The sequence below is a fragment of the Ovis aries genome, chromosome 9 (genome assembly GCF_016772045.2).
Source record: "Ovis aries strain OAR_USU_Benz2616 breed Rambouillet chromosome 9, ARS-UI_Ramb_v3.0, whole genome shotgun sequence".
In the NCBI taxonomy this organism is placed as follows: Eukaryota; Metazoa; Chordata; class Mammalia; order Artiodactyla; family Bovidae; genus Ovis; species Ovis aries.
Window position 1 is genome coordinate 79727962 of NC_056062.1, and position 71707 is coordinate 79799668.

General features: G+C 45.7%; 1 protein-coding gene and 1 long non-coding RNA gene across 4 annotated transcripts; one reads left to right on the top strand and one right to left on the bottom strand.

Moving 5' to 3' along the window:
• Window positions 1-4235: 4235 nt before the first annotated feature.
• LOC121820360 (uncharacterized) lies at window positions 4236-32051 on the bottom strand. Of its 2 annotated transcripts, XR_009595002.1 has the most exons (3): window positions 31711-32051; window positions 28593-28758; window positions 4236-8750 (listed from the first exon to the last, which is right to left on the bottom strand). It is a non-coding gene; the product is annotated as an uncharacterized LOC121820360 (long non-coding RNA). The 2 variants fall into 2 exon arrangements; XR_009595003.1 differs by having other exon boundaries at window positions 4236-28758.
• Window positions 32052-32214: 163 nt separating this feature from the next.
• Window positions 32215-36556, top strand: TSPYL5 (TSPY like 5). 2 transcript variants are annotated; one of them, XM_027973196.3, is made up of 2 exons: window positions 32215-34378; window positions 35683-36556. In XM_027973196.3, exon 1 carries the CDS (start codon window positions 32229-32231, stop codon window positions 33468-33470), a length of 1242 nt encoding a protein of 413 aa, XP_027828997.1. In that variant the 5' UTR covers window positions 32215-32228; the 3' UTR covers window positions 33471-34378; window positions 35683-36556. The 2 variants fall into 2 exon arrangements, with proteins under 2 accessions (XP_027828997.1, XP_027828998.1); XM_027973197.3 differs by having other exon boundaries at window positions 35847-36556.
• The last annotated feature ends 35151 nt before the right edge of the window (window positions 36557-71707 follow it).

Below are 71707 nucleotides of genomic sequence, written 5' to 3' on the forward strand. Positions count from 1 at the left end.
AATGAGCTAGTTCCAGAACGGCAGAGTCTAAGAATCTCTATATGATACTGTAATAAATATCTAATTTGATATTCTGTTAGCTGAAGTTGAAAATATCCAAGCTGATACAAAAGTCTTCCTAAAGGAAGTTCTGAGCTGAGTCTTGAAGAGCGTGTGAGACTTAACCAGACAAAGAAGTGGGTAAAGGATTTTCCTGGCAGAGTCGCATGTTTGGGGAACCACAAGTACTTAAGCATGACAATAGCAAGAGATGGGGCTAGAGAGAAATGCAAAACCTTGTGTGCTATGAGAAGCAGCTTACAAATGTTTCCTAAGGTAACCTGGGGGTCACTGAAGATTTTGCTTAGATTTGATTGTGCAGAGATGACTTTGTGGCCACATAAAGGCAGATCAGGGGGTTGGGGATGAAATGGAGACCATGTAGGGTGATCCCTATCAGAAATGGAAGGGGTACTGGCGAAGGTGAGGCAGAGGATGGGTAGTTTCGGGAGATGTTAGGGAAGCAAACTCCACAGGACTAGAAATGTGACTGAATATGGGAAGAAGACAGAGGGAGGTGAAAAGGACAACCCTTGGCTTTCTGGTGGGTGTCCATGGGGAAAGTGGTTTTTGCCATTGAGATACGAAATTAACAGGTTGGTTCTAAGACCAGGGGAAATAGCAGGTAAGCATGCTATGATTTGAGGGTGGCATAGGGATAATAAATTCAACTTGAATGTATTACATTTGAGAATTTTGAAGACAAACAAGTGAGATTTCTAGTGGGAAGTTTCATATGTAGGACTGAAGCCATATGTTCCAAGGTGAGGCCTCACCTGAAGAGATCTGAGGGTCCTCAAGATCATGCTGTCTGGTTTCATCACTTCATGCAAACAGATGTGGGTAACAAAGGAAACAGTGACAGATTTTATTTTCCTGGGCTCCAGAATCACTGTGGACAGTGACTGCAGCTGTGATATTAAAAGACGCTTACTCCTTGGAAGAAAAACTATGACGAACATAGACACAGCATATTAAAAAGTAGACACATCACTTTGCTGACAAAGGTCCATCTAGTCAAAGCTATGGTTTTTCCATTAGTCATGTATGGATGTGAGAGTTGGACCATAAGGAAAGCTGAGGGCCAAACAATTGATGCTTTCAAACTGTAGTATTGGAGAAGACTCTTGAGAGTCCCTTGGACTGCAAGGAGATCGAACCAGTCAATCCTAAAGGAAATCAACCCTGAATATTCACTGGAAGGACTGATGTTGAAGCTGAAGCTCCTGATGGCCACCTGAAGCTACTTTGGCTACCTGATGCGGAGAGCCGACTCATTGGTTGGATGGTGTCATCGACTCAGTGGACACAAGATTGAACCTACTCCATGAGATGGTGAAGGACAGGGAAGCCTGGTGTGCTGTGGTCCACGGGGTGGCAAAGAGTTGGACACAACTGAGCAACTGAACAATGACAAGCGTTAGAAACAAAAAAGAGGAAAAAGTAAGAAAAAGTGGGACAAATGAGGCAAAGAGACATAACCAGAGAAACAGAAGGAAAGTAAGAAGATGTGCATGAAAGCAAAGGGAAGACTTTCGCTGCACCAGTTCTCAAGGGTGAGTGAGTTGTCATTTATGTGATGAATGGACTGTCAGTTAGTTTCTTGTTTATTTCTGTCCCTCTGACTATACTGCAATATCCATGGTGGCTGGGACCTTATCTCTTTTGCTTGCCATTGAATCTCCAGTGATAGACTTACTTCCTGGACTCTAGTAGGTTCTCATTAAATATTTGTTGAATGAATCCATGGTTTATTTATCTTGGTGTGCTCAGCGGCAATCACTAGGATGCTCAAAAATATGTCTAAAGAAGTAAGAAGCCAGAAGCCTGCCACAAGCATCACACCACATCCCCTTCTTGATTCCTCAATATTGCAGAGCCTAGAAATAAAAAATGAAGACCAGTGTCAATTATGCAGCCCAGACCCCATTACTACCTGTGAACTGACTTGGGCAGGCTGGTCACCTGGGCAACTCCCTGGAGAAGGGAAGGAGAGTTGGAGTAGGAAGTAGCTGTTTGGGAGTGTGAATGATGCAAGGATAATTCCAAATGTGAGCACAAAGGCATTTGGAAATGGGTCTTCCATTTTTTATGTCACCTGAACAGAGTAGCCAGCTCATAATGTACAAGCAGCAGGAAGAAAGAGATTAACAAAATCTGATGTCTCTGTTTCCCTTATTGGGCTAGCATGTGCCTTCTTGGGGATTGTTTGAATTTGTTGGCTTGTCTCCCCTTAACAAAAAGTAAGCTCCATGTTGTTGGTCAGTCACTCTGTCTTGTCCAGCTCTTTGCGACCCCATGGATTGTATGTAGCAGGCCAGTCTTCCCTGTCCTTCACTATCTTCTGGAGTTTGCACAAACTCATGTCCATTGAGTCAGTGATGCCATCCAACCTTCTCATCCTCTATCCTCCCCTTCTCTTCTTGCTCTCAATCTTTCTCAGCATCAGGGACTTTTCCAGTGAGTCAGCTCTTTACATCAGGTGGCCAAAGTATTGGAGCTTCAGCTTCAGCATCAGTCCTTCCAATGAATATTTGGGGTTGATTTCCTTCAGGACTGACTAGTTTGATCTCCTTGCAGTCCAAGCTCCATGAGGGCAGGAAATTCTGTTTCATTCCCTGGTATATTCTTAGCTCCTAAATCAGCATCTGGCCGACAATAAATATTTATTGTATGAGTGAATGAACATTCGCGTTGGGCTCTGGCTATTATTCATGGCCACTTTGTGGGTTTCCTGCTTTCAATCCTGCAGCAAACTCCCTCCCACTCTAGAGCTTAATCATCACCTGCTCCATCATGATGCTTGTTGGTCTAGCTTCTTGAAGTTCTGGACTCCATAGGGAAGAGATTTTTGTCTAATTGCCCTCAGTACTATTACACTCCAGAGCACAGAAGAAAGTGTGAGTGAAGTTTTGAATTTATTCATTCAAAAAAGACTGGCTGAGCATGGCTGGTTTCAGGCTCTACTGACACCTTGGTACCTATTGATGCCTTGGTAAACAAGACCCACTTCCAATCTCAAGAGTTTACCATCCTGGGAGGACATATGGGCAGATAATAAACCAGTGAGAAGTGCTATGCCAGTGGGGTCCGTGCAAAGGGCATCAGGAGGGAGTATGCTGGGGTACCTGTCTCTGCCTGGGGGTGGTTGGAAGGTACACCAGGGAAGGCTCCTCAGAGAGGATTCTGTTTGAACGGGGAGATGGGAGGACCTGTGGGTTGGAAGGCATGGATGGGTTGGAAAGTGGTGTGAAGAGAAGCATATTAGGCAGAGAGAAGAGTGTATAGACCATAAAAACAAGGAGACACAAGAAAGTGTGCATGAGTTCAGGCTAGGAACATCTGTCATGACGTGGAAATAAATCAACTGATTATAATCAGAATCTGGGACTCCAGCTTAACTATGGCAGCTGCAGGTAGGCAGGATTGTTCACTCTGCTCCCCGAACACAGTCTCAGTGCACGAATCCCAATAAATAAGATCTCTAGCCTGAAGCTTGGGCTCTGCTTTCTCTTTTATTTGTAATTAATCACTGTGGTTGATAAGATCTCATCTTTCTCCACTTTAAATCCTGTGTTTTGTGGCTGATACTGATCTATGTGATTACAACTCTTCTCTTAATATTGACCTGGTTTTATGGCATAAGATACACTTTCAAATGATGAAACTTGTTTTCTTTGAGATAAAAAGGGTTGGAAAAGAAATTGACTACAGTGTCTGTAGAAGGAGAAAGAAAATAAACACTTTGGGATGAACATGGATATTTTAAGCCCCAAACTGTGATCTATTAGGGACATTTATATCCAAAGGCAACCCTGTAGACAGCAGTGAGCAGAAACTGTTTGGGCTGCAAATACTAACTGCTTCAAGCAAAACATTCCTCTTTTAAAATAATCAAGTTCAAAGGAAAGAGAATTGAAACTAAATCCCATTCCTAATTTGGGCTAAAATTCGTGTGGTTATAATGTACGATTTTTAAACGAAATTATCTTTGGCCTCTTGAACTGACATGATTGGCTTTCTCAATAAAAGGAAAACAAAGAAGGAAGAATCGTTTTCTCAGAATGTGTTTGCTCTCTGAGTGGGGCTCTTATTTAATTGGTTCTGTTCTGATTTTTCTGTGAGTAGATATGGAGATGAGGTTGCAAGGTAGACCAGACTCCTGTGTCTTCAAACAGAAGAGACAAAGTAGAAGGTATTTTGCCATTTTGTTTTTATTTTCTGAACTTGGCTGAAGTCACTTATCTTTCTTCAGAATACAGAGAAATTTACACCAGAGAAATGCAGACCCTGTAATTCTTGTCAGGGACAAAAGAGAAAAAAAGATTTCCAACTGATCATGCAGTGGGCTGGAAGCATGCAGACACATGTGGTATGAATTGAAAGGCTCCATGGAACTTCCTTTATGGCCATAATACAGGTAGTTTCCATGATTCTACCATTGTCCCTAAAATTCCTATTTGATTTATTCTTTTAGGGGAAGATAGGTCAATATTTCAGATTACTGTCATCAAATGGTGATAGCCAGCTAGATTGCTAGCTGTTGGATGGCAGGGCTAGCTGATGCTTCCTTAATAGGCCCAGTTGGTTCAAGTACAATCTATACACACAGTAGGTATTCAATAAATACATGTGAGAGCCCTAACATATGACTACACTAAGCATAGTTAACCCTTACTTAGCACCATATGGCTCATTTGTAAAACAGTTCTCCAACTAAGAACACCAAAATCTGTGCTTATCCAGGAGAACAAAAGTTAGGTTGGTTTGGGTGTTTTAGAGAATCAGGAGTAGGATGTGAGCATGAGTTGTTTGGGGCCCAGGTATTAGGCCTGTATTAGAAATGTGTGAACCACATATGTAATACGTAATTTAAAAATTGCTAGTAGCCACACTGGAAAAGGAAGAAGAAACGCGTGAAATTATTTTTAATATATTTAATCAATATACAAGAATATTATGTCAATATGTAATCAAAACAAAAATTATTAGTGACATATTTTACACTTTTTTAATGCTGTCTTCAAAACCCATCGTGCACTTTAATCTTATCACAAACCTCAATTCAGAAAAGCCACATTTCAAGTGTCCAGTAGCCATCCACGGTTACCATACTGGACAGCACAGATCTGTGCCAGTTGAAAGTGACTGGAAATTGGGAGGAGAATAGGGAGAGCCAGGGGTCAGTAGAAAGTGGCCAGAGAATGGGGAAGAGAGTTGGAAATCGGGACTATGACAAAATGTGCTTTGAAAGTTTTCTGGGGCATCTTTGGTTTAATGGCTGGAGCTCCACTGCTCAGGTGTGTTTGGCTCAGACTGGGCCAAAAGGATTCTCAGAGGTTCTTGTAGATGGGGTTCCTTTAAGTGAAAGAAGTATCATTCCTTTGGTGTCTTTGAAGTGAACTGATCCAACCCAAAGTCTCTCAGACACCTGAAGTTATAGTTACTTTCTTCTAGAGAATATCACCATCTTCTAGAGGAACATAATCAAAAGCTCATTTTCCAGCACAGGTATACCTAGCCAAATTCTATCTCCACAGCTCTATATTTAATATCCTGAAGATCATAGTAAAGGCTCTGAGAAAGAGAGTACATAGAAAAACTTTCGGTTTCACCTTTTTCGGAATGCCATCCAGTCTACCCAGGGCACTTTCCCATAATCCATGACCTGTGAACTTAGATTCAGCTGGGAGACAACTTCCTTAGATTACTTATCACACTAGTTTAGCATGCGTGGGGTGGGTGGATGAGTAGGAGTGAAATCCACATGAAAATACCATTTCCTTCTTTAGAGACTAGACATCGAAACATTCCTGTTTTCTTGCCGAGTTCAGAGATTTACATCAGGAGCAGCCCCAGTCACCAAGCCTAATTCAAAGTCTATTTCTCTCCCATGAAGCAAATTAAAACTTAGAAACTTTAGGATTGTTTTTCTGTTATTAACCTCTAGATTTTTTTCTCCTGAGGGTACCTCATCCTGAAAGAAATTAAAAAAGTGAAGTCGCTCAGTTGTGTCCGACTCTTTACGACCCCATGGATTGTAGCCTACCAGGCTTCTCCATCCACGAGATTTTCCAGGCAAGAGTACTGGAGTGGGTTGCCATTTTATTCTCTAACCTCATCCTGAGAGCTAAGAAATCAAAGATTTCTGGATCTTTCTAGTATCTATCATTCAAAAGCAGGTTTTCCATCTTCATATCATGAGTTGGATACTCCAACCTAGGGGGTGTAGTTCTGGTAGACCAATATGTAACCTGAGGCTTGCACCTGATCTACTTTTGAACTGCTTGGCTTCTTTTTAAAGCGTCTCGTTTTCACTGTGCCTTTGTGGTGACTCCATGGATTTCTTGGGCATGTCTTTCAGGTCACAGGTATTGTTTGCATTCACTTGTGATAACAGTTCTATCTTGAAACTAACCCAGTATTTCTTCTGGGTATTTTAGATGGATCCTCCCTTCTCAAATCTAAGATTTCTGTAACCACTGCTGCTGCAGGCCCCTGCCTGTGGTTTCTCTGATTGCTCTCTTTATGGATTTTCTTCCTGTTTAAGAGCCTGCATCTCTAAATGATCTGCTAAACTTGGGATCCCTTTGTGGGTAGGGGTGGGGGAGGGCTCGTTCTAGCTGGCTCTGTTAGATTTCATCACTTTTTCCCCTAATCTTCTTTTTATGAGCAGCTGGAGCTGGGTATGCCTCCTGATCCCCTTTATATCCACCTACCGTGTCTCTCACACCCCAAACCTTCTCCTAAGGAAACCTTTCTCTTCCTCTTGCTTCATCAGCCCATCTGCTTTTATTTGTCTTTCAATTCTAGTGAGCTACAAAGGCAGAAGTGTATTTTGACAGTCAACCCAGTTTCTCCCGGAGTGAAGAAGTGAGCAAGCCCACTTTCAGCAACACTGTTTTGGTTTCAGGCTTTCTGAGTTGCCTTCTAAGCTTTGGGGCCGAGCTTCTTTGGGGAGTCAGGGGTTGTTTTATGTAAACCCAAGGAGATGGGACATTCTTTATAAAAACAGTGGCTCCTATCCCTTCTTTGATGTCTTCATTAGTGAAATCTATCATACTTTGGAAGTGTCACCAATGTTAGTGCCACTGGGAAGTAAAGCTAGGGCCAGAATTTATGTTAGTGAACAAACTGAGGATAACCTTGAGGCCTGGTGGTTGGGGGTGACTTGAGTCTGGGGATCAGCTCCCTCTTTTTACACTTGTCCCTGAATGCACTTCTAGATTAAGGTCTGGCATGAAACCACCACTGTTGCTCTGTAGCCAGGAAGAACATAGCTGACAATGTTGTTTAAACACTCGGCCTCTAGGAATGTCAAAGAGACATAATCCCAGTAGGGAAAAAACCTCCCTACCCCAATGTCTAAAAAAGCACATATGCTGCAGCTCTGCCGATTTGAGGATTAGTTTTAACTAGGTTTAACATGTTCCATTTTTCCTGGAATGCAATTTATGTCACAGCCACGCCTGCTCGGACATGAAGGGCTCCTGCAAGATCAGATTAAGGTCATCCTTAAAGGTCATCATAGTCATTGCTTATGGGTAGGAAGAATTAGAAGATTCTGCACCCCCAAATTCTTGTTCTCCAGCAGAGTGCATCCTTTGTGGGAAGAAAGATGAGAATCAGAGATTCTAGCAGGGGCTGACCTCAAACGCTCAACTCCTTCCCTGAGACTCACCAGGAGGACACAGATCCTCTCCAAAAGGTAGGGAAAATCATCAGAAGGGTCACTCAGCTGAAGTTTCTCCACCCGGAAACCCAAATGCAGGGCAGCGGTTCTCAATTTGATCACTTGGAGGACTCGTTGAAACAGAGATCACTGGGTCGCTCCCAGAATGTGATTCAGGAGGTCTGGGGTGTCCTCTGAGCATCTGCATTTCTACCAAGTCCCTAAGCGATGCCAGTGCTACTGGTCCAGAGACCTCACTTTGAGAACCTCTGATCTATAAAAATGCAGATGTTCGCCAAGAGGCAGACCAGTCATTCTTTGCCTGGACGAGAAAACTCCTTGTGCTTTGAGTGACATGGAGATGTGTGAGTGACAGAATGGGGGATGTAGTCCCAATGGTTTGTTTCCACAACAGACCTGGAAGAGAAGAGCTGACTGAGAAAAAGGATTTTTACCATTCTGACACTCAGTCCTTCCTTACAAGGGGCATTGAATTGATCTGTCAATATTATTCTAGAACCATGGTGACATGCTGATTATACTAGACCCAATGCTAGGAGGTGTACTGAGCAAGATAGCACACAGGCACTGTCCCTTATCAAACTTGGACTATCAGAGGCTGGACTAAATGGTTGGACTTCTTGGGACAAAGAACCATGGACCAGCAGCACTGGTTAGAACTGCAGAATCTCAGCCCTACCCCAGGCCTCCCGCAAATAAGACTGTGCATCTTCACAAGATCACCAGCTGATCAGGCACACTCAGACATTCCAGAAGCACTGAGATAGTTACATCCTCTTCTCTCCATCCTTTATGCAGCTGCCAGAGTGCTCTTTAAAGATCTAAATCTAAACAGTCTTTGCTTCAAAGTCTTCAATGATAAGGTTTCCCAGTTAGTGCTAGTGGTAAAGAATGTGCCCATCAATGCAGGAGATATACAAGATTCAGGTTCCATCCCTGGGTCAGGAAGATCCTCTGGAGAAGGGCATGGCAACCCACTCCAGTATTCTTGCTTGGAGAATCCCGTGGGCAGAGGAGCCTGGTGGGATACAGTCCATTGGGTTGAAAAGAGTTGGACATGGCTGAATTGACTTTGCATGCATGCTTCAATGATATCCATTCATCCAAAGAATTAAATTTAAGTGTCATACTTTTGGGGAGACAAGGAGTAGATAAATATGATTCCAACAGAGGAGTTGTAGGTAGATAGGGTTAGTGACTAGACAGTTTTACAGACTGAATGGTGTTTTTCTGTCTTTCCATTACTCAGAGAGGCATCAGAGGAGCCCAGCTCAGCCTGACCCTTCACCCCACAAAGACCATGCTTTGAAAAGGGCAAAGCCTTGCGTGCTTATGACGCTGCCCTTTCCTGTACCGGTGGGTTTATCCATCTGAGTTCTCTATGGGACGGGAAGACGTAACCCCCGTGATTAAGAGAATCTAGACACAGCAACAAGGGGAGAAACTGCATCTACGTGCTGGTAGTTAGGCAGGGGAAAGGGGAGCATGTGTTGAATCTGAAGGGGTTCATGGAGCAGTAGGAAACCACCGAGGGGCTCCCGGATGAGAGCCCCCATTTACTGAGGGGTCCCGGTGCCACGTCATGTGCTAAGAGCTTTACTGATACTCTTTCATGGAATCTCAACAGTCATCGAGTCAGGTACTAATAATACCCACAGTTAACAGAGAAGAAAAGTAAGAACTGGGAAGGTTAAGCAATGAGTCCATGTTACTCAGCCAACAGGAGGTGAAACTAGGATTGAAATTCAGATCAGATTCTAAATTCAGTGCTGTCACTTGGTTCACTACATGGCTTCCTGTCACAAAGGCAGTCATTGTCCGTCCCTGGCCAGTGATGCACATATATATGAATATATATGTATATATATGAATATATACATATTCATGTCCATATTCCTTGGACATGCATCTCAGGAAATTGCTGACTGCCCTTTCCCATGATGCTTCCAGAATGCGTTTCCTTACAAGTGATGAAGTGGAAATGGCACCAGTGTGCAGGAACGAATGGACGGATGGGGAGCTCCAGATGGAGGCGGCAAATGCTGGAACGACGGGCCGTGACCATGAATCAGCAGACGAGCCTTGGTTCTTGGTGACAGACACCCATTTGCCCCGCAGCCAAACTGTCTGCTTTGGCTTCTCTGAGCTGCAGTGGAAGCCAAGTTGTCTACCACCCAATCAGTGACCCAACAAGAGGGGCTGAAATTATGGCAAAGTCAAGCCAGATAAAAATCCACCCCTGTGCATTGCTGCAGCGGCAGAAGAGAAGTCACATATCTGTTTCTGAATGTGTCAGAGATTCCTGTGGCCTGGGAATGGGATGCCAATGACTGGAAAGGCAGAGGGGTGACTGCCTTAAATGCACTGCCTGTAAAGTCTTTTCGTCTTCTTGCCAAGAAATTAACGAAGCCACGTCAGAAGGAATTGTTATTGGACAACTTAACATCTGCCATTTAAGCTAAGAATAAAGCAGAAAAGGAGGGCCTGCGAAGCCATAAAGGACAATAGTTTAAAGCTACCGAGAGAGAACTAAGGCAGGTTGTTGTAAACCTTGATTTTCAACCCTATTACTGACACAGATAGGCCTGTGGATATTTTGAAATTTATTGCTTTTTCACGCAAGTTTGAACCAAGCAAATCCGAAATCATGTAATGTGAAGACAGTAATAAAGTCTCCCTTTAGATACAACATTTGAGATAATATAAATCTCCTTGATTTGCCATGGTCCCAATAGCAAATAGATGGCAAGCTTAAACTGTATGAAAGAGCTCTTGACAAAGGCATGGGCAAGGTGTAGGGAAACTGCAAGGAACTGTGGCAATCTCCTCTCCTGCCCTGAAGGAGAGGGGAAGGAGCAGTCACTGCCCTCCTTGGGAGGGTTAGCTGTGTGGAGAGGATCGTTGGACAGGAGCTGGGACTTTGGTAAAAGGAAACAGTTGATCTGTGGTAGCCTGGCAGAGGGTTCTGGAAGAGACACCTAAACCTCTCTTTTCATCACCTTGATGTCTGTTGGTGGGACCTGCCTGGAAGCCACAGGTCAAGGAGACTTGTTCGTGTAGCCCATATGGATCAACCACCTGGGAGGAAGAGGATGGAAACAAACCCCAAAATGAGGCAAGTATGATATAATTTCAAACCAGCAGGAAGACAAACTGTAAATAGTGTTTCTGCTATTGCCACATGACCCTGCCATTTCAGCTGGTAAATAGCACTCTTGCCCCCGAGGCCCCCAAACTGTAATATCTACCTATCTGTGGTTGCGATCGCTTTTGAATTGTGTGGATTTTGAACTATGACATGCTTTTAGGAAACATGCTTTCCATCAACTTCCCTAATTCGTCTTCTTCAAAAGACCACTTTGGTTTGGAGTCTCTTGTAGATTTTAAGCTGCAAATAAATTATCAGGCTACAGAAAAAATTCTGGCTTACCTCCCTTTACGCAGTTTCTGTGCTCTTGAAATACCACAAAATTAAGATTTTTCAAAATGCAATTCTATTTTTATTTTGAGGCATGGGATACGTTCAATTCTGTGCAGACTTTTTTCTTACTTTAGAATCAATTGATGCTCCAAGAAGCTAATTTTGAACAGAATGAACAGCTGAGTGTTCACAGTCATAATGGTTGTAGGAACTTGGGTTGATGGATTACAAGCTCCCTGAGAACAGGGGCTGTGTCTCATTCAACAGTGTATCCCCAGCTTTCAGTGTAATGCCTGGTTTATAAAAAGCAGTCAATAAATGTTTCTTGAATGAATGAAGAAAGGTTTTTAAATACTGCATAGATCAATTGTACCAACTTCCAACCATATTCCTATTTATTTCGAGCTTTCAGAATCACTAGAAATGATACTATGAAGGTTGACTGGTTTCCCCTCTCCACTGGAATTCTTATAAACTAAGAATTAGCCTCTAAACTTAGTCCTCCTGTTATTGTTCAATTATTTTGAGAATTCTCCTAAGTGTAATAATTGCCAGTTAGAAACTTTTCCCAACCAAGAACCAAAGGAAGTCATTTATAGTTTCAGATTCCCTGTGAATACAGAAATCTGGAATCTCAACCAAACCAAGTATAAGTGTTGTCATGGGGGTCCATCCTGTTTAGTCATCTGCTTTCCTTAGAAGACGCCAATCCTGCATTTTATAGCCACAAAGTGCAGCACAAGCAGGTTGGAAGAAGCCTTTGATCCTCTCTAAGACATCAGGATTTACTTGGTATCACCTGCTACAAGAACGAGCTGGAAGGGGCTGGAAGGATCTAGAAAAGCTTTGCCCTGCGATACTGGGCTTTGCTTACAAAGCCTGGATTCTGGCATCCCTTAATGATGACCTCATTTGGGATATTTTTAATTCAGGAGATTAAACCGAGGCCTCATTTAAGAGGTAATCCATGAATTTGATTTCCATTAAGAGCAGGAGGAATGGATTATTTTCCTGTCTTTTTGGGGCTGAATTTCCCCTTTACTCAGACTTCCTCTCCTCTGCTTGGTGGTGATGCCAAGGTAGCTTTTAGTCTCCGGTGGGGCCGTGGGTGTGTGGCTCCCCCTGCAGCCATCGCTGATTCATCTCGGTGACTCATCCGCCGGGGGCCTCTGGGCTGGGATTGAGTGATGTCACTGCACCCCCAACCCCCACCCCCTGCCGCCCCCTGCTCTCCTTCTCTGCATGATCACCAGAGGCGCATGCCGCTGAGGCTGCCCAGGGAGTCTGGGAACTCGCTGAGCTTCCCAGATACCAGGCGATCCCAGGCAGGGAGCCCTGGGGTGCTCATCGATGGAGGGCTGAACTCCTTCACCCAGCTCACCGCGAGGCCATTTATAGACGCAAAGAACCGGGAGGTGACCAAACCGACACATCCGAGGCTGCCAGAGGTCCACGAGTCAAGTTTCCCTGCCCCAGTCTCTCTGCTTTGAGATCAATTATTATAAACTACCATTTGGTAGGAATGCTCTTAATTCAGCTGTTGTATAAACCATGGGTCTGTTTCTCAGCACTTATAACTCAGAGCCTTCAGACAGCCGTGATCCCTGGTTTGATCTCCCCGCCCCCGCCTTTCCATTTCTTTCCTCCCATCTCTGCTTCAGCCGCTCCCCCACCTCGCTCCTAACAGTTTCCAGCTGTGTATCATTTGGCCCTATTCTCACCCCGGTTATCACACGCAGCTGGCCCCCTTCTCAGTCCCAGATATGCTATTTATTTATGCCCAAACATCTGGGCCTCGACACAGTCTTGTCATGGCAACGTGGCGAACTTGAGAAAGCTCTGACTGGCGGTCAGCTCACAGGCTCCAGCATTGCAACCAGCCAGGCAGGAGGGGCCGTGGGGACCCGGGGAAGCCAGAGGCTCACACGTGCATGCTGCGGCTTTTAGAGGGGCCTAGTCACGCTGGAAGATGAAGGTGTGGTTCCTTTTAAAGTGGAGGTTTCACTGCAAAATCCAAATAGCTCACTCTCCCTCATCAGGGAGCTGGAAGCGAGGTTACCCATTTAAAGCAAATGGTCGTCCCCCCTAAGTGACTGGGCTGTGACCAGCAGAGATGCACGCCAGGATCTTCAGACCGCCTGCCAGGGACAAACAGAGAAGGCAATGGCACCCCACTCTAGTACTCTTGCCTGGAAAATCGCATGGATGGAGGAGCCTGGTAGGCTGCAGTCCATGAGGTCGCTAAGAGTCGGGCATGACTGAGTGACTTCACTTTCACTTTTTACTTTCATGCATTGGAGAAGGAAATGGCAACCCACTCCAGTGTTCTTGCCTGGAGAATCCCAGGAATGGGGGAGCCTGGTAGGAGGCTGTCTATGAGGTCGCACAGAGTCGGACAGGACTGAATCGACTTAGCAGCAGCAGCGGCCAGGGACAATGGATTGGGAGCCCAGAGTCCTGGTTCTGGCTCTGGCTTTCTACTTGTTCTCTCCCTGACCTTGGACAAGCCTTCAATTTCAAGGGTTGATTTGAAATTTCAAATCAATTTCACATCAACAGGCCAATTCAATTTCAATCTAGACTCCTATTTCCTTTTCCATGAAGTGAGACTAGGTTAAATTGTGGAGTTTTTAAGTTTCTGTTTTTAAAGCTCTACGTTTAGCTTTTCTTCTATGGAGCATCTTTTAAAATTTTGTGGCTGCAGTATCCACAGTGATTTTGGAGCCCAAGAAAATAAAGTCTGTCACTGTTTCCACTGTCATCCCCATCTATTTGCCATAAAATGATGGTACCAGATGCCACGATCTTACTTTTTTGAATGCTGAGTTTTAAGCTAGCTTTCCACTCTCCTCTTTCACCTTCATCAAGAAACTCTTTAGTTCCTCTTTGCTTTCTACCATTAGGGTGGTGTCATCTGCATATCTGAGGTTATTGATATTTCTCTTGGCAATCTTGATTCCAGCTTGTGCTTCGTCCAGCCCAGAACTTCACATGATATACACTGCATATAAGTTAAATAAGCAGGGTGACAACATACAGCCTAAGTATCTGGTACTGAGAAAACAATAAACATTACCTATTTTTATTATCCCTCAACATCCTTCAAGCTAGGCTTTAGCAGTATGTGAACTGAGAACTTTCAGATGTACAGGCTGGATTTAGAAAAGGCAGAGGAGACAGAGATCAAAAAGCCATCATTCGTTGGATCATAGAGAAAGCAAAGGAATTTCAGAAAAACATATATTTCTGCTTCATTGAGTACACTACAGCCTTTGACTGTGAGATGGGAATACCAGACCACCATACCTGTCTCCTGAGAAACCTGTATGCAGGTCAAGAAGCAACAGTTAGAAACGACCATGGAACAACTGGTTCAAAATTGGGAAAGGCATATGTCAAGGCTGTATATTGTCATACAATATGTCATAGCTTGCTCCTTGAAAGAAAAGCTATGACAAACCTAGATGGCATATTAAAAAGCAGAGACATTACTTTGCTGACAAGGTCTGTATAGTCAAAGCTAAGGTTTTTCCAGTAGTCATATATGGATATGAGAATTGGACCATAAAGCAAGTTGAGGGCCAAAGAACTGATGCTTTTGAATTGTGGTGTTGAAGACTCCTGAGAGTCCCCTAAACAGCAAGGAGATAAAACTAGTCAATCCTAAAGGAAATCAGCCCTGAATATTCCTTGGAATGACTGATGCTGAAGCCGAAACTCCAATACTTTGGCCACCTGATGTGAAGCATCTTTCCTGATGCTGGGAAAGATGGAGGGCAGGAGCAGAAGTGGGTGGCAGAGAATAGGATGGTTGGATGACATCACTGAGTCAATGGACATGAGTTTGAACAAACTCTAGGAGACAGTGAAGGACTGGGAGGCCCGGCATGCTACAGCCCATGTGGTTGCAACGAGTTGGACAGTAACTGAGTTACTGAAATGAACTAAAGCTGGGCTGGACTGCTGTGATCAGGAGGGGCCCGATAAGTGGTAGAGGGAAGCTGGTGGGATTGAGATGTGAAGATGGAGCAGAGCTGAAGAGCCAGGGGATGTGGACAACCTCCAGGAGATGGAGAAACACTGGAAAGGATTCTCCTCTAGGTTCTCCATCAGAAACGCAGACTGGCTGATACCTGGATTTCAGTCCAGTGTGGCCAGTTTGCATTTTTGACCTCAAGAACTCTTAAGATAATTTATGTTGAACTAAGTCACTAAATTTGTGGTAATTTATTACAGAAGTGATAGAAAATAAATTCAGGCCCCCGTACCTCATTAGCTTATTTCAGTATTTCTGCTTCTTGCCAACAGGAAGCCTGGGTTCAGATCAGTTCAGTTGCTCAGTTGTGTCCGACTCTTTGCAACCCCATGGAATGCAGCATGCCAGGCCTCCCTGTCCATCACCAACTCCTGTTTACCCAAACTCATGTCCACTGAGTCAGTGATGCTATCCAGCCATCTCATCCTCCATCATCCCCTTTTCCTTCTGCCTTCAATCTTTCCTGCATCAGGATCTTTTCCAGTGAGTCAGCTCTTCACATCAGGAGACCAAAGTATTGGAGTTTCAGCTTCAGCATCAGTCCTTCCAATGAATATTCAGGACTGATTTCCTTTAAGATTGACTAGTTTGATCTCCTTGCTGTCTAGGGGACTCTCAGGAGTCTTCTCCAACACCACAGTTCAAAAGCATCAATTCTTCGGTGCTCAGCTTTCTTTATGGTCCAACTCTCACATCCATACATGACTACCGGAAAAACCATAGCTTTGACTAGACAGACCTTTGTCGGCAACATAATGTCTCTGTTTTTTAATATGCTGTCTAGGTTGGTCATAACTTTTTCTCCAAGGAGTAAGCATCTTTAAAATTCATGGCTGCAGTCACCATCTCCAGTGATCTTGGAGCCCCAAAAAATAAAGTCTGTCACTGTTTCCATTGTTTCCCCATCTATTTGCTATAAAGTGATAGGACCAGATGCCATGATCTTAGTTTTCTGAATGTTAAGCTTTAAGCCAAATTTTTCACTCTCCTCTTTCATCAAGAGGCTCTTTAGTTCTTCACTTTCTGCCATAAGGGTGGTGTCATCTGCATATCTGAGGTTATTGATATTTCTCCTGGCAATCTTAATTCCAGCTTGTGCTTCATCCAGCCCAGCATTCCTCATGATGTACTCCGCATAGAAGTTAAATAAGCAGGGTGACAATATACAGCCTTGACGTGTTCCTCTCCTGATTTGGAACCAGTCTGTTGTTCCAAGCCCAGTTTTAACTGTTGCTTCCTGACCTGCATACAGATTTCTCAAGAGGCAGGTCAGGTGGTCTGTATTCCCATCTCTTTCAGAATTTTCCACAGTTTCTTGTGATCCACACAGTCAAAGGCTTTGGTATAGTCAATAAAGCAGAAATAGATGTTTTTCTGGAACTCTCTTGCTTTTTCGATGATCCAACGGATGTTGGCATTTTGATTTCTGGTTCCACTGCCTTTTTAAAATCCAGCTGGAACATCTGGAAGTTCATGCTTCACATACTGTTGAAGCCTGGCTTGGAGAATTTTGAGCATCACTTTGCTAGCGTGTGAGATGAGTGCAATTCTGTGATAGTTTAAGCATTCTTTGCCATTGCCTTTCTTTGGGATTGGAATGAAAATTGACCTTTTCCAGTCCTGTGGCCACTGCTGAATTTTCCAAATTTGCTGGCATATTGGGTGCAGCACTTTCACAGAATCATCTTTCAGGATTTGAAATAGCTCAACTGGAATTCCATCACTTCCACTAGCTTTGTTCATAGTGATGCTTCCTAAGGCCCACTTGACTTCTCATTCCAAGATGTCTGGCTCTAGGTGAGTGATGACACCATAGTGATTATCTGGGTTGTGAAGATCTTTTTGTATAGTTCTTCTGTGTATTCTTGCCACCTCTTCTTAATATCTTCTGTTTCTGTTACATCCATACCATTTCTGTCCTTTATTGTGCCCATCTTTGCATGAAGTGTTCCCTTAGTATCTCTAATTATCTTGAAGGGATTTCTGGTGTTTCTCATTCTGTTGTTTTCCTCTATTTCTTTGCATTGATCACTGAGGAAGGCTTTCTTATCTCTCCTTGCTATTCTTTGGAACTCTGCATCCAAACGGGTATATCTTTCCTTTTCTCCTTTGCCTTTTGTTTCTCTTCTTTTCACAGCTATTTGTAAGGCCTCCTCAGACAGCCATTTTGCCTTTTTGCATTTCTTTTTCCTGGTCTTGATCCCGCCTCCTGTACAATGTCATGAACTTCCATCCATAGTTCTCAAGCACTCTATCTATCAGATCTGATCCCTTGAATCTATTTCTCATTTTCACTGTAATCGTAAGGGATTTGATTTAGGTCACACCTGAATGGTCTAGTGATTTTCCCTACTTTCTTCAATTTCAGTCTGAATTTGGCAATAAGGAGTTAATGATCTGAGCCACAGTCAGCTCCTGGTCTCATTTTTGCTGACTGTATAGAGCTTCTCCATTGTTGGCTGCAAAGAATATAATCAACCTGATTTCGGATTTGACCTTCTGGTGAGGTCCATGTGTAGAGTCTTCTCTTTTGTTGGAAGAGGGTGTATGCTATGACCAGTGCGTTCTCTTGGCAAAACTCTATTACCCTTTGCCCTGCTTCATTCTGTACTCCACAGCCAAACTTGCCTGTTACTCCAGGTGTTTCCTGACTTCCTACTTTTGCATTCCAGTCCCCTATAATGAAAAAGACATCTTTTGGGGGTGTTAGTTCTAGAATGTCTTGTTGGTCTTCATAGAACCATTCAACTTCAGCTTCTTTGGCATTACTGGTTAGGGCATAGACTTGGGTTACTGTTATATTGAATAGTTTCCTTGGAAATGGCAAAGCCATTTGGAAAGACTGGAAAGCTTTGAAAGCCTAGGTTATCTGAGTTCAAAATCATAAAGGTCTGGGTAGAATTTCTTTAGACCCTAACATATGCTGCATTAAGGTGCTATCTGTTCCTGCCAACCCCCTTCTCCATGCAATGTGATCCCATCCTATCCCATCCCACGAATGCAATTGCAAAATCATAAAATTAATTTTGTTTTAATTTTCAAATGGCACATTACTTTGCTGTGTGCAGTTTTAGGGGGTCATTGGGAATATTTACCACTCATGACTGATGATAAAATTAAGGCCAGAAAGCCAGGCTCTTAGATTAAACTGAGTTATGCCAGCATGATTCTTAACATGATTTTTTCCAGAATTTTTCCTAGGAAATAAATTCTTTCATCATCAAGAGAATGCCATATAAACTCTCTTGATAAAAGAATTCAACTACTGGAGTATGTGAGGCATATGGTAGTATTTTTTTTTTTTTTAATATCACTGGTTGCTGAAATCCTGTTTGATTATACAAACTGGGAGAACTGATTGTTGTTACTTGCTTTTCTTTTTCAGTTCCTTTTACTTTTTAATTGGCTCAAGTGATGGAAGACAAGAAACGAGGAATATTTGCCTTCTCCTTCCCACAGGGGATTCCCTGGTGGCTCAGATGGTAAAGCACCTGCCTGCAATGCAGGAGACCCAGGTTCGATCCCTGAGTCATGAAGATCCCCTGGAGAAGGGAATGGCAATCCACTCCAGTATTCTTGCCTGGAGAATTCCATGGACAGAGGAGCCTGGCAGGCTACAGCCCACAGGGTTGGAAAAGTCATACATGACTGAGCGACTAACACTTTCCACAGGCACTTTCATCTCGTTTCAGTCACCGGTGGGCTGCCCAGGTACTCCAATGCTTGGAAACCTGTGCAAGAAGCCTGCTGGTGCCCAGTGTCATTTCCCGGCCTAACCCTGCAGGGGTGGTTCTTGCTTCCTTCTGCTTGAGGGTGGGGTGTGGGTGGTGGAGTGAAGAGAACACATCATGGAAGGAGGCAGGAATCCCTTGGCCAACAGGTCATATGTTTAGCCACAGGACAGTTCACTTTCTCTTCCTGTTCTACATAAACTAATAATTCTATGTTCAAACTGCTACTTGTTTTGCTTGCCATTGACTCTGGACTCACAGATCCCATGATGCTGGGAATGGCTGAGTTTCCAGAAATCTCAGCTATGACATGCTGCTTAGCTTTAGCTATTTTCTCTTATTAAAGAGGGTTGCAGGGTGGGAGCGGTTCCCTCTTTAAATCCCCATGCCAGAAAATAGATCTTTTATCTTTCCTTATACTTGGCCTTGTATTTCTAAGTCTTCCCCCACCCTCATCCTTCTGGAGCTCACAGCTGTTGAGAATTCCCCAGTCTCCACACTCTTGCTCTCTCTGAGAGGCAGTCTTAGAGTAGGAGCGTCTACTTATTCTCCAGTGACCAGCATCTCAGAGGGTGTGTAAAGTCTTAGTCGACACTGTATACTCTTCTTGAGTTAGATTTTTACTATCACATTTCAGCCTGGATTCTGCAGTGGGAAACTTACTGCTACCCAATTCACTTTTATGCAACATCTTTTCTAAATGTGGCTATACCCCTTTTTAGTTCGATATTGTAAAAATTAGTGCTGAATCATACCCAAGACCAGATGGAGTTGGCTTTTTCTGAGGAAGACACAGTGTTAGGTTTCCTTTTTAAAATAAACTTCAAACTTTTTATTTTGTCTTGGGGTACAGCCATTTAACAATGTTGTGGTGGTTTCAGGTGAATAGCGAAGGGACTCAGCCGCACATATACATATATTCATTCTTTCCCCAACGCCCCCGCTATCCAGGCTGGCACAGAACATTGAGTAGAGTTCCATGTGCTATATAATAGGTCCTTGTTGGTTATTCATTCTGAATATATAGCAGTGTATCTATTCAAACTTTCTAAACTCCCTATCTTTCCCCCCAGCAACCATAAGTTTGTTTTCTAAGTCTGTGAGTCTCTTTCTGTTTTGTAAGTAAGTTTATTTGCATCACTTCTTTTTCAGACTTCACATATAAGGGATGCCGTATGGTATTTCTCCTTTTCTGTCTGACTTCACTCAGCAGGACAAATCTCTAGGTCCATCCATGTTGCTGCTGACGGTCTTTTTCATTCTTTTTAATGGCTGAGGGATATTCTACTGTATATATCAACCACATCTCCTCTATCTGTTCCTCCGTCAATGGACATTTGTCTTAACTGTAGTAAACAGTGCCGCAATGAACATTCGGGTGCATGCATCCTTTTGGATGTTTTTCTCCAGATGTATGCCCAGGAGTGGGACTGCAGGGTCATACGGTAGCTCTATTTTTAGTTTTTAAAGGAATTTCCATACTGTTTTCCACAGTGGCTGTACCAATTTATATTCCCACCAACAGCGTAGGAGGGTTCCCTTCTCTCCATACCCTCTCCAGCATTTGTCGTCTGTGGATTTTTGATGACAGTAGTCATTCTAACTAGTATGAGGTGATTATGAAAACTGTCAGTTTGAGCAATAACCTGCTGGTGTCCTAAATGTCTTAATGTGAGAATCAGAGGGGCCATGTGGGCCATCTGATCAATTATGTGGGTACTGATTGAGAACAGGAAGAAGTAAACAACCCAGAGAGGCAGTGTTAGTCACACAAATCTACCATTTGTGTCAGAATTCTGTTACTTGCTTGTTAGAACTTTGCAGATACAGCTGCTGGGTGAGCAAACCAGTATGGATGTGACTCTGAGCTGATCTCACAAAGCCTTCGTATTGCAGGGAGATGAAAAATGTTTTCAGAGTCTAAGTCACACAGGGTAAGAAATCAGAGGTAGCACAGGATCTTAGGTATGAAAAAATAAAACCAATTAAAAATAACAATCATTATCTTTGAAGTTTAAAATGAAAAGGGACAAACATCTTGACGAAAATATAATCCCTTACTTGTGCTCATCTTGAGTAAAGCTGTCTCCCGGTTCCCATCAGTTCCTCACTTGCCTTAACAACACAGGATGGAGTCTAGCTTGAGTGAGATTACTGTTCTTTATGTTCATTGGCTTTCCTTGAGTGACAGCCACAAAAATTGCTCTTCTTTGGAGGGATTTAGGTAATTTCTAGACACTACTTCATGATTTCATTTAAAAACTGAATTAAAGAAAAAAAAGAAAAACAAGATTGAGGAACAGGGGTGGCAAAGTAGAATCTACAAGCCTGACTGTCCTGTTTGGCTATCACAGGATTTTTTAAATATTATTTTATTTATTTTTAATTGGGGGATAACTGCTTTACAGGGCTGTGTTGGGTTCTGCCATACATCAACGTGAATCAGCCATAGGTAAACATATGTCCCCTCCCTCTCGAACCTCCCTTCTCCTCCCACTCCATCCCACCCCTCTAGGTTGTCACAGAGCACCAGATCTGAGCTCCCTGTGTCATTCAGCAAATTTCCACTGGCTATCTAATTTAACATATGTACTGTACATGTTTCAGAGCTGCTCTCCCAATACGCCCCACCAGCTCCTTCCTGCACTGGGTCTATAGGTCTGTCCTCTATGCATCGTCTTTGCTGCCCTGCAAATTGGTTCTTTAGGGCCATTTTTCTAGATTTCATATATATGTGTTAATATATGATATTTTCCTCTTTCAGACCTACTTCACGCTGTATAATAGGCTCTAGATTCTGTCACGGGAGTTTTAAAGTGAGGAATTTCACATAAAAATACAGATTTCTCCACGGCTACGATCCGCTGGAGTGGAGTGGCAATTGCCAGCCGGAGATGGGGCGTAATTCCCTCTTCAGTTCCCTAAAGGCTTGCTCTGGGCCTGCTTGCCTCACTACTCCCCATGCTGGGTCCTGAACCTGAACTCTGATTCTGGCCGCCACCTGACACTGTGGAGACAGTGTGGTACAGAATCACTGTGAGAGGGAACCGCGGTTTAACTCCACGAAGACTGGGTTTAGCCTGTGTGTGAATGGGGGAGGACCAGGAGCGGGAAATAGTTGTCGAAGCAATTGGAACAGTTTCCCCAAATGCATCCATGTACAGGGGAAGCAAAGAAAGGGAAGTGAGCAGAGATAGGAAAAAAAGGGGAAGGAGAGGAGGGCCTGGTTCTCAGAAAAGGTTCGGATCCATTAGGTAGCAGGGAGTGGGACGGAACTCACCAGCTCACTCTTCGTGTGATCCCTTCCACAGGCAGCACCAGGCTTCAGGCACACGGTCAGCCGAGGAGGCCCCACTGCAGAGGCTGACCTCAAGACACATGCCCACCTTCTCCTCTAAGTTCTGCAGACTCTTCTGGAATAAGCCATTCTAGCTCTGGACCCGAGCCACCATGGAACTGCATCTACAACCTGGCTCTCTGTCCAGCTGCCCACCAGCCTGTAAGGTGGGGCTCCGGTTACCACAGTGCCAGACTCAGTGTCAGGATGCTAAGGGGACCTTCAGTCCTGATATTCCTCTCTGGATTCAGCATTTTGGATCAGTGTATTTTCTCTGAGAATCTGTTTTTTTTTTTCTTGTTTTTAAGTATTACAAAACATTATGAACCTTACACCACGTCTGATTTCTCTCTCTGCGCTGGTGGATAAACATCAGAATCAAATTTGTGGCCAGCTTCTAGCAAGTGTAGGAGACACAAATGTCTGGGATGCATTTGGGGACAGTCAACCTTCCATTATCTGTAGTTTTTGCATCTGCGGATTCAGCCAACCTCGGAGGAAACTATTAAAAAAATTCCAAAAAGTGTCAAAAGCAAAACTTGAATTTGTTGCATACCAGTAACTATTTATATAGCATTTACATGGTATTGGATATTACACGTAATCTGATGATTTAAAGCAGGGGTCCCCAACCCTCAGGCCACAGACCAGTAGCGGTCCGTGACCTGTGAAGAACTGGGCCTCACTAGCAGAGGTGCTGTCTTCCACAGAACCAGTCCCTGGTGCCAAAAAGGTTGGGGACTGCTAATTTAAAATATGTAGGAGGATGTGCATACGCTAAGCTATGCTAAGTCACTTCAGTCGTGTCCGACTCTGTGCAACCCCATAGATGGCAGCCGACTAGGCTCCGCCGTCCCTGGGATTCTCCAGGCAAGAACACTGGAGTGGGTTGCCATTTCCTTCTCCAATGCATGAAAGTGAAAAGTGAAAGTGAAGTCGCTCAGTCGTGTACGACTCTTAGTGACCCCTTGGACTGCAACCTATCAGGCTCCTCCATCCATGGGACTCTCCAGGCAAGAGTACTGGAGTGGGGTGCCATTGTCTTCTCCGAGGATATGCATAGGTTATATGCAAATACTACACCATTTTATATAAGGGACTTCAGCATCTTTGGATTTCTTATTCTAGGTGCCCTCCTAAAAGCAATCTCCTGCAGATACCCAGAGACAACTGTACTTTGCTTTTTCTTAATTTTTGAGCTCTTTATTTTCCTTTGTTCTTCTTCTTGACTGCTAATTTTAAAGTGCTTTAAAAAATATCTTACTGCTGTCAGATGCTACACAAATACAAAATGAATAACCAAAGAAGGCATTCCAGAAGGCAAGGAGCATCTTCAGTTAAATTAGTCCAGGAACAATCAAACCTCATGCTTATGGGTGCTAGTTGATTGCAACATGCAACTGAACATTTTAACTGCACAATGCTCGCCCATTAATTTAAAACTTAATTTAATTTTACCTTTGTTCATTTTCCTCATGTACTCAGTGGAAATTCCTAGCTTCATGAAAACCGATGGCTTACCATGGGGTCGGGGGAGGGTGTCTTCTCACCCTCATAGCTATCTGGCAGTGTGTGACATGTGCTGATTGATATGATTGGATTCACTGGCCTACCCCCATCCCAGGATCCCAACTCCCTGCAGGTACTGGTTGTCCTCCATGAAGATCCTATGTGTGTGTATATGTGTTAGTCGCTCAGTTGTATCCAACTCTGTGACTCCATGGACTGTGGCCTGCCAGGCCCCTCTGTCCATGGGATTCTCTAGGCAATCATACTGGAGTGGATAGCCATTCCCTTCTCCAGGGGATCTTCCTGGCCCAGGGATCGAAGCCAGGTCTCCTGCATTGCAGGCAGATTCTTTACCGTCTGAGCCACTAGGGAAGCCTCAATCTTAGGACCCAGTGTAACCCATGAGAGATCTTAGATTATATATGAAGTTAGGGTGATTCCACTTTCTGTTTTTCATACTGTCCTTTCTCAATGACTCTTTTTTTTCTGGGATATCCCAAGATTTATATCTAAGTCCTGTTGGGATCTTTTCTTCCCAATTAATCTCCCAAGTGAAAATCTACCAACTTCACTTCTTTCTCTAGAATTCTTCTGTACCATTAAAGTGTTGTTGGGAAAAAAGAGAAGCTGAAAGTATGTGAAGAGTGTGTATGTACATGTTGGTGGGAATGCAAACTGGTGCAGCCACGATGGAGAACAGTATGGAGATTCCTTAAAAATTTAAAAACAAAATTACCATGTGATTCAATAATCCCACTCCTGGATATATATCCAGAAAACACAAAAACTGTAATTGGAAAAGAAAAAGCACCCCAGTGTTCATAGCAACACTATGTACAATACCCAAGACATGAAAGCAACCTGACAGATGAATGAAGAAAGATGTGGTGTTTGTACACACACACACACACACACACACACACACACACACAATGGACTATTGCTCAGCCATAAAAAAGAATAAAATAATGCCATTTGTTTCCACATGGATGCACCTAGAGATGATCATACTAAGTGAAGTCAGTCAGACAGAAAAAGATAAATATATGATATCACTTATGTGGAATCTAAAAAAATGATAAATGAGCTTATTTACTAAACAGAAATAGACTCATAGGCATAGAAAACAAACTTATGGTTACCAAAGGGGAAGGGGGGAGGGATAAATGAGGAGTTTGGGGTTGACATATATACACTACTATATATATATACAAAATAGATAAATAACAAGGATCTATTGTAGAGTGCAAGGAACTATAGTCAACATTTTATAATAATCTAAAAATAATCTGAAAAAGAACATATATATATATAAACCAAATCACTTTGCCATACACTTGAAACTAACACATTATAAATTTCTATTAAAAAAGAGTATGTGTGTGCATAAAGGAAAGGGAATAATAAAGATACTAAAACTATGGGTATAATCTGAACAAAATATGGCATGAAAAGAGATGGTAGGGAAAAGAGAGACTCTGCACCTACAGCTCTCTGCGCTAGACAGCATGTGGAGGTGTTGACTGAGGGCAGCTTTTTTGTTCTGGAAAGTGATGAGGGCTGTTGGACAACTGGGGAATGACTCTAGGGTGATTTAGAGAAGGCATGATGTAGCTTACATAGAAGGCAAGACCAGGCTTTGTAAATCATCAAGCTTCTACTCTGGTTGGAGATGAAGGCTGGCATATGTATATCCCAACCAGAGAGAAATTCAATGACTAAATTACACATTAAAAGTAGTAACTGCAACAATTGGAGAAGGCAATGGCACCCCGCTCCCGTACTCTTGCCTGGAAAATCCCATGGACAGAGGAGCCTGGTGGGCTGCAGTCTGTGCAGTTGCTAAGAGTCAGACATGACTGAGTGACTTCACTTTCACTTTCACGCATTGGAGAAGGCACTGGCAACCCACTCCAGTGTTCTTGCCTGGAGAATCCCAGGGACGGGGGAGCCTGGGTGGGCTGCCGTCTATGGGGTGGCACAGAGTCGGACACGACTGAAGCGACTTAGCAGCAGCAGCAGCAACAAATAGGGTACACCCATGATTCTAAGTTCTACGTACAAGCAATTAGTGGAAGACTCTCTTGGACAGCACTTAGTTGTGCTTTAGGGTCTCTTTCTAAATTGTAGTGAAAATCTTCACATTTGGTGATTGGAGTCTCATAAATTTCTTGATTTTTACAATCATAACCGTGTTTTATGAGGTCTTCTGTTAATACTCTGTTATTTTCTAAAATAATCAATGTCGTTTACCTTCTAAGAAGTTTTGAAGTCAGCTGTCCCTTAAGTTTCTTTGGCTTTGGTATCGCATAGCTTAAACCCATTAGTTACTCAGTCTAGTCTAGGTAATATTATTGTAGTGAATATGAATTTTCATAGTTACAACAATTTATAAAATTCAGATGAACTTAAACATGGCAATTCAAGGAACTAGGTAACAACACTTAAAATACAAAATTCAAATAACTTTCTTTGGCAATACGTACGCTGTACAAATACTTCTGGCTGCCCTGTAATGGGAATAAAACCCCCTAAGAGTATTTCTTGTCTGAGTCCAAATGTACAAGTTGGGAACTAGTTCTCCCTCCTCTGAGAGGAGTACTCCCTACTCCTTTCCAGGGAAGGTGGTCTCTACCAGTTCCAGGGAAGGTGGTCTCTACCAGTTCCCCAAGAGTTTTGACCCCTGGAGGGGTAACTGTGAGAATTCCTTTCTCAAGATCTTGCACCAACAATCCAACAAGGCACTCTCTAAATGTTTCCTAAGCTCTTTAACTCCAGCCAGCAAAGATTTTTGTCTCCTCTTTGTGTGGTAGAGATTTGGCTTATATATCATCACATGTTTTTCTTCCTTTATGATTTATATTATAAACTCTTAACGCTCCATGGTTTGCCCTTGTAGAGCTAAAACTTTCTCTTTCAATGCTACTGTAGCTTTCCCTCTCAAGAAATTATTCTGAAATTCAAAATAAGAATTTGAGTTGCTAAATTCTACTCTTTCTGGGTTCTTTGGTATTTTCCCTTCTCTGTAACAAAAATCTCAGCCTAAAGATCTCATTTTTCTGGTGAAAAGAAAATGCCAGGAAGGAAGATTATGTCTACCAATATTTTAAAAATATTTTGCAGTTACTTATATGACATGAGACTACTTATATGACATTGAGAGTCCCTTGGACAGCAAGGAGATCAAACCAGTCAATCCTAAAGGAAATCAACCCTGCATATTCATTGCAAGGACTGATGCTGAAACTCCAATATTTTGGCCACCTGATCCAAAGAGCTGACTGATTGGAAAAGACCCTGATGCTGGGAAAGACTGAAGGCAGGAAGAAAAGGGGACGGCAGAGGAGGAGATGGTTGGATATTACCAATTTTATGGACATGAGTTTGAGCAAGCTCTAGGAGATGGTGAAGGACAGGGAAGCCTAGCAGGCTGCAGTCCATGGGGTCGCAAAATGTCAGACACGACGTAGTGACTGAGCAACAATGACAAAATATGTGAACGGAGTGACTTAGGTGGTCTGCTATAACATTTTGCTCTGTGGGTGGCAGGGTGCGGGGAGGGAACTGGGAAAAAGCTAGGCACATTTTTCAAGATATTAGTTCAAATAGTTTTTGCAATTTACCTTTAAGAGCCAGATTTTTTTTCTTTCCCTTTGAAAATATTCCTTACGTCACTCCTTTTCAATGATCTTCCATAATCTGGGAGGGTTAGTTGGCAAAATTTCATACCGTAAGCAGTACTCACTGTCTCATCTAACAGACTCAAACTATCACTCTGGGGGAAGAGAAAATCTCTGTGGCTAAAAAATGTCATCTGGGATCTTAAAGCCCATCAGCAGGGAGACAGTGAGGAATGTGGTTCTCTTGATTGGGGAATAGGTTGGATGACTGGAATGTCTTTTTCCCCCAGCATGTTAATTTCTATGACTGGAAGAAATCAGACCTTAAAAGGAATGGAGGAAGTACAATTTTCAGAGAACAACAGTGAAGACTAGTTACTGGGGAAAGGTGAAAATACTTCCAGGTCTGAGTTCATGACAGTAAATTTGTATTGCTTTCATAACATTAATAGAATGATTTTCACAAATGCAGTGCAAATGATGATGTTTTATTCCCAATGTGGACTGCTGAAATGAACCTCACTTCTCTTCAGCATCATCATGCCACATATACACACCATAGAAAATGATTCACAACATATATATATATATATATATGTTTATACATAATTGTAGGTGTATATGAAGACTCATGCATATATAACTGTATTAAATATATATATTTGAAAATTAAAAGGTATTTTTATCCACTAGAGAGAGTCTGATATTTCAATCTATCAAGCCATAATTTTACATCACAGATTAGTGGCTAAGAGCGTGGGTGCAGGAGTTGGATTGCTTGGGCTAAGACCATTTATTAGCTGCGTGATCTTGGGCAAGGTCCAGGATCTTTTTGTACAGCAGTAACCTCAGCTCTAAGATGGGAGAAATAACCGTACCTGCCCAATGGAGTAGTTTAGGGATTCAGTGAATTGGAACATGGTACTGGATAAAATGCAAAATAAAGGTGAAATTGTGTTAGAATTACTAGTATGTGTAAGGGCCACACTAGGTGCTTTGAGGGATAAAAAAGGAGACACAGTCTCTACCCATACACAGTCTACTGTCTAACTGGAAACCCAAGATGCAGTCTCATACGAATTAACTACTAATGCCTGAGAAGCAAACCAACAGTTTAGTTCAGTAGCACAGACCAGCTTCTCAAGGAACAGAGAAGTGTATATGAGGTGTCAGTTTCACATTTGCGTCCCTTTACTCAATGCTTACCTCTTTGACATGATGAAAGGCTCAAGCAGATTGTATAATAAACACTGCTGCAGTGGTCAGCCTACATTAATCCTGCAGTGGTTTAGTCATGGGTAAGTGTTATGACGCAGATGTTAATGCTGGATTAAGGCTCTTGACAACGGAGGTTGGTCCAACTGTTAGTGCTCTGAAAAGTGAGCCAATCCATCAATTTCTGCAGTTTATAAAGGGACGGTGATGACTTCAGCTAATCCCACCCCACCCCCCCAACTCCCTGCTGAGATTTACAGAGAATTCCAGACTGTGGTTATCTGGTTTAAGAGGTAATTCTGGACAAGAACTAGCACAAAACTGCATGTCTAATTGCCAAATGAATGTATTACAGTTAACAACCTCTCTGTGGGATCAAGGGCTGCTTATATGTGCTCTGAAATGATGATGGAAGGCCTTGGGAAGAAGTGATTATGAAAGGGCCTTCAACAAGATTTAAGGTGATTCCTGGCTTAATCCCTTTTAAGTTAAATATTAATTCCCCTAACTTAATTTTTAAAGCATCACTCTAGATTTTTACCTAAGACTGCCCTGAATGGTGCCCATATCAAAAGATGCTTTCTAAAGCTAAATTATCAGTTTAATAGGTTTCCATGTATTGATTTAAATATGTAACCTGCACCTATAAAATTGCTTCTGTGGGGAAAAGAGGGATATTCTGATTTCAGAGTAAATTAAAAATCAATTTATAAACTCACTTTTAAAAACTCTGCTCTGACTGGTTCTTTCACTCAACAATTATTTATTGAGTGTTTTTTATGTATCAGACATCAGACACTGTTGTAGTCACATATGAACAAAACAAAGATCCTTGCCCTGATGGAGCTGACATTCTAGAGAGGAGAGGCAGTAAATAATGAACACAATAAAGAGTTGGTATAATGTTATTACCAGAGAAGGCAGTGGCACCCCACTCCAGTACTCTTGCCTGGAAAATCCCATGGATGGAGGAGCCTGGTAGGCTGCAGTCCATGGGGTCGCTAAGAGTTGGACATGACTGAGCAACTTCACTTTCACTTTTCACTTTCATGCATTGAAGAAGGAAATGGCAACCTACTCCAGTGTTCTTGCCTGGAGAATCCCAGGGACAGGGGAGCCTCGTGGGCTGCCGGCTATGGGGTCGAACAGAGTTGGACACGACTGAAGCGACTTAGCAGCAGCAGCAGCAGCAGCAGCAGCATAGTGTATTACAGGTTTCCCTGGTGGCTCAGACAGTGAAGAATCCACCTGAGATGCAGGAGACTCAGGTTCAATCCCTGGAGTGGGAAGATCCTCTAGAGAAGGGAAGGGCTACCAAGGTGTCAAGTGCTAAGGAATTAAAAAAAGTAGTGCAGAGTTAGAAGGATGGGGCTGGGTGTCAATTTTAAATAGGACAGTCGTTGACAAGGTTATATTTAAGCAAAGTGTGAAGGGAGCCAGCCAGGGGAGTTGAACCATACATGGGGAAAGAGCCAATGCCAATGCCCTGAGGCAGGAACCTACCTAGTGAGTCTGAAGAACAGTAGGTAGGCCAGTGTAGTTGGAAGTGGGTGGGAGAGCAAGAGGATGTGGTCAGAGAGGTAAGCTGCATAGTGGCAGGGAGGGAACTGAACAAATCATGGAGAGCCTTGCAAGCTACTGAAAAGCCTTTGAGAAAGACAGCAGTCACTTGTACTAGGCTGGTTTAAAGTAAGGCCCTGAGCTGGGCTAAGTTGCTTTAGTTGTGTCTAACTCTTTGCAACCATCATGGACTGTAATCCGCCAGGCTCCCTTGTCCATGGGAGTCTACAGACAGGAATACTGGAATGGGATGCCATGTCCTTCTCTAGGGGATCTTCCTGACTCAGGGATCATATGGACATCTCTGACCTCTCCTGCATTGGCAGGTGGGTTCTTTATACCACTAGCACCACTTGGGAAGTCCACCTGTATCAAAACAATTCCTCTTATTCCTTGTCTCCTATACTTCAATTTGAATGTGGAAACAATCCAATTGAGATCTTGTTAAAAGTCAAATTTTAAATTAGCAGGTCTGAGGGGGGCCTAAAATTCTGCATTTTTAACGAGCTTGCAGGTGATGCCAGACTGCCAGTCGACAACCCCACATTGACTAATGAGAGTGAAGAACCAAGGGGCTTTGAGGCTTTCTCCTCCATTGGTTGGCTGCAAGGGCCTTCTTGCTCCCTTTGAGCTTAAAAGGACATCCTGAAAGCTTTCATACTGGTCATAACCTCATCACTGGCCTCACTCTTTCATGTCCTTTCACATGGCTAGTAAGGGTACGGTCCAGAGCTCTCTTGGGAATATGAGATTTGGCTGTTTCCATGCAGGGTCTAAGAAGTTTCTAGGGCCTCCTTACTGCCACTATGGGGGCTCTGCTTCTAAACCTTCACCTGGGAAGCCCTGCTCTACTCCTTAAATGATAATAGTTCTCTGAACACATTCCTGTCTTACTCCAATTATAGCAAGTAATTCTGACTTTTAGCCTTCACTCCTGGTCCTATATCTTGAATGATAGCCTGACTCTATAAACTAGGCCTGAGGCAGCTAGAGAATTTGGGTGATGGTCCTGGGATGAAGAGGTGCTCACCTGATGTTAGCGCAACAGGTAAGGTTGAACTTTTTTTTTTTTTTTTTTTGCTGTTCAGTGCAGCTAGTGAGATCTTAGCTTCCTCACCAGGGATTGAACCCTTGCCTTTTGCAGTGGAAGCAGAGTACCAACCACTGAACAACTCGGGAAGTCCTGAGTCTGACTTTCATAAAAACTAATGAAGTAATTTACAGCTGAACAGGCCTGGAAGGACTAGACATTTGTGAAAATAAAACCAAGGTTATGAGTCGGATAGACCTGGGTTAGAATTATCCTTCCACGCCTTACTGTGTTATGTCAAGAATGTTCCTTGGCATCTCTGAGCCATAGCTTTCTCACCTGGAAAATGAGAATGATAACGATACCTCCTTCATACATTGAGAAAAGGCATATGAAGCATGTAGTAAAGTGCCTGATGTAATGATACTCATAAAATACTAGACGCTATTAGTTTTATAATTACTATTAAAATCCAACCACATGTCACATCGCTCTGTGGCCTGGCATTACGGTACTTACCTTTAAAGTCCCTGGAGTTAAAAGTACCAGGGCACATCCCTCAGCAAAGTCTTTCAAAGATGAGACAGACCAGGAGCAGGTTCATCATGGCAGATGTTACAGTAGTTAATGGAAGGAACTTTAGATGGTTAGTTTAGAAAGCATATCATGGGGGTACTGATAATGATCACTGTCTTGAGGGTATCTTGTAGAAGAGGACCCTGAGAGCACACCTGAGACCAAAGGGAAAGGGGGAAAAAAAAAAAAAAAAAAGGGAAACGGAAGCACATCCCTCTGTAACCTGTGAGTGAGTTCAGGGGTGAAATAGGGGGTGGGGGCGCCTGCGAGGGTCGGCGGCTCTTGCGCAGCTGCGGCGGAGGAGCCAATCAGCGGGTGCATCCCATCCTCGCGCGACGGTACAGTCGTGCCGTCGTGACGTCGGCGGTTGCCATGGAGCGCCCCGCTCCGTAGGGCCGCAAGCCGGCGCCAGGGGGGCCGCGGGGTCGCGTCGCGGCTTTGAGGTCCAGTCGGCTGCCGCCATGAGCGGCCGGAGTAAGGGGAGAAGGTCCTCCCGCGCCAAAGGCCGTGGCAAGAGCCGCGCCAAAGGCCGAGTCCGCGCCGCGCCTGACGACGCCCCACGCGACCCGGACCCTCCACAGTGCCAGAGGCTCGGGGAGGAGACCAAGGCGGCACAGGTGCAGGCTGGCGCGGTTTGGGGTGGCCCGGAAGGCGCTGTGCCGGCGCCGCCCCGCCGGCCCGGGGAAGAGGCTGCCTGCCGGCTGCCCCTAGACTGTGGCCTCGCGCTCCGGGCCCGGGCGGCGGGGACTCGCGGGCAGGCGGTGACCAGGCCCTGCCCGGTCAAGGCCACATCCCTCCCGGAGCGCTTGGTGACCGACACCGTCTTTGTGGGAACCGTGGGCGCCGTCGCGAGGCCGAGAAACGGGCCCCGCGTCGGAAGCCGGCGCGGCCCCGCCGCAAAGAAGGCCCCAGATACCTGTAGTGCGGTGGGCAGGGGGTCTGCGGCCTCGGCCGGTGGGAAGCCAAAGAAAGGGGCCGCGGCGGAGGCCGCCTCCGTCCCCGTGGGCGAGGAGAAGGTGGAGAACGCGGGGTCAGGGCCCCCGGCCACAGAGGGCAGCATGGATACGCTGGAGAACGTCCAGCTGAAGCTGGAGACCATGAACGCCCAGGCGGACCGGGCCTACCTGCGCCTCTCCCGCAAGTTTGGGCAGTTGCGGCTGCACCACCTAGAGCGCAGGAACCTCCTTATCCAGAATATTCCAGGCTTCTGGGGGCAGGCCTTTCAGAACCACCCCCAGCTTTCGTCCTTCCTGAACAACCAGGATAAAGAGGTCCTCAGCTTCTTGAATAGCTTGGAGGTGGAAGAGCTTGGCCTGGCGAGACTGGGCTACAAAATCAAGTTCTACTTCGGGCGCAACCCCTATTTCCAAAACAAGGTGCTCATCAAGGAATACGGGTGCGGCCCTTCGGGTCAGGTGGTGTCTCGTTCCACTCCAATCCAGTGGCTCCCCGGGCACGACCTCCAGACCCTTAGCCAGGGGAATCCCGACAACGGCCGGAGCTTCTTTGGGTGGTTTTCAAACCACAGCTCCATCGAGTCTGACAAGATTGTGGAGATAATCAACGAGGAGTTGTGGCCCAATCCCTTACAATACTACCTGATGAGTGAAGGGGCCCGTGCAGAGAAAGGAAAGGAGGGCAGGCCGGGTCCTGCGAGGCCGCCAGGGGAGACCCCAGAACCTGGGGTAAACAAGTCCAACTGATCCTGCTCAAGTCTGCGTCCTACCTCCTGCTGGCCCTGTGCCCGGCTGGCCTTGGGTGTTTGGCTGTCTGCCTTCTCTTCGTGTTGGCCTCTGCACACTATTGCTGTTGGACTTCGGTTACAAGAATATGGCATTTATGATCATGTTCTTTTGCCTCCCCATGACGTTCTTGCTTTCTCTTTACATTAGTATCATATGTTATATGATCTCGCCCCTCCTGTTTATATGTTAAACTCACTTGATTCCTGTGTGCTGCCTCCCTCTACATTGCTTGGACCTTGTTCTTGGCTCTGTTGCCCACATGGACACTCATGAGTCAGTCAGCAGGAAGACCAGCGCATCCTCAAGCTCTACTACTTCAGGGCTGGTGACTTGCTGGGCTTGGAGTTCATGCCAGCCATGCATGCCATCTGTGGCAAGCTTTTCGGTGGCCACTGCAGAATGAAGCTAGTGCATGTGGCATTGGCCATCAGCCAGAACTGATTGTCTCTTGGCTCTGGGGTCACCAGCCGAGGTGCCACCTGCAGGATCTCTGGCTTTGGCCAGGGACCCATGCTGCCCTCCTAGACACAGGTTGAGGTTCAGGATGAGAAGCAGTTTGCTATGGGTTCTGTACTATTCTGCATCTCTTCCTGCCTCTGGGCCTTTTCCTGGTAAACCTTTGTCAAGGTCTGCACCATACCTCATCACTGTCAGGCCATTGGATTTTGTCTAGGTTGCCAGTCGGCCCCAATTGGCTTCCTGGGCAACAAGGACCTCGAGAACTACCTGTGGGCGCAGGCCCTCTGCTGGTGCATGAGACACACACCTACCCTCTCCAGCCTTCCAGGAACTCTGCTGGCTGCTGGACTGATGGGCAGGCTGGTACGTGTGGACATGTGCTCACTGCTGTCAAGCTGTGGCTCCAGGTGAGGGTGGTAACCGGACTCACTTAAAGTCTAGGTACCTTTATCCACTCCCCCCCCCCCTGCCTCCCACATGACCAGAGTGCTATAGTGGGGTTGCTGGGGAAGAGGGATTTCTGACCTGTGGGCCTGTGTCTACTTCACCTCATGCCGCTGCACCTCCTGCCTCAATCCTTTTGCTGTTCCCTCACCCTCTCTTCCTGCTTTCCCTCTGTCCCTGTGCTTGTCCCCCACTCCTCCCTTCCCTTTTTTTTTTTGGTTTCAGTAGTGGTACTTCTGAAAGAGAAAACAGAGAGAGAGAGAGAAAACAAAACAGTTGTGAAACCAGGGTTTTCTGCGTACAGCTAGTGAGTTGGCTGGGGCCTTGTTAAACACACGCACACACTGGGCTGGAAGAGGGTAGAGGAAGCCAGAAGGCCAGATCAGATCCTGCTCCCTCCCGCCTTCTGTGTTCCCTCTCTCACTCTGACAGGGAGATTCTTCACATGGTGGTGCATCTGCTAGAACGGTCACCCCCAGGTAACAGTGTTGGGGACCAGGGTGACTCTTGCTTTGGCCTTTCCCTCTGCCTCCCAAGACCCGGTTGCCTTCTGTTTCCTCCTCTGGGCAAGTGTCTCTTGCCCTCTGGGCTCATCCCCCAGCGCTCACCCTCAGCAGTGAGGTTTCTTCCTTTTCTCTAGGTTTCTACCTTCACGTACCCTTGGAGAAGACTGTACTCTTTAGTATGGGAGATCCCAAGGCTGCCCTGGGGCATGGGGGTTGGGGAGGGGGGGAGTACTTTTTCGAAATCTCCAGGGCTCATTTCCAGTGGGTGTAAAAGCTGAGCTGCGCCCTCCCTGCCTAGGCTCATCTATGCCCTCTTTCCTCCACATCCCTGAGGATGGGCTAAGTACTGAGGGTGTCTGTACTTGCCTTCACCCTAATTTCTCTCTCCATAGGAAGACCTCCTTCTGAGTTTCCCGTGGGCTAGGGAAGTCTTGCCTCGGGAGCTGTCAAGAGGGTGTTTGGGGCAGGCGAGTTGGGGCAAAAACCTAGAGCAGGAATAAGCCTAGGGTGGAGAGGGCTTGGCAAAGCAGCTGGAAGTGGCTTGAGGATCCTCCAGGAGAGTATAGCTATCTCTCAGAGACAGAGGGGATGGGAAGGAGGCTTCCCTAGGGCAGGGACAGAATTAAAGGGCAGTGGGCCAATGTTTTGCTGAGGTGAGGGTATGCCCAAACTTTTGTCCAATCTTTCATTTTTGGTAGATTTTATAAATCACAAAAACAGTCTGGATAACATTTCTTTGGATGCTTTCTCTTTTGTTCTAGGTGTGGCCTTGGTTTTGTGGAAGATTATGTGCTACTTATTTTGTCTCTGAGTAAATCTTATCATTTTCCCCATTTTTTGCCTAATGGGAAAATAGAGCTGTACAGGTCGGCTTTTTTTTTTTTTTTTTTTTAAGCTTTTTCCTCTTTATTATGGACATTTTCAGACATGCACAGAAGTGGAGAGACCCCCGTGTGCCGTCACCTAGCTACATCATTTATCAGTTACGGTCAACCCAGTTTCATCTGCATCTCCATCTCCCCGCCTGTATTGTTTATCGAAAGTCCAAGACACTGTGCCAATTCAACTGGGACCACTTTGGGAGACTGAGACACTGCTGGTGGTGATTGTGGTGAGGTGCACTCTCACTACCACATCAGATCTGCTTTTTGCTTTTCCTGTTAACTAATGACATTCCAGAGATGGGCCTTAGAAATGAAAGTGTTCAGAGTTGACAAGAAGTCTCAAAAAGTGATGAAGCTGCCTTTTCCCTGTGTCCACAAGAGGAAAGAGAGACTGTTCTGTTGTAAACTCTTTCAAAGACTTATCTACCAGTCTTTGATAAGGTGCTTACTTGAGACCTTTCACCAGAATAACAGTCTTTTTTTTCCCCTGTAAGATGGAGACTTTGTGTGACTATTACAATTATCAGCGTGTCCTGGTCTCATGATATAACTCTGAACTTGAAAGTAAAGTATAATTTGGAAATTGTTCCTGTGTTCTGTGAAAATAACCTCCCCAAAGTAATCAGTAACCAGTTGTCTTACTTGGTAATTTGGCACTCTGGTAATGATGCGATTATTTCTCTGTTCTGAAACAGTATAAATAGTTGTAAGCTTGCATGTGTGATGGAAACAATAAAAGCTTGTATCTCTATTATATTTTATTATTTTAAAAAAAGAATTGGACGGTTAAGCAGAGGCTAGGTAGTTGATGGCATGTATACTGTGGCATACGTGAGTGATTCTTAAGCCTCAGGCCCTTGTGTGGCTAGACCTATAACAATATATAAAATTCTGATTCCCAAGCCCTTATCAGAGGTTGAGATCCTGTGGTTCTGGGAAGAAGCCATGCAGTCTTGTTTTTAGCAAGCTTTCCAGGTAATGCTAGTGCAAAGCCAGTGCTTCTCAAATTTTAGAGTTCCTCTGAATCGTATGGGGAATCCTGTTAAAATACGAATTCCGATGTAGCAGTCTGGAGTAGAAGTTAAGATTCTGCATTTCTGACAAACTTCCAGGTGATGCTGGTGCTGGCGGCTTGTGAACTGTACTTGGAGTAGCAAAGGGGGTGACTTCAAGGACCTTTCAGACTAGAGTAACAACACTCAGTCTTGGTTGCACGTCAGAGTTATGTGGGAAGCTTAATATCCACACTGGCAGAGCTCGCAAATACCAACTAAATTAGAATGGGGAATGGGATTGATCCAGTTGTAGATGTTTATTCTGAACACACCCCAGGTGATTCTGATGTCTAGCCATAGTTGACAACTAAAGTTTCTGATGCTGTTCTTAATAGATTCATAGACCATTTTCCAAAAATCGGGCGGATCAGCAGCAGACAACCAAATGCCACATAAAGCTGCCTGGCTGAAGATGGTTGGAAAAAAAAACAGAAGTGAGCTGCTAACTCACAAAGTAAAATTTGGTTTGTATGATGTTGCACAGCAAATGTGCAGTGTTCAGGTGCTCAAATATTGAGTGAAAGTGAATTTAAAACAGGTTATATTCAAATGCCTTTGGGCTAGGCTGGTAATTAAATTTGTGAAGTGGGTCATATTTACTTTATAAGGATGTTATGTGATAGGTTATCAGGGCTTCCGTAACGAAGTACCACAGATCAAGTGGCTTAAACAACAGAAGTTGACTTCCAGTTCTGGTGGCTAGATTTCTGAGATCAAGGTGGCGGTAGGGCTAGTTTCTGCTGAGGTCTCTGTCCGCTGTCCGCCTGCTGTCTCTTGGTGATCTTAGCTCTGTGTGTGTCTGGGGGCAGTGGGAGGAAGTCTGGGCTGTGTGTAGCTGGGGCAGCTGTGTGGCAGTGCCAGGACGTTTACTTGGGGCCCACAGGCCTGGTGTTGCTGCAGCTTCAAAAAAGTGGCAAGAATCAGCATCTCCCAATTTTGAATATTTTCAATTAAAAAAATCGAACACCCAGAGCCTCGCTCTTAGTGGTAGGTGGAGTGCAGAAGGGTCCCAGGGGCAGCCTCTCCAGGTGTGAGCAGCCTCTCCAGGCATGAGTGTCCTCCTGAGACCCATGCAGAGTCCTCCGGGGTTGTGAACCGGGACGGCCGTCTGCCCAGTTCAAGCTCATATACACTTCCCAAGCCCCTTTGCACAGCCCTCCCTTCAGTTCCTCGCAGAACCCATCTGATGGGGGGTTTCATCCCCCTACTGCCCCAGGTCTTCCTCACTCTTTGCCTGCTATGTGTGTCAGTCTTGCAGACATTAGAGATACAGCTATGGACAAATACAGCTTTGAATTCTGCCCCTCGTTCTGCGTTTCAGCCTCCTCTTGTTTTGCCTGAAATTGTCAGTCAATCCTTTTTTCCCCCTTTTCCTACATGGGCCCGATGAGGGTGTCAGATCCATATGGGGGTAGCTAAAGGAAACCTCTTCAGTCTGGCCTCTAGGTCTGATTTCACAAGGTAATTTGGACTTTTAATAACCTGGAGAGTGAGGGCTTCTCGGAGTAATTCTTGTTATGCTAGGAGTCCCTTGCCCCTTTCTCACTCAGTTTTATTGCCAAAGACCTGGTTTCTTACGTGCTGGGCTTTTCTGGAATGTAGTGGGTTTGTGCTGTGCCACAGGGGAGCAGGGAGGAGAAAAGAAGCGTCTTAATACCTGTAGCTTACCCGAAGTCCCTCTCAGCTTCTGTCTCCCCTCACACGTGGGCTCCCCCTCTGGTCCACTGCACTGATTTGCTACAGGGAAGGAGGTACCCTGCTTGGGGGTGGCCTCACCGAGGGAGGGGTCTTCCCCCCTCCTTTGCCTTCAAGATTTTGGAACTCCTTCCACACTCTTATCCCTTGAGGTCCTTGGCCTCGGGGAGCCACTGGTACTGCTGGGTGGAGCCGTATCCCTCCAGTATGGAGGCAGGAAAAAAACAAAACCCAGAGATTCTGTCTCCAGTCTGTGGTTTCTGTCTCTGTCCTTAGCGTCTTCATTTCTGCTTTTGGAATCTTCTCCAGCTACATTTCACCAGTCAGGCTCACAGCTCACTTCTGCCGAGTCACTTTCACCTGAAACTCCGACCTCGCGTTAGTGCTTCCATACCCCAGGTCCAGCACCATCTGGTCAGGTGTTCAGTTACGGACTGTCCAAGGCTGGAAACTTGAATTCCTTCCTCCTTTCCCTGCCTCCTGTCAAGCTGGTGCTGAGCTGAGGTTTGACAAATACAAGATGAAATATGTGTGACACTTCGTGGTTTACAAAGCACAGTCACTCTCATCATCTCAGGGATAACAATTATCCCATAAGATGGCTCGAAGAGATTAAATGACCAAAATCACAGAGCCGGTAGGCAATAGAGCTGGGACTCAAACTCAGGGCTCCTGTTTCCAAACACCTTCTGAACGTGCATGGGTAAACCTGAGGCCTGGCAGTCGTCTGGCATAGGACTGGAGGAACTTCTGCATGAAGAACCTGTATTTAACCCTTCACTCAAAGCATCAGAACCCTCAGCACAGCACATCAGTCACCACCCATCCCTTGGAGCTGACGTGAATGTGAACCTTCCTGATAGTCTGCAGCTGCTGGAGCTCAACGAGGGGCAGTGACTCGATGACTTGAGCGACTCAGAATGTGGCCAAGGCTTCCTCTCACTGCTCTGTCCCAGAGTCAGGACTGGTTCCAGACACACATGGCTGCAGATGAAGGCTGAGTGGGGGGGTTTGGGGCTCTAAGTAGCAATAGTCGAATATGAATGTATTGGAGAAAAGGGTAACAGAAGTTCTCCTGTAACAAGAAGTTGGGTGATAGGAAGTCACAGGCTTGCTTCAGTAGCACAATGATATCAGGGCTCTGGGTCCCCTTGTCTGCTTCGCTTCTATTGGGTTTCCCCTGGGGGTTCCCTAACTCCAAGCACCACAGTCTCACCCAGCTGCACTTAAAGACAGACGGGAAGGAGGAGAAGGGGTCTTCTCCCATGTCTCTTTCATCAGGGAAGAAAATCTTTGCCTATAGTGTCTGGTGGATTTCAGGGGATCTGAGTCAGTTTCCTTGGGCCAGAAATGAGTCATACTCTCACACTCTGCTTCAAGGAAATTAGCATTTTTTAGCATCTCTCATGAGAGTGGGGTTCTGCCTCCAGGGAATAAGAGATCAAAGGGCTAGAACTGACGGGAGATCTTAGTCACCTGTAGACTCGTCCTTTTTGCGGTGACATGGCCGTGCGGCTGACCCAGAACACGACTTAATAATACCTGGAGGTGCATGTGCCTGTGCTTTCCCCAGCTCCCCCAGTCACCTCTTCTGACAAGAACGCTTGTTTTGTGTCTCACCTCCTCTGTTTATGGTAAGTGTGTTTCAAGCCAGCAACGCCTTTTTGGTGTTCCTATCTCCCACAGCACTTAGCTCAGGCTTCTCTCAGCGTTTGGTGTGAAGTGAAAAGTGAAAGTCGCTCAGTTGTGTCCAGCTGTTTGCGACCCCGTGGATATAGTCCTTGGAATTCTCCAGGCCAGAATACTGGAGTGGGTAGCCTTTCCCTTCTCCAGGGAATCTTCCCAACCCAGGGACTGAACCCAGGTCTCCCACATTGCAGGTGGATTCTTTACCAGCCGAGCTACAAAGGAAGCCCAAGAATACTGGAGTGGGTAGCCTAACCCTTCTCCAGCGGATCTTCCCGACCCCAAAATTGAACCAGGGTCTGCTGCATTGCAGGTGAATTCTGTACCAAGTGAGCTAGAGGTGGTCAGTAAACGCTAGTTCAGTCAACACATTAAGCCAATAATCTTTCTGAGATGTAAATTTGATCCTGTCAATGACCCATTCAGCCTTCAGGAGTAAGGTCCAAATTTCCAAGAAGCTCAAAACAGGCCATTCATGATCTGACCCTACATTTTTTTCTTTCAAACTTTTTTATTATGAAAACTTACATGACAGTTGATAGAAAAGTACAATGATCACCCATCATACACCTACCATTTAAGTTCAGTGAATGGTAGCTTTTTGCCGTATTTGTTTACTCACGTGTGTATGTTCGTATTTTGCTGAACGTCTGAAAATAATTTGATGTTTCACCCCTAAATACCCAGCATGAACCTCATAAGAAATAAAGATATTCTCCTACATGATCAAAAAACCATTATCAGACTGTGGGAAATTACAGTTCCTGAATACTGTCTAGTATCCAGTCCAAATTTAGACTTTTCCATTGCTCCCAAGATTATTTTAGTGTGTGTGTGTGTGTGTGTGTGTGCAGTCATGTCTGACTCTTTGCAACCCCAAGGACTGTAGCTTGCCAGGTTCCTCTGTCCATGGGATTTCCCAGGCAAGAATACTGGACTGGGTTGCCATTTCCTTCTCCAGGGGATCTTTCCATCTCAGGAATCAAACCCATGACTCCTGAGTCTCCTGCATTGGCAGGTGGGTTCTTTACCACCAGTGCGACCTGGGAAGCTCTATTTTATAGTATTAGGTTTAAAATCAAGGTCTAATAATGTTCAGGCATTGCATCTTGCTGTTTTTCTTCCGTTTAAAACAAGAAAAATTCACTCACGTTCTCCCCACCTCATCCCACCTGGCCATAACATGGAATTTCTAAACACGTTAGGCAGTTGTTTTACAGGCTGTCCCACATTCTGGATTTGTCTGATTGCTTCTTCCCGGTGTAATTTAACTTCTTGTTCTGTATCCTGTATTCTTGAAAACTGAGGATTTGGGTGAAACATGTTTGGCGAGGATACTGCATAAACAAGGTGTCACTTCAGAAGGCACATGCACGCTGCTAGTTTCGTCTCTTGGTTAAGGTGGGTGATCACTAGATCTTTCCTTTGTAAAGACACATTTCCCCTTCCAAGCAGGTCATCTCTGAGATGGTTCTTGATCACTGTGAGAATATCCTCTTCCCTTAAACTTTTCATCTCAAGGTTTTAGCAGCCATTGGATGATGTTTGCCCAAATCAGTTATTTCTCTGTGGGTTACCAAATAGTGATTTTCTAATCTTGGCAGTTTTTTTTTTTTTTTTTTTTTTTTTTTACCTATCTTAGCTGATATTCTATAAAGAAAACTTCACCCTCATCATTTGGTGATGAACTCTATCTACTTCCTTCTAGGAAGGCAGATAAATGCTTAACTTATTCCCTTTAGCTTCCAGTGTTTAGAATCAGAAGTTGGTGTAGTAATAGTCTCTAATGCTTTCAAATAAGGGCATGTTTTTTTCCCTCTTTACTATGTCTGTGAACTTGTGGAATTTTATGTATTTAATGTTTCACAATCAGTTATGGTCATTTTTCTTTTGGCTACACAATTGACTCCCATTTTGCTCCAAACACACTTTCAGCAGACTCCCTCTCATCCTTGTCCCTTATTTCCTCCCTTTTCCTGTGTGTGCCTTAGCTAGCGAGAACCACTGTGAGTTCTCTGGACACTAGAGTGTTTCTTCACACCCTGCATATTTGCCTACACCATTTGCTGGAAAAACACCCTCGCAGCTCCTCTTGGGTGCTCAGATAGGGCTCAGATATTTTTGTCCGTGCTGTAGTTTTTAATCTTTCAAGGTGGAATTCATCCCTCCCTTTTCTTTATTTCCATTATATTTTCTTCACACTTCGATTCACGGTACCTGATGGGGTGACTTGTTCTTGCCCATTTATCTGTCTGCTTCCACCAGAGACTATGAGATCCTTGAGACAGCAGATTAGTAATTAGCAGTATGTCTTATTTATTTTGGCTTTCCCAATAGCTCAAGAGCTTACACACAGTAGATGCTCATTCAGTCCTGAACAAGTGAGAGAATGAATGGTCCCTGACAATTCACAATAAACTGCAGAGAGGTTGGAAGTACCGAGGAGCAGAGATTGGGAATAACTTCAAGTGAAGGAGGAGCATGAACCTAATACAAATGCATTAAAAGATGGTGGGGAAAGGAAGCTATTACCTGCACAAAGCCTCGGGCAAAAACCGCACCAAATAACTCTCACAGCATATTGGAAATCAAGTAGGAAGATGGAGGTGAGCAGGAAGTTGGACATGTACCAGGTATGCTGTGCTTTAGTAATTTCCATAGCACACAGGTCTCTAATGGAAAACAAGAGAAAGCTAAGCCCATGTGATGACTTTCCTGGGAGCTTTCTCTCTCTTTATCCGGGGATGTGTATATAGAGTCTGAGATCTCCTAAGAGGTCCTTTGAATTCAAATGACTTTCACAAATTGGATAAGAACCAAGTCAATCTCCAAAGAATGATGTCATTGAAAAGCACCTGGGCTAGAGTGAGCTGCTCAGTGGCATCCAGGGAGTGGATGTAGGGGAGAGGGGCCTTGAGTTTCAGTATCAAGAAGCCTAAATTCTGAGATGCTGCTAGTTCGCCTATGGTCCTCAGAGCCTGCTGCTGCGTTGCCTAGTGAAGTGGTACCTGATGTCTTAAGAGAGCATTCAGAGCACTTCGGGGGACGGAGGAGCCAGACCCGGATGCTTGTCCCTCAGGAGGTGAGGCTGTTGGGCTGGGTGTGTCACGTGGGAGCTCTTCCTCTTCCGCTCTGAGAACTCATTTTGCTCTCAGCACCGCCTCTGGCGTGGGCGCCATGGACTCATCCAACCCTCCTTGGACTGAGCTCCTGCATAGTCACACAGCTTTCTCTCAGGAGAAGGTCTTATCTGACTCCCTGATAAAATAGTTCTCCCACTCCTCCCTGCTCACTGTATTCCTTCTTTTCCTCCAGAGGACTCAGCACAAGTCCAGACTGTGACTTTGTCTCTGAGTTTGTCTCTTCCTCTGGACTGTAAGAGCTCAAGGCTCTTTGCTCACTGTTGAATCCTAAGTGTGTATGCACAGGAGTTGCTTGACAAAAAGTGTGGGCCAGGGGTCGTGCTAGTCTTACACGAGCTCCGGCCTGATCCCGTGGTGGTTGTATGGGCTGTGCCTGGCAGTTGTCCTCTGGCGGGAAGAGACTGTCTCTTACTAAATAGGCACTGGCACTTAAGTCTATTCTGTTGAGCACATATCACATGCTAAGCACAATGCTAAGGCATTTTATCACATCCTCGCAACCATTCATAATACCTGGATTTTCCATGTGAGACCAAAAGAGCCCAAGAGCATGTTCCGTGTCATGGAAGTTATCATTCCTAAAGCTGAGGGAATTACCCACCACTCTGCCCTGCTTCTCAGGCTGGGGTCTGCAGGCGAGTTGATGAGCTAGACTAACATTGTCTCCTGACTTTGGAAAGGTGTGAGGAGGGTGTGTGGCTGCAGGCAGGCTTCCAGCTTTCTGGAAGGTGCCCACTCACCACAGATGGGAAGGGTGTGTGTTCGTGTGTGTGTGAGGCCATCTCTGGATGTGTGAACAGGAAGGGCATGGGTCCTGGGTGTGCCCAGGTGTGTATCCGAAGCCAGCTTTGGAACACAGCCTGCCGATGGCCTGCTTCTTGTCTGCAGGCCCACGGTGCCCCGAGGCTTCTGGGCATGCTCGCTTGCTCCGGACACTGCCAGCTGAGCCTTGGAGCCTGCGCTTCAGAGGCTCCCAGCTTGGGCCGCCTGTGGGGAACAGACTTTCCTGGCCTGAAGCTGCTTAGAAGAAGGGGCCTCTACTGAGGCCCCTGAGTGGATGGTTTGTCAGGGAAGCTGAGTCCCAGAAGGCACCAGACTCAACAAAAGCGTGTCGCAGCTACGAAAGAAGAGGATTTGTTTGTGTGTGGGCAGTGTAGATGGGCCTGCTGGTCTTAAGCAGGTCTTTGAGCTGCAGCCTCCCACACAGACAGTCGTTCTTAGCACTGCTCTTGTCTCTGAGTGAGAAAAATGGTGAGAGATCGTTCTTTCTTGACATTTCCCTAGGGGTGTGCTTCCCTATGGGCTGCTCTGGTGGCTCACATGGTAAAGAATCTGCTTGCAATGCGGGAGACCCAGGTTTGATTCCTGGGTTGGGAAGATGCCCTGGAAAAGGGAATGGCAACCCACTCCAGTATTCTAGCCTGGTAAATCCCATGGACAGAGAAGCCTGCCAGGCTACAGTCCATGGAGTTGCAAAGAGCTGGACTTGACAAAAATTCACAGAACCTGTTACTCCACACAGGGATCACATGGAGGGAAAAGAAGCAAGGTAGTGAGCATTTATTGAATACCTGCTGCATACCAGACTGAGGGGCTTATGTGCAAATTATTTTTTACTTTTTATAATAGTAAGCTTATGAAATCTGCATTATCTACATGTTATAGTTAATGATACCGAAGCTCTGAAAGTTAAAAGCTTGATCAGGGTTACTCAGCCAGAATTTCGATGGACAAGAGCGCCTTTGGTGTCAAAACAGATGTTCTCTCCCTTATAGAAAGGAGACATAATTACTCCAAATTTTAGTGAAAGTAATATGAATCAGATAGAATGATTTCAGTATTCTGTAAGTGCAAGTAACGTATGCAACTGTAATGCAAGTAACAGAAACTTTGACCGGTGAGGTCCAAGGATAAGGGCAGTGACTGTTTTCATAAAAAGGAATTTGGAGGCAAGTGATCCCATGCTTGGTTTAGCTGCTCTGTTATTTTATCAAGTCCCCAGGCTCTTTCCACCCTTCTAACATTTTTGGCATAGACTCAGTGAGAGCTTTGCGTCTTCACACTTGTCTCATGGTCTCAAGATGACTGCTTCACTTCCAGGCATCATATTCTCAGAGACAGTATCTAAAATAGAAAAGTAGCCTTGGGGGCAAACAGGGAATTCTCTCTCTGTGTCTTAACTGGAGAGGGAAATCTTTCCTGGAGTCTCTGGTGCGCTTTCCTTAACACCTCATTCGTCTCATTGGCTAGGCACGAGCCTCACATGCGTATATTTCCATCTTAGACCAATTCCTGGCCAAGGGGAATGTTCCTGCCATGACTGACTGAAACCAACCAAAGGATTGGTTCCCAGAGGCTGGGCGCACACTTGTAGGGAAGAAAGGAGCATGGTTGTTGGGTGGGCACTGGCCACATGGTATTTGTCTCACCGGCCTCTGGGTCCACTGGCATAGCCAGAAGAGAATAATTGGGAGGACTGACAACATTCACTGTTTATTCATAGATCTGGACAGCATGCTTATTTAGTACCTTCTCTGATCTGAGACATGAGTTAGGTATCATGATGTGTTGAAAGAACTGTGGGATATAGATATGCAATGTACTTTATAATGTAAATGGGGGAGGAGTTAAATAACAGTGAAGAGTTAAAAAAAGCATGAAACAAAAATTTAGCCAAAGCCAGCATAGGATTTAATGGTGTCTGGGTGAGAGGATAATTTTGCAAATTCTTCTGTTTTAAAAAAAATTGTTTTTAATTAAAGGATCATGGATTTGCAATGTTGTGCTGCTTTCTGCCAAACGTCAACATGAATCAGTCATAGGCATACGTATGTCCCCTTCCTCTTGAACCTCCCTCCCACCCCCATCCCCACCCCACCCCTCCAGGATGTCACAGGGCACCGGCGTGTTATACAGCGGCTTCCCACTGGCTATCCATGGTACACACGGGAGTGTACGTGTGTCAGTGCTGCTCTCTCAGGTCTTCCCACCTCTCCTTCTCCGTCTGTATCCACAAGTGTGCTCTCTATGTCTGTATCTCCGCTGCTGCCCTGCAAACAGCTTCATCAGTACCATTTTTCGCGATTCCATATATATATATGTTAATATACAATATTTGTTTTTCTCTTTCCAACTTACTTTACTCTGTATAATAGACTCTAGGTTCATCCACCTCATTAGAATTGACTCAAATTCCTTCCTTTTTACAGTTCGTTCTTCTTGAAAGTATTTTGTGATTTCTTTGTCTCACTCATGACTGGATAGAAGTGCTTTAAAAACTAGTTTCAATAAGCAGGATTCATTTTTGTATCTTCTGCTGGGTTTTTGCTATTTCCTTCCAAAGAAAATGCATAAAATTCACAATGATTTGAGAATATTTGGGGGCTAAGGAAATTAATTTTAGGTGTTAAACACAATATTGCTGGTTTCCTGGAAAAAAAAAATTTGCTGTTTTAGCAAGAGATCTGAACCAATCTTAAATTTAAGCATCAGCGCTGGTGGCCTTACTGTGTAAGGCTGACATTTAAAGTGAAGTTGCTCAGTCGTGTCCAACTCTGTAACCCCATGGATTGTAGCCTTGCAGGCTCCTTCATGCATGGGATTTTTCCAGGCAGGAATACTGGAGTGGATTGCCATTTCCTTCTCTAGGGGATCTTCCTGGCCCAGGGATTGAACCCGGGTCTCCCGCATTGCAGGCAGACTCTTTACAGGCTGAGTCACCAGGGAATCCCCTTGTGGATCTAAACAGTATTCGAATTAAGTATGAACATTCATTTCAACAGTTACATTAGAGACATTTGAATAATGCTTCAAAAAATGCCATAGCTGCAGCCAAAACTTTAATTTGGCCTCTGATGAAGGACAGTCTTCTCAAATTGGCCTCAGTTCCTAGAGAAATCCTTTGAATAGATAAACACAAACACATACTTTGCTGATAATTGTGTTGACCCTATAATGAATTGGTTAGGAGTTGTTTATCATTTTAAACCAAAAAGGGTGAAACAGGATGTGTGCATGTTAAGTCACTTCAGTTGTGTCTGACTTTGTGCGATCCTAGGAACCGTAGCCCGCCAGGATCCTCTGCCCATGGTATCGTCCAGGCGAGAATACTGAAGGTGGTTGCAAGGCTCTCCTCCAGGGGATCTTCCTGACCCAGGGATCGAACCCATGTCTCTTACGTCTCCTACACTGGCAGGCAGCTTCTTTATCAGTAGCAGCACCGCCTGGGAAGCCCATGATCCAGAATATAGACCCCTATTTCTTTAGAGTTCCAGATGGAGAATCTTCCTTGTAGCCCACTCACTTTGGAAAGATCATCATCTGGGAGACATCTCCCCTTTGTTTTGGGGTGCTTTTGTTATGTGATTCCACCCTCCCCCCACAGAGATGCTGACTTTATTTTTTCCAGCCTCTTTTTGGTTGGGGTTTGGAGGGAGCAGGCAGGGTCATGCCCAGGGGAGCATTTCTCAGGCTCTGTTTTCAGGGACTGTTGTAATTAGAGTGGGGAGTGTTTTGTTACCTTACCCCAGCCTGTTGGGTATTTTTACTGCTCCTCAGCCCTAGTTGAGCTGGAGCCATGGTGACCCAGGCTAACTGTAGGGAAAGAGCAAATTAGCCAAGATGGTGGTGGTCAGGCTCTCTCACCCCACATCCTCTGTCCCTTGCTCCCGCGTTCTGTGAACAATGACTTTGCGTGGTTATGTAACAGCAGAGATCACTCACAGCACTGCGCATGCACGTAACGATGTACTCACTTGGCCGCGGGCCACCGTGGCCTGTGTGTACCCTTATAAACTCCACCTGAAAAGCCCTTGTGGCTGTGTTATGGCTGAGTTATGGCTGTGTCCACTGGGTCAACCACAAGAGAATACAGCATAATTAATTGCATTACGGCTGCTGCACCAGCCCGGAAAGAATAAACATGTCTGTGGTTCTACGGCTCCTTGAGTTTTCTTCCAGCTTCCCCACTCATGCCTTGCCTACTCTGGGTTCAGGGAACAGTGTATACAGCGAGGCAGTTGACGTAATGGGCAGGGTATGGAGGAGCCTGAGGCTCTGATGGATGGAGGAAGCCAGTAGCCACCACATAGTGTGTGGTGCCCAGTGGCTGCAGTCCTCCTGGCGGAAGACTGGGAGGCGGTGGACTGGCCACCTGATAGTCTTCAGAAGGTGTCACAGACAGTGAGCTCCCATCTGCCGGACAAAGTGGCGGGTACTGCTGCTGGCATCATAGGGTGGGTTTTCTCGTTGCCTGGAAGGTGAACATGGACAGTGCCCTCCGTGATGCTGCCAAGTGCATGAGTTGTAGAGACAGGAGGAGCGAGGGCATTGTATATGCATGCTGGAGCGAGAGATGCATGGCTCTGAGGAACTCAGCGCCTCGGACTAGCAGGTAATGAGGGATGAGGACGAGGAACACTGTGAGACCACGGGTCCCCGCTTGGCAGCGATGCCCATTGTACAGCAGAAAGTGAAGCATGAGCAGCTTGTGGCCCAAGCGGGGCATCCTCAAGGGGCCCCCAATGTGGCTGAGTTCATGGCATATTGACCACATACTCAGGTGGAGTTGGTTGACTTGGCTAAGCAGTTTCGGCCGAAGCAAGGAGAACCCTTGGCAGCATGGCTTTTGCGACTCTGGGACACAGGGGTGGATGGTATCATTTGTTCGGGGGATGAAATGAATGGTTGGCATCTATAACCACTCAGCCTTCGTTGAGACAATGGCTGTAGAGTGCTAGGCGACTCATGCAGGGGGCGCCTAATCAAACACACACACCCTGATGGAATGCATTAACGCTGCCACCTGAACCGTGTATGTGAATGCAGAGAGCTCCTGGCTACTGTGAGTAAATGGTATACCTATGCCAATTTGGCCCAAATTGTGAGAAAACTGGGCGTAAAACAACATTTAACCCAAGTACCCAAGGCCCAGATAAGGGCCATGTGCAAGGTTCTGTAAAACACATGTTTCACAGGTGGCATGCAAGACGCCATTTTGAACAATGCCCTGTCCACCTCTTTCGGATCCCTGCCTGCTTTTCTTGCACCCTATGGTGTGGGGCACCCCATCTATGAGATGACCTAGGTGTGGCTAGCTTGGGAAAAATAGAAGGGCACTGGCAGGCCAAAAGTGTTAGGCGTGTGAAGACCCCAAAGGAGGGGCCAAGCTGGTAAAGACCCTGTCTGTGTGCCATGGATGCAAGTGAGGGCTGATTTGCTGGCAGCAGGAACTGACAGAAATAAAACTGATAAACAGCCCAATTCTCCACTCCTAAAGCTCTGGAGGCAACTGAGACTGGAGCAGCGGTTTACCAAGCGTGAGACGCGCCCACAGCGAGAGATATGGGCGGTTCAGTTAGAAGATTACATGGCGCCCAAGGATGTTCTTTCAGATGCCCTTTTCCACTTTGGATAAGGCTCAGGCCAAGGTGCCCACCCGAAGAGCCCAAGTGGGGACCAGAGGCCCCATGTAGAACTTGCCATGTACAGAGAGCGGTGGCCCTGGTCGACCCCGGTGCCGAGTGCAGTCTTGGTTACGGCCAGCCAGAGTGATTCCCAGCCCTACTGCACACATTGGTGGCTATGGCGGCCAAAAGGTTAAGGTGAAAGCTGTGTCCTTACCTTTGAAAACTGGACGATTCCCTGTGCAGCTGTATACTCTGTATGTGTCCCCAGTCCTGAGCCATATTTTGGGGACAGATGTGCTACAGAGCACAATATGACAGACCTCCGTGGGGGGAATTTCCTCTCCGAGTGCATGTGGTGACGGCCATTGTGAGGGGCGATTTGAAGCATCACCCATGGTTAGCGCCGGGACGTTGCAGGGTAACAGCTCTGATACAACACCGTTTACCAGGTGGCCATGACGAAATCTGTGCCAGCATTGCCGAATCTAATTGCATTTAACTCCCCTGTGTGGCCCGTTCAGAAGCCCGATGGCCCATGGTGAAGGTGGTGCCGCCTGTGCCTGCTGCTGTAAGGGCAATTCATGACTCGAGGGACCTACTGACCGCAGTGCTGGGCGCTTATCACCATGTGGTGGATTCTTGAAATGGAAGCACCCAACTTCAGTACTCATTCAGCATCAATGAAGACAAAAAAAAAATGTTTCTTCCCTTGCAGCTCCCCACCACAAGTCCTGAGATTGACACGCTTGGTTCTTAGGTCATTACATACACTCCAACCAATCGCTAAGAACTGGGTCACGCCCACCCTGGAGCCCCAAATGGAGTCACCCCACCCAAGCTATTAAGAAAGACGATAGGGAAGGGATCATTTTTCTCAAATGAATATGAATGATGGTGTCAGCATCAGAGGAAGTGGGGATGGATGCTGGGCAGGAAAAACAATAGATGTCCACTGAGCAGAAGTCCATTCCCGGGTCATCCTTGTTAAGAAGAGGGTGGGAAGGAGGAACAGAAACACCACTGTTGTTTATCAGAACCAGGCGCCGACAACTCCCTGCCTTGCCTTTCTTCACAGTGTGGGCACGACAGCCCTTCTACTATGGAAATTTGGTTGCGGCTTGAATGTGACGCACAAACCATGTTGCTGCAAGCCCTCAGGGCATCGAGGTTTGTTCTTCAGCAGCTCCGCTCTTCCCCCACTTCTGTCCTTCATTACTGTTCTTCCCTCCAGATTTTGGCGTTTTCCTCTGTGGTTTCTGGCGTGCCTCTTGGCTGCGGGTCATCTAGACAGTGACTGCTGACTGTGGGCAGGTGAGGCTGGGAAGGCCCAGCAGTGAGGTTGGCAGCTGCTCCTGGAGGGCGAGGAGGGCGCCTTCAGAGGGCAGGGTGTGGGGCCTCTCACCTGTGGGGGTGCAGAGCCAGGTGAGAGTCTGGGTCCTCAGAGGATCTGATGAGGGATTACGGGGTTTCCTGGGAGCTGTGGGACTTTATGTACCTTGGAAAGGTTTAGGAGTTTTGGCCCACCCCCCGCCATTTCTCAGGCCTCTGGCCTGCCCTTCACCACCCACCATGCTCCCTATGGCTTCCACTCTGGGGCTTGCATTCCTGTGGCTCCCTCTTGTCTTCTCTACATGATGGGGGATACGCCATCACAGGTCACCCCTCAGGAATGTGGGTGGTTCAGGGACACACAAGCAGGTCAGCGACTCCCAACACTGGGCCAGTGAAAGGTTGGATGTAAGACTGGCCACACAGGTGAAGTTCCTAAGGCCAGAGAGATGGCAGGATTTACCTTAGGCCACAGCAAGACAGGCTTCCCTGGTGGCTCAGACGTTAAAGCGTCTGCCTGCAATGCAGGAGACCCGGGTTCAATCCCTGGGTTGGGAAGATCCCCTGGAGAAGGAAATGGCAATCCACTCCACTACTCTTGCCTGGAAAATCCCATAGACAGAGGATCCTGGTAGGTTACAGTCCCTGGGGTTGCAAAGAGTCGGACACTACTGAGTCACCACAGTAAGAGAATTAGAATGGATGAATAATAATGTGAAAATGATTGTTTACGGGAAATGTCCCCCACAAACCTATAAAAAGAACATCAGCTGGGGAAAGAGCTGATCTCTCCCTGGTGATGGTGGTGGTGGTGGGCTGTGTGCTTCCCTGCAGGCCATGCCGTGGTGATGGGAGGAGGCCAGGGAGAGAATAAAGGGAGTTTAGATGAGTTGCACAAAATGTGGGAATAAGAGGGAAGGCGGCTGGACACAGAAGGGGCACGGCTAATTAGGCTGGGATGGGTGGATATCTAGGTAAATTTACCCCAGAGCCCAAGGGGTGGGCCTAGGAGTCAGGCTGTGTGAGGAGGCTGATGGTGTGATGCTGTGGGGGCTGCCTGGGTCTCAGCACTGAGGCTGTGGACAGAGCAATCTCCTCTTCCTCCAGACGCAGGGATGGTGGTGGGCAGGTGAGGACTGGAGAGGCCTAGCAGGGCTGCAGGACGCCCTCCGTAGGCACTCAGGGGGCTCAGCCTGTCCTTGGCCCAGCAGGGTCTATGTCCTGGTTCCCATCCTCCACCCTGCCTGAGAGCCATAGTGAGGTCACCCACCACCCCCCCGAACTCCACCCCCACCCACACTTCTAAATCATAAAACTCTCTGGCTCCAGCCCAGCCTAGAGAAACTATTTGTTCTCTTAAGCTTTATTTCTATTTCCATAGCACAGAAGGAAAAAAAAAAAAAAAAACAGTTTGAAACAAAAAGGAAAACCATTTTAGACAACTAGGGGCTTTGTTTTGGTTATTTTTGGAAAGGCGTGTAGTGGGGATTGAGGGGCAGCTGATTCGGGGCATTTTTCCATCCCTGGAGAATCTAAATCAATGAAAAATAAATTAAAAATTGGGTCCCAAGATGACACAGAAAAGTCTCAATCCAGAATAAACTCTGAAAGCTACATTTTCAGCTTGAAAGATGAGAGCTGGTGGAAAGGTTGGCAGCCCCTGGCTCAGTGGCCCTGGCCCTGGGCAGTGCTGTGATGCTGTTTATTTGAGGACAGAATACAGCCCCGGGAGTGGGATGCTTGGGGGATGCGATCCTCAACTCTGGGGCCTCCGTGTCTCCAGGAGCGAGCCCCTTCTCCTGCCCAAGCTCTGCCCTGGCTCCACTGCTGGAGGGCTCTCACCGCAGATGCACCCTGGGCCTCTTCTATGAGCTCCCCTCACCTTCAAAAGAAGGCACTGTTGCTTTCCACCTGCCTCTTCCCGGGGATTTTCTTTACATGGGCCTGCAAGGCAGGAAGCGCAGCTGTGGGCATGGAGGGTGAGGGGCCCACTGGGAGTTGAAGTAAGGGCTGAAGCCACCACTGGCACCCGAGGGACTTGTCCTGTAGGCCCCATACCTCATGCCCCAGCTGTGGTCTTCTGCTGGCTGGCAGCTCAGCTCCTTGGCTGGGCTTGAACCTGGAGGGAAAACCATGCTTAGCCATGTAAGGATGGCAGTGTGTGTGGGTGTGTGGGGGTGTGTGTGTGTGTGAAGGGGGGGTGAGTGTGGACAAGGACAGTAGGGGTACTGATTGGGAGCACTGGCCTTGCAACAAGACAGAAGTGGATTTGAATCCTGGACCTGAGACTTTATGGTAGAGAATCCGCCTGCAATGCAGGAGACCCGGGTTTGATCCTTGGATCGGGAAGATCCTCTGGAGAAGGAAGTGCAACCCACTCCAGCATTCTTGCCTGGAGAATTCCATGAACAGGAGAGCCTGGCAGACTACAGTCCATGAGGTTGCAAAGAGCTGGAGATGATTGAGGGGCTTAAAACACTGGACTTTTCACCTGAGACTTACTGACTATGTGACTCCGGGCTAGTCACTTGACCTCTCTGAGGACAAAAAAAATTTCTTGATTATTTTTTTTACAGTGATAATAATGAATACTGTAGATAAAGGCTTAGGACCTCTTGTGCCCTGCAATATATTGTGTGATTTTGAAATCCATGCCTTGGACTCAGACCTATAGACTGTGGTTTATGAAAATTCCATCCTTCTCCTGAAATGGGGTCTACGTTCTGGTAGACTTCTCTGCTGCAGCTTCCAGTTGGCACCACAACCTCTGTGTTGCCCCTCTATTAGCCCACACTCAACACTCAGGTCCTTCAGCACTTTTCACAAAACCCTCTCTCTGCAAGCACCTTGTGCATCTGTAAACTTCAGGGATGGCCTGGGGACAAGCACCCAGCTTCCTGTGTTCTTTCTGGCTCTTTCTCTCACCTCTCTCCACTCCCGTCCACGGAGATTGCTCAGAGTTCCAAGTCCTCCTGCCCCTGTTTGCAGAGTGTGAGGCAGTTCTGGATATTGGGGGTGGAAGTGGAGATGTTGGGGGCAGCTTCCAGGAGCCCACCCTCCACTCCCTTGGTCCTTACCCCTTCCTCCCTCCGCCCATCTGTTAATGTGGATGGAATGGCTGTCCCAGGAATGGCAGAGGAATGGCCGAGTCGTGAGCCCAAAGGAGGTGGGGCTCCCCAAGGGCAGGTAGAGCCACCATCCCAGTCACAGGTGGCTTTCCTCTGCATTTTTATATGTGAGAGAAGGAGCGTCCGTGTTGTTTCAGCCACCGCTACCTTGGGTCCCTGTATGTCACGGCTGAATCCTCTCCTATCTGAGGTGGCAGGCTTCTTGGCTTCAGGCCCAGCATGGCCTGTCATCGCTGTCCACAGGGTGGTGGGGTGCAGGCTCACTGTGGGGGCTCTTGGGGGTTGGGCAGGGGAGGAGTCTCTCAGCAACCCCCACGGGGGGCTTTGGAGCATACAGTGGTCCTGCTGTGGGCCAGAATGCCAGGGTCTAGGGGTCCCGACCCTGTCAGCTGTGCATGGATGCCTGGAAAGGAAAGACCTACCCTTGGATGAAGCAGCCCTCCGCAGCTAGGCATGCCTGGAAGGAGCTGGTGGCTGGAGGCAAACAGTCCTTTCCCAAATTCGGGTCTGATTCTGCATCTCGTCCTCTATCACGTTCTCCATCTGCACAGTGGGGGTGGTAACAGGACCAGCCTCACAGGGTTTAAGGTAGATAATGCGCGTGTATATCTTTTGTAAATTGGCATCGGTCATCTCTACAGGCATTAAGGGCACTCTCCCAGCCAGGCAGCCCTGGATGTGGGAGCCCTTCCTGGTAGAGTTGCCCTGGGAGAAAAGAAAAGTGAAAGTCGCTCAGTCATGTCTGACTCTTTGTGACTCCATGGACTATAACCTACCAGGCTCCTCTGTCCATGGGATTTTCCAGGCAAGAATACTGGAGTGAGTAGCCATTCCCTTCTCCAGGGGATCTTCCCAACCCAGAGATCAAACCTGGGTCTCTTGCATTTTTTTTTTTTAAAACCATCTGAGCCCCCAGGGAAGCCCTGAGAGAAAGACCTGGGTAAGTCCCCGAGCTGACCAGTCTGTCCTGACAGGATTAACCCCCTGCGAGTGTCAGGAGTGGTGGATCCAGAGCCCACAGAATTGGATGGCAGTGAAGAGGAACATTTTATCAAGTCTCTGCTGATCCTTCATTCTGATGTTTCACATTCACTGGCAGTGCAGATTCAGAGTAAGATGGTTTCTGATCAAAACCAGTGAGATTAAATATGGAGCATGTCCAGAAAAGAGGAATGCTGAAGGAAACTGAGTTTCATTCCATTCTGAGATTTCTGGATGTATATAAGACCTACATCTGCCTGTTTTAAAAGCATAGAGCTTTCTATTCTACATGAGTCAGGAACAAGAGTCATTTCAGACCCAAGCCTAAGTTGGGGTAGATGAATATAAGGATGGCTATAGAAGACTGTCCCAGTGATGGCCCCCAGAGATTACGCTTCCTGGCATTCACCCCTGTGCGGTTCTCACCCGCACTGGCTCTGGGGTTGGCCATGTGACTTCTTTTGGCCAATGAGATACCAGCCCACGTAACAGAAGCCGAGACTTGGTAGGTGCTGGGGCACTGGGATTTGCTGAGGTTTGGACTTAACTCCTTGAGGATGAGTTAGAAAGAGAGGCTCTGTCCTCCCAGGCAACCCTTCTGCTGAATGGAGCCTAGGCGAAGCCGGCAGAGTCTGCCAGCTGGCCCACAGAATTACAAGAAAGAATAAATTGCTGTTATTCCATTATTTTTTAAATGAAATGAAATGCATGTAACATACAATCAACCATTTTAAAGCATACATACAATACTAAAGTGGCATTCAGTACATCCACAATGCTGTGCACCCCGCACCTCCTTCCGGTTCCCAGACACGGTCATCACCCCACAAGCAAGCCCTGTGCCCTTTAAGTAGGCACTCCCGGTCCCCCTCACTCTCGCTCCTGGCGGCCACCAGGAGCTTTCTGTCTCTATGGAGACAGACCTTTCATGACTAGCTTCTTTTCATTTAGCATGTTTTCCATATTCACCCATGTTTTAGCAGGTGTCAGTACTTCATTCATTCTTGTGCTCAAATAGTTGTGAATGTTCATAGCAGCACTATTCATAATAGCCAAAGGACAAAACAATCCTAATGTTCATCAGAGGATGAATGGATAAATAAATTGTGGTATATGAATACAACAGAATATTATTTAAGCCATATGTTAGTCGCTCAGTTGCTTCTGTCTCTTTGTGACCCATGGAGTGTAACCCACCAGGCTCCACTGTCCATGGAATCCTCCAGGCAAGAATACTGGAGTGGGTTGCTATTCCCTTCTCTAGGCGATCTTCCCAGCACAGGGATTGAGCCTGGGTCTCCTGTATTGCAGGCACATTCTTTACTGTCTGAGATTATTTAGCCATAGTTACTGCTATTTTCAGCCATTTGGTTTGGGGTTGGCTTGTTACTCTAGTCATAGATAACTGATACAGTTTTTAAGGTGACTGGAGTAATAATAAGAGCTACCAATTCTTACATAGTTTCTATATACCCTGTACCATGTGAAGGACTTTGAATGCTAATAATTTAATCTTCACAAGAAGATTAAAGTACCCTGTGATTTAGGTACTAATAATGATCCCATTTTGCTTTTTTGCATTTCTTTTCCATGGGGATGGTCTTGATCCCTGTCTCTTTACAATGTCACGAACCTCCATCCATAGTTCATCAGTCACTCTAGCTATCAGATCTCATCCCTTAAATCTATTTCTCACTTGCACTGTATAATCATAAGGAATTTGATTTAGGTCATACCTGAATGGTCTAGTGGTTTTCTCCACGTTCTTCAATTTAAGTCTGCATTTGGCAATAAGGAGCTCATGATCTGGGCCATAGTCAGCTCCCGGTCTTGTTTTTGTTGAGTGTATAGAGCTTCTCCATCTTTGGCTGCAAAGAATATAATCAGTCTGATTTCGGTGTTGACCATCTGGTGATGTCCATATGTAGAGTCTTCTCTTGTGTTGTTGGAAGAGGGTGTTTGCTATGACCAGTGCGTTCTCTTGGCAAAACTCTATTAGCCTTTGCCCTGCTTCATTTCGTATTCCAAGGCCAAATTTGCCTGTTATTCCAGGTGTTTCTTGACTTCCTACTTGTGCGTTCCAGTCCCCTATAATGAAAAGGATATAATGTTTGGGTGTTAGTTCTAAAAGGTCTTGGAGGTCTTCATACAACTATTCAACTTCAGCTTCTTCAGCATTACTGGTTGGAGCATAGACTTGGATAACTGTGATATTGAATGGTTTGCCCTGGAGACGGACGGAGATCATTCTGTCATTTTTGAGGTTTCATCCAAGTACTGCATTTCGGACTCTTTTGTTGACCATGGCTGTCTGGGAAGGCCTTAAAAATAGCTGTGAAAGGAAGAGAAGTGAAAAGCAAAGGAGAAAAGGAAAGATATAAGCATCTGAATGCAGAGTTCCAAAGAATAGCAGAGATAAGAAAGCCTTCCTCAGCGATCAATGCAAAGAAATAGAGGAAAACAACAGAATGGGAAAGACTAGAGATCTCTTCAAGAAAATTAGAGATACCAAGGGAACATTTCATGCAAAGATGGGCTCAATAAAGGACAGAAATGGTATGGACCTAACAGAAGCAGAAAATATTACGAGGTGGCAAGAATACACAGAAAAACTGTACAAAAAGATCTTCATGACCAAGATAATCACAATGGTGTGATCACTCACCTAGAGCCAGACATCCTGGAATGTGAAGTCCAGTGGGCCTTAGAAAGCATCACTACAAAAAAGCTAGCGGAGGTGATGAAATTCCAGTAGAGCTATTTCAAATCCTGAAAGATGATGCTATGAAAGTGCTGCACTCAATATGCCAGCAAATTTGGAAAACTCAGCAGTGGCCACAGGACTGGAAAAGGTCACTTTTCATTCCAATCCCAAAGAAAGGCAATGCAAAAGAATGCTCAAACTACCACACAATTGCACTCATCTCACATGCTGGTAAAGTAATGGTCAAAATTCTCCAAGCCAGGCTTCAGCAATATGTGAACCGTGAACTTCCAGATGTTCAAGCTGGATTTAGAAAAGGCAGAGGAACCAGAGATCAAATTGCCAACATCCGCTGGATCATCAAAAAACAAAAGAGTTCCATAAAAACATCTATTTCTGCTTTATTGACTATGCCAAAGCCTTCGACTGTGTGGATCACAATAAACTGGAAAATTCTAAAAGAGATGGAATACCAGACCACCTGACCAGCCTCCTGAGAAACCTGTATGCAGGTCAGGAAGCAACAGTTAGAACTGGACATGGAAACACAGACTGGTTCCAAATAGGAAGAGTACGTCAAGGCTGTATATTGTCACCTTGCTTATTTAACTTATATCAGAGTACATTGTGAGAAGTGCTGGGCACAAGCTGGAATCAAGATTGCTGGGAGAAATATCAATAACCTCAGATATGCAGATGACACCACCCTTATGGCAGAAAGTGAAGAGGAACTTAAAAGCTTCTTGATAAAAGTGAAAGAGGAGAGTGACAAAGTTGGCTTAAAAGTCAACATTCAGAAAACGAAGATCATGGCATCTGGTCCCATCACTTCATGGGAAATAGATGCGGAAACAGTGGAAACAGTGTCAGACTTTATTTTTCTGGACTCCAAAATCACTGTAGATGGTGATTGCAGCCATGAAATTAAAAGATGCTTACTCCTTGGAAGGAAAGTTATTACCAACCTAGATAGCATATTCAAAAGCAGAGACGTTACTTTGCCAACAAAGGTCCGTTTAGTTGAGGCTAGGGTTTTTCCAGTAGTTATGTATGGATGTGAGAGTTGGGCTGTGAAGAAAGCTGAGTGCTGAAGAATTGATGCTTTTGAACTGTGGTTTTGGAGAGGACTCTTGAGAGTCCCTTGAATTGCAAGGAGATCCAACCAGTCCATTCCAAAGGAGATCAGTCCTGGGTGTTCTTTGGAAGGACTGATGCTAACACTGAAACTCCAATACTTTGGCCACCTCATGCGAAGAGTTGACTCATTGGAAAAGACTCTGATGCTGGGAGGGATTGGGGGCAGGAGGAGAAGGGGACCACAGAGGATGAGATGGCTGGATGGCATCACTGACTCAATGGACATGAGTTTGGGTGAACTCCGGGAGTTGGTGGTGGCCAGGGTGGCCTGGCATGCTGCAATTCATGGGGTCTCAAAGAGTCGGACACGACTGAGCGACTGAACTGAACTGAACTGAATGATCCCATTTCCCAAATGGGGAAACTGAGAGATTAAATAATTTTCCCATTTTAACCCAGATAATCTCATTCCAGTGCTTATGCTTTATCAACTCATAGTATCCACTCAACCCAGCCCTAAATGATAGGCTTGTTCTGGGAGGTGTAAAAGCCCATGACAGTCTGTGGCTTTGCCATGAAAGAGACACAGTCTCAGTTTTCTATACGGTTCATACTGAATATCACTGGAAGAGAGGATCGGCAGAAATGAAAGCCAACTGTGTTTAAAATCTATGCGATGAAAAATTCTAATCTGTGAAGCCTGACTTGGGAACATTGAACTTTGTAGAAATACTGTCTTTAAAGGAACTGTTCAAAGGCAGAAATAACAATCATAATATTTGATATAAACAAAGCACACATATTGATGGGTCATGCTTTATTGTAAAACCTGCATGGGAAAGAACCCCCAGTGAAAATAACTTCTGTGATGTTCAATATGACAAAAATGAAAAGACTTTGAATGGATTTAACTGGACTATTAAAAAAAAATTGATCAAGGAATCAGATTGACTGAGTGGAGCTTTTCCAAAAAATAGTCCCAGTACAAAAATGTATCCATGATGATATAGTTGTGGTTTAGATTGTCATATTCTTAAGAGTCAAAATATCCTCACAACACAACATCCTTCTGACTCAAAACATCTTTCATCTTTTCATAAGGATGCTTTGAGGAGTGTTAAATGCTATGAAAATGTGAGTGTGGGCTACTCTGAGATGTCATGAGAGATTTCTATGAGCCTTTGGAGAGTAGGTACGCTGGGATTTGGGCAAACTCCCGGATGATGAGATTGCTTATGATGCTGGGTGAGGAGGTGGAGGCTGCCCTGGGGAGTCAGGGCACTGACTCCCTCCTATGCAGGGCGGAGTCGAGTTCTCATATCTCCCTTGAGACACAGGTTCTGGGCACTGGCTCATGAATAACCTCCTGACCCAACATGTAGGGAACTTAGTATAAATTTTCCATAAGAGAGAGATGTCATCCTTAATGGAGAAGGAAGAGCAGCAACTTTTGGGGCTGTGGTCTTCTTAGGAAGCCAGAGAGCCCAGCACAACAGAAGTATGAGCCCAGCAGCAATAGCCACCCACTAGCCAGGAAGAGGATTTGGGCTGGCTGGGACAGCGTGGGGATGGGGAGATACAAGGGACCATTTCTACATTAGTCCTTATATGTAGGCCTACAAGTTTTTCAGGACTTCTGAAAATATTATTAGCTATAAATGTATAAGGAAAAGTTCAAAGCTAAAATGAATACATGAATAAATGTATATAAAATATAACACTATTATCTAGTAATAGATTCTGTATAGGTCTCATAGAGTTATGCATAAATATAAAAAGTCTGGATTATTAAAATAAAACAGTTCTTTATTTTTTGCAAACTCAAATTTATGAAAATTAAACCTCCTTTCAAAAATATATTGCAAAAATATAGAATATAATATAAATAATATATACGTGGAGAAGGCAATGGCACCCCACTCCAGTACTCTTGCCTGGAAAATCCCATGGACGGAGGAGCCTGGTGGGCTGCAGTCCATGGGGTCGCTACGAGTCGGACACGACTGAATGACATCACTTTCACTTTTCACTTTCATGCTTTGGAGAAGGAAATGGCAACCCACTCCATTGTTCTTGCCTGGAGAATCCCAGGGATGGGGGAGCCTGGTGGGCTGCCGTCTATGGGGTCTCACAGAGTCGGACACGACTGAAGCGACTTAGCAGCAGCAGCAGCAGCAGCAAAATATATGTATGATTCTCTCTATTTATCTATCTATTCATCCATGAACACTGTGGGTATGTTTTCCTGTATTTGATGTGATGTACGAGTGGTCTAGGACCTATACAGGTTTTCATGTGACATGAGTGGGGGTGGGGACATGACTTGAAAGTGAAGTAAGGGTAGTTAGCCTGTTAACAAAACTGGGTGGATGAGGAGCCAGTGACCTTGTCAATTAGCCCAAGAGTTTGTTTTTTCTTGGGGCACGTGTGACCTTGGAGACAAAAAGAGTATACAATGTTATGAGAATTTGAGCAGAAAAAATACTGAGTACACAGATAAAATCTAGGTTTTAAGACTGAACATGTAGATTGTGGCTCAATGACATACTAGGTGCCAAGTGGGGCTAAAAATAAGCCCTTCTAACCACATCTGGGGCCTCTGTGTGGATGGAGCCCTCTGGAGTTGCGCAACATCGTCATGGCCCTGCCACATTGCTAGGGTTCACAGAAACGTGGAAAGCAGGATAGAACTATGGGGATTGTTCATCCAGCCTCTGTTCAATGAGATCCTGTGTGTGTTTGTGTGTGCGTATGCGTGTTCAGTCATGTTCAACTCTTTACAACCCCATGGACTACAGCCCAGCAGGCTCCTCTGTCTGTGGGATTTCCTCATGCAAGAATACTGGAGTGGGTTACCATTCCCGTCTCCAGGGGATCTTCCTGACCCAGGGATCGAACCCGTGTCTCCTGCATTGGCAGACAGGTTCTTTACCACTGAGCCACCTGGGAAGCCTCAATGGGATTCCACTCAAGTTATAAGGGCTGTGGAGTCATCACAGGAGAGGGAAAAAGAAGGCGTCACGAGAGACAGGAAGCCCCCAGGCTAAGCCCTACCCACATCATCACCTCTCTGTCCTTCCTTGCAGGAAGCGGGCTCAGAGGCTCAGGGAAGACACAGCTCTTGCCCTTTTTCTAGAGAAGCTGGAGAGGTCTGGGCAGCTGGCCATGGGCTGAAGAGACAGCCTGAAATGTGGAGAGCACTCATTTGTCAGGAATCCCTGAAGCCCCTTCTGTCACTGGACATTACTTACATCCTAGAAGTTTTCTTTGCAGGGGCCTTCTCGCTCACAAACACATCCGTAAACTTAATGCCTTTGTTTTTTAAGGGGACAGAATGTAAGTCAAGGCTGCAGCAGCGGCTGCGTGCTCTGCGAGCTCCGCACACTCTCACGGTTCATCTTGTTGAATGAGGCAGGCCGGCCTCAGCACACAGGACAGTTAACTACTGCAGCTTCACTTCTGGAGAGAACTTGAAAGTTCTCCTGACTCCTAGCCTCAGCATTCATTTTCCTGAAACAGGAACCTCTCCCCTTGATGATTCAGAAGCTGAACAGATCATGGGAACACTTCCATGGTGAATGCTGAGAAACAGATCCTTCACCAACACCACCCTTCCCAAGTTCAAAGAGAGCTTGGCCAGTGTATTGCTAACAGCTATTCTTGCAGCCACTCATAGGGCTTTGGTGGGACTTTGACTAAAAGGGCTTCATCCTCTTTATTCTTGCACAGGTGACTGCCCATTCTCACCCTGCCCACCTCTCTGTCTCTGCTCTTTCAGATTTAGAATCCTAGGGCATCAGATTTTAACCTGAGACTGCCTTATCTAACGTAGTCTTTTTTTTTTCCCTTGAGGAAACAAGACCCTGAAAGATGAACAAAATAGCCAATAGTGACTCAGCTTAGCATCACAGCTGTGGCTAAGTTGGACCCACTGAAGGCAGGGCCATTCCCACCAGGGCTCAGGAATTGTGTCCCTTATTTTTCACCTAAAGGAAGGGGGCTGAAGACCTTTTGATGATACCCAGTTAACTCCAGGCTCCTATTTGGAAACGTGTGGGAATAGCCTCATAGATACAGGTTGACTAGGACAAAACTCTACTGGACATACAATTTTGCTTTGCGGACCAAACAGTTTGCTAAAAATTGTATACAGCTTTTTGTTAACAACTACACTTTATAAATGCAAAACAAACAAACAAACAAAAAAACAACCCTGGTAAGTTTAAGGAAATGTAAAGGAATCCTTTTGAGAGGCAAGTTAGCATTTCTTAACTTGCCTTTTATGACAAATGCAGATCTTCACAATCTGTGAGAATCTTCATATTTGGACATCATATGAAACCTTGGATTAAGAAAGTACTGTATGTCTTTGTTTTCTCACCAGCAATATAATACTGATATTCCCCTGTATTCGCTGACAGGACAACTGTGGGTGTTGACTCAGTAGGCTGAACAGGAGCTCTCAGCCCCACTGCCTGCCCAACATTGTCAGCAGAGTCCATTCAGTCCTTAGCCTTTCACTGATGCTGGCTGGAGCTTCCTGTCCGGGAACAGGAAGATAGATTAGAGTGTGTTTATGAGGGCCCGGCAAGCTGTAAGGGGAGCTATTCACAGTGAAGAGAAGCCCAGACCGAGGGGGTGACAACCCACTTCAGGTTAACTTGTCTACCGAGCACCCACCGTGTACCAGGCGCTGTACTGGGCCCGGGAATGGAGTGACCTGCCTTTGGCCTCACATGGTCACTAAGGGAGGGCCCCAGTCAGAGCTCTGCTTGGATTCGATAAAGAGAAACACTCCGCCTTCTGACTCGGGTGTGACCCATCAAGGACAGAGTCATCTGCCACCAACGTATATTCAGTTGTATTGAGATGATCCTACCGGACTTCATCAGACACATCCTGAAGATTAGCAGAGGCAAGAGGCCCAGGGAAGAAAGGTGGAGAAATTCACAGCGACTTGAAGCTTCACTAAAGTCAAGATGTTTCTTTGGAAGGGTTCTGATCAAGCTTCCACCTTGTGGGGAAACTTCTCCCCCGCTTTCCTCCTGCACCTGCAGCTGCAGGCGCTGAAGGTAAGCTTCAGCCGTCGCATCGCTTGCCTTGGCTCTCTCAACACCAGTAACCATGACGAGCAGCAACTGGCCATGGTAACGTTTAACTTTTTTTTATAGAATCCTATCTGGAGCACTCACCACACTTAAAAAGAGTGCTGCCCGATAAGCCGCCTTCAGGATGCCATTTCCAAACACCCATCTCTAACGATGCGTGGCTAACAAAATGTGAACGGTGATTATTTATTCTACCAGCAAGTCCCAAGGTGATAGAATCCATTGTATGTGAAATTTGCTTTGACAAACCATCCCTGATTATGTAAGCCTTCTTCTGTGCTCCGGATCATGGAGCTTCCACTACTGACTGGAGCTTCTGATCAACTCTTCCTGCAAATGGCGGAATAGAGTTGGAAGTCATCTTTCAGTTGAGGCATGCGCCATCTCCTGGGACTGCACTTGGAGAAACAGGCTGCTGAACAGTGGGGAGGTTATGGGGCTGCAAGATACAGTGTGAGATGCTGTTGCTTTCCTGGGGAGAAGCCAGTTGTTGGAGACCAAGAAAGGATGGTGTGTGGTGAAGATGTGATGATAGAATTCCAGGTTATAGCGGTAGTGAGGTTTCAGGGAACCCTGTCGGATCAGGCTTTGTCTCTCAGCAGATGCCCAGTTTCTGCAGTTTCAAAGGAACTTATACCTGCCCTGGAAATTCTGAAACCTCCAGCTGCTGGCAGTTTGACATTTTCCGTTGTGTTTAGACTTGATGGCTTCAGTTTTATAGAGATGCACCCACATTGTTCAGGACAGAGAGCCTGGGACAAATGGGCAGTTTACTTTGATTCAAGATAGTGAAGTCTTTCTTGAAAGAACTCATAAATATCATTCAGTTTGTATCTGTTAAGGATTAGGACCAGCTGCCAGAAACAGACAACAGAAATAAAAGTGGCCTCAATAATATAGAGGTTCATTTTCTCTCATATAAACTAAGTCCAATACCTAGAATAAGTTTGGCCCTCTAGCTTCCATAGCCCACAATGGCTTCTGGAGTACCAGTCATCACATCTGTATTCTAAGTAGGAGAAGGAAGAAGGATGGGCAAAAAAAAGCCTTCTGATGGAATTAATTTTTTAAAGAAGCCCCGCTTTTACTTTTATTGGTCATCCTTAGTTGCAGGGAAAGCTGAGTTATTTATTACTTTAGGTGGCTACATTGCTGCTCACTGCTTTATTTTGGGGGGCTCCAAAATCACTGCAGATGGTGACTGCAGCCATGAAATTAAGAAAGATGTTTGCTCCTTAGAAGAAAAGTTATGACCAACTAAGACAGCTTATTAAAAAGCAGAGGCATTACTTTGCCAAAAAGGTGCGTCTAGTCAAAGCTAGATGTTTTTTCCAGTAGTCAAGCATGGATGTGAGAGCTGTACTATAAAGAAAGCTGAGCACCAAAGAATTGATGCTTTTGAACTGTGGTGTTGGAGAAGACTCTTGAGAGTCCCTTGGACAGCAAGGAGATCAACAAGTCAATCCTAAAGGAAATCAGACCTGAATAGTCATTGGAAGGACTGATGCTAAAGCTGAAACTCCAATACTTTGGCCACCTGGTGAGAAGAGCTGACTCATTTGAAAAGACCCTGATGCTGGGGAAGATTGAGGGCAGGAGGAGAAGGGGACGAGAGAGGATGAGATGGTTGGATGGCATCACCAACTGAATGGACATGAGTTTGAGTAGTCTCTGGGATTTGGTGATGGACAGGGAAGACTGGTGTGCTGCAGTTCATGGGGTCACAAAGAGTCGGACACAACTGAGCAACTGAGCTGACATTGCTGCTCAGAACATGCTGGGCTGGCAATAGGCACACTCTGCCATATCACCTTTTAAGAGTTTCCTTTATGGCTCAGATGGTAAACAATCTACCTGCAATGCAGGAGACCTGGGTTTGAACCTTGGGTCAGAAAGATACCCTAGAGTAGGAAATGGCAACCCACTCTGGTATTCTTGCCTGGAAGTTCCATAGACAGAGTAGCCTGGCGGGCTACAGTCCATGGGGTCGCAAAGAGTCAGACATGACTGAATGACTAACACACACTGATTCTTAGGGGGAAAGAGTATTGCTTGAGAACCTAGACAATTTATTCTGATTTTCTGATCTGTTTCTTTAATCATAAAAGTGAAAGATACTAATGCTACTGAAGGGACGGCTATAAGGAGTAGATGAGACGGCTTATGAAAGCGCTGAGCACATGACTGACCCTTGAGTGGTAGTTGTTCAATAAATGTTAGTGCCCTTTTCTTTCCTGTGCATTAGAATGTATTATCTCCCTGCACGGAGGACCAGCAGCTCCTTGGCTGGGGCTCATGACACATTCCCTGGCAGAATGCCCGAGAGGATGACAATCACAATTTCATGCTTACAACCAGAGAGGCACAGGCAACAACAAGAGGGGCACGTGTCCTGCAACTTTTCCGCATAGGCACCGTGCAAGGTGTTCTTCACAAACCCTCTCTTACAAGCCTGTGAGTGTTAGATGTCGCGTGTCCTCCGCCAGGTCCTGGGGCTTCTTTTACCATATCAGTGCTTCCGGGGCTCACATCTGTGTATCTCATCAGATCTGACTAAGGGCTCCTGGCGTTGGTTTGTCCACAGGGTAGAGTGCCTGAGTGCCTGGACTATATCTCCTGCATGCCCTGAGCCCCTGAATGACCAGAGCAGGCACACGAAAACCCTGTTTCCTTGTGAGCGGGAGAGGCTGATGGATAGCATCCTCCGAAGTGCCTGGAAGGATCAGGCTAGGAAACCAGACCTTTCTTTGACTTCGGCCCATCCCTGCCTGTTTTGTCAACTCTTGTAATGGGAGCGTGTCCTAAAAAAAACGCCTGCATGCAAATCCTCCTCTCAGAGTCTGCTTCTGGTGAGTCTGACCCAAGATACACCTCAAAGCCCACAAAGTTTTTAAATTGAGCTTTTTATTTTTTATTGGAGGATAGCCGATTAACAATTTGTGACAGTTTCAGGTGGACAGCAAAGGGACTCAGCCATGCATATACTCTTTTATAGGGGGAAAGTGGAAGTCTAGACTGGCCAAGCAATTTGCCTGAGGTCACATAGCAGCAAAGTGGTAGAAATGTGACATGGTCCTGACTCCACCTAGCAGCACCCGAGATCTTACTCTCTAGCTATACATCCTCTCTGAATGTGGGACCAGAACTCCTGGGTCACGTTCCAAGGACTCTGGCACATTGAATTCCTCAGCCTGGATTGAATCCCAGCCTGCTGGTAAGGTGGGACCCTGTTGTTTCCAAGGTTACTGACGAGCACATCTAAGTTAGGTCCTCAGTGAGGGGTCACCAAGGGTGCCCTTGAGATGTGACTGTTTTGACTGAGGTTTAGGGAGGAAGCAGTCTAGCCACCGGAGAAGATGCAGGAGCATCTCCTGGCCAGCCGGAGGGGCTGAGCCCAGTCTGGTGGTCCCCGTGGCACAGAGGCCGTGGCACAGAGGCCGTGGCATTCACGCCTCACAGCCAGTCCCCGCCACATGCTCTCCCACGGTGCTCTGCGCCAGCCTGGCATGCCAGCGTCAATTCTGCCCAGCAAATTGGGCTCACTTTTACTGTTTCCAAGCCATTTGGCTTTATCTCTGAAAGAGTGACACGCTGAGTCTTTCCACTTCCTAAGGGCTGGAAGCTCACTCCTTTCCCTCCCTTGGGCCTGAGGAGACTGTCAACACTATTTCCATGGAGGGAGACTGGGAAATAATGAAATTAGCAGTAACAATTCAATAATTATAAAAAGTCCTCATTATCTGAGACTGATTGATATTAATGGGAAAAAGGCTATGTGAAAGTGAATCCACTTAAAATATTGATCAAAAGATCGTGGTAAGATAGTAAAAAAAATAAATAAAACCCCCCAAATCATGAATGCGATTTTGCCTGGAAAATGAAATATTTAATAAAAACCTTTATAAAAATTGGGCTTCCCAGGTGGCACAGTGGTAAAGAATCTGCCTGCCAATGCAGGAGACACAGGAGATGCAGGTTCAGTCTCTGGACTGGGAAAGTCCCCTGGAAAAGTAAACGGCAACCCATTCCAGTATTCTTGCCTGGAAAATTCCATGGACAGACGAGCCTGGAGGGCTACAGTCCATGGGGTTGCAAAAGGCTGGACACAACTGAGCAAACGAACACACACACAACTTTATACAAATTACTTCCTGTTCACCAAACTTAGGGAGTTAATAACAACTATTAATTCTTAAAGAACCCCACTACTGAGCATACACACCGAGGAAACCAGAATTGAAAGAGACACATGTACCCCAATGTTCATCGCAGCACTGTTTATAATAGCCAGGACATGGAAACAACCTAGATGTCCATCAGCAGATGAATGGATAAGAAAGCTGTGGTACATATACACAATGGAGTATTACTCAGCCGTTAAAAAGAATACATTTGAATCAGTGCTGATGAGATGGATGAAACTGGAGCCGATTATACAGAGTGAAGTAAGCCAGAAAGAAAAACACCAATACAGTATACTAACACATATATATGGAATTTAGAAAGATGGCAATGACGACCCTGTATGCAAGACAGCAAAAAAGACACAGATGTGTATAATGGACTTTTTGGACTCAGAGGGAGAGGGAGAGGGTGGGATGATTTGGGAGAATGGCACTGAAACATGTATACTATCATGTAAGAATCAAATCGCCAGTCTATGTCTGATGCAGGATACGGCATGCTTGGGGCTGGTGCACGGGGATGAACCAGAGAGATGTTATGGGGAGGGTGGTGGGAGGGGGGTTCATGTTTGGGAACACATGTACACCCATGGTGGACTCATGTCAATGTATGGCAAAACCAATACAGTATTGTAAAGTAAAATTTAAAAAAAAATTTAAAAAAAATAAAAAATAATAAAATTACAACTGAAAAAAAAAGAACGAATGAACATTTTTACATGTGAAAAATTTCCAGCAAAATCATATGATTATGTAATACTAAATTCTTCACATTTAACTTTTGTAGCACAATCCAAAAACTAGTAATTTTTAAAAATGCTTGAGCTTTTATAATTTCCTGAAAAGCCCCTTAAAAAGCTTTTGCCTTTCAAACGGTTTTCTCTGATGCAGCACTGACCTTGCACTTTTCCTCTCTGTTGGTAGCTGCCTACCTCTGCCCATGCTCCTTGGTGAGTGTCTTAGTTCACTGAACTGTGCAGTCCCCAACATCACTTTCATCGACTTCATGAAATCCCTCATTTATTGCAAAATTTGCAGTTGCATTTTGCCATCTATTTGCATTGCATCTGCAAATATGGTGAATTCTTGAGGGGATCAGACCCTCAGGAAGGGGCAGACCTTTCCCTTCTGGCAGGAAGAAGTGCTTATATTAACGACAAGGAGTTTTGGCGTGGGGACAGAATTTTAAGTCCTGTACCTCAGCAGTGGATAGTGTTGGGCTGTCACTCCTTGTGTCAAGCATTTGCATGATGAATATCATGCAAGGCCTCCTCTGTGAACCTACATCGCGTTTCAAAGTTTATGAAGCACTTTGACATTTCATTTGACCCCCAGAACTGCCTAGTGAGGAACCATTCATTTCTGGATGACCTTTCTGAGAGCCATAAAGGTTACCTGACTTGCCCAAGCTCCCTTAGACACTGGAGGAGCAGAGCCAAGGCCTGGAACTTGGGGCTGTTGGTGTCATTCCTGGCTCTCTCTCTCTCTCTCTCTCGCTTATCCGCAGAACTGGCTTATCCAAGGGGAACTAAAGTAGCCTTTGAAAGAAAGAATTTGATATTTCAAAAAGATGCATCGAAGCTTTAGTAGAAAAAAAATTCAGAACATCTTTAGAATTTCTTGAATTAATTTTAAAGTTTACTAGTACATTTATTTTAAATTATGCATCATGGAAAGTGAAAGTGAAGTCGCACAGTCGTGTCCAACTCTTTGCGGCCCTGTGGACTGTAGCCCACCAGCCTCCTCTGTCCATGGGATTCTCCAGGCAAGAATACTGGAGTGGGTTGCCAGTTCCTTCTCCAGGGGATCTTCCTGACCCAGGGATCAAACCCGGGTCTCCCGCATTACTGGCAGATGCTTTAAAAGCATCATGGAGGGCCGTGTTTTTTGGTGTTTGCACTCTGGAAGTTCTTTATCTGGCCCTGCACGCTTGGACACCCAGCAGAGCAACAGCACATCCTGAAGGGAGGGGAGAAAGGCAGAGACCCCCTCCCTGATTCTGTCCTGGTCTCTTTCACTAAACGAGGAAGCCTGTATATGGGCAAAATCTGACACCTAGCCCTCCTCAGATCTAGCTCCATTCCCAGGTTAAAAAGCCCCATTAACAAAGCTCATTTATAAACTTTACCAAAACCAAAGTTAGGTCCTCTGTTGGCAGAAGAGTCTGCTGTGAGCAAGGAACTTTCTCTCTGGTCCAGCATTGCTGTCTGCTTCACCTTGGCAACGTCATTTCAATTAGGGTCAACAACCTCCTTAATTAGGCAGTATTCCTTAAGCAACAAAGTAATGCTTCATTCATCAGAGTTTTATCTCCTCATTACACCGCTAAGAGTCCCTTTGGTCTACTCCACGCAAATCATCAACGTGAATAAATCTGAGAGTTTAGTATTATCGCAGAGCCAGTCATTCATTAGCGCTCGTTTTATTAGCCTCCTGCAGTTTGGAGCTGCCAGCAACTGGGCTGTCCGCTGCCGGCCAAGGATGAACTGTTACAACTAGACACAGAGGCGCAGTGGCCCAGGGGGGCTTCTAGGCAGGCCAAGAATGGGGAGGGGGCCCTTGGGTGGGTTCTGGGGGAGGCAGAGGCAAGGATTTCTTCTCATCATTTCTAGCAGATGAAGCATTCTTTTCCCCATATCTTTCCCAGGACACGACAGGAGAGGTCAAGGACTCACAGGAACCATCCAGCTTATTCTTCCCCCACTGGCTCCCGTATGCTGGCTTTGCACTCGAGAGAGCTGAGGGATCATTGCAGTACGTCTGGGCACCCATGAGGGCATCCACCTCTGTATTGCACTGCCATATTTCAAATGTTTTCCGGTGCCTCTGGGATGAATAAGATAAAAATTCATTTAAGAGATACAGAATTCATAATCATTACATCAGCAGCTTTATGCAGGCCATCTTTTCAACCTCCAAAGACTCTTTTTCTTTGAGAACTAATTTCCTTCCCCAAATAGAAAACGGCCCCTGGCCCATGTTCATATCCCTCATGCCCCCTTCTTCTCAGTTACAGCTAACTGGACTTGGAGCTGGCGCCTTGTCTACGCGAAGCTGACCCGAATCTCCCTTCTAGGACTTGGACTTGAGATTTAATGATTGTTAGGTGCAGGTGTCTGGTACAGAGGTAATCCATAACTGACAACTGTGGGCCAGCATCACCTTCTTGTTTTAAGCTGGAAAAATGGGGAGCTGGGGAGAAGTGTTGTTAACACATGGAGAGAAGCAGAAATCCAGGAAATCACAGCTGAAAACCTCGCACTCTTCAGGTCCAGCATTTCTCTTCCCAGATGCTGCTGGCAATCCCAGGAATCCTTCCAATACATTAAAAATTGATTAAGTCTAATTCCCTGGTGTGCATACTAAGTCGCTTCAGTTGCCTCCGACTCTTAATGACCCTGTGGA

What these genes read in the sequence shown, in the direction of transcription:
- TSPYL5 (XM_027973196.3), top strand. Translation starts at nt 32,229, where the DNA reads ATGAGCGGCCGGAGTAAGGGGAGAAGGTCCTCCCGCGCCAAAGGCCGT.